This window comes from Bidens hawaiensis, unplaced genomic scaffold, assembly GCF_021521415.1.
Source record: "Bidens hawaiensis isolate Kalapana, Puna unplaced genomic scaffold, B.hawaiensis_p1.1 tig00006055_1, whole genome shotgun sequence".
In the NCBI taxonomy this organism is placed as follows: Eukaryota; Viridiplantae; Streptophyta; class Magnoliopsida; order Asterales; family Asteraceae; genus Bidens; species Bidens hawaiensis.
Genome location: NW_027491399.1, coordinates 817,249 through 889,337, shown reverse-complemented (window position 1 = coordinate 889,337; position 72,089 = coordinate 817,249). Strand labels below are relative to the sequence as shown.

General features: G+C 38.0%; 1 protein-coding gene, 1 non-coding gene and 1 pseudogene across 2 annotated transcripts; 1 reads left to right on the top strand and 2 right to left on the bottom strand.

Moving 5' to 3' along the window:
• The first annotated feature begins 39,317 nt into the window (after window positions 1-39,317).
• LOC143631261 (UPF0481 protein At3g47200-like) lies at window positions 39,318-44,516 on the top strand (annotated as a pseudogene).
• LOC143631292 (small nucleolar RNA SNORD25) lies at window positions 42,656-42,741 on the bottom strand. The gene has a single exon (XR_013153322.1). It is a non-coding gene; the product is annotated as a small nucleolar RNA SNORD25 (small nucleolar RNA).
• A 2,471-nt stretch (window positions 44,517-46,987) lies between the features above and the next one.
• Window positions 46,988-51,548, bottom strand: LOC143631286 (uncharacterized). Its single transcript, XM_077100095.1, has 8 exons — window positions 51,435-51,548; window positions 48,779-50,989; window positions 48,553-48,679; window positions 48,391-48,482; window positions 47,951-48,195; window positions 47,784-47,870; window positions 47,576-47,675; window positions 46,988-47,497 (listed from the first exon to the last, which is right to left on the bottom strand). Exons 1-8 carry the CDS (start codon window positions 51,522-51,524, stop codon window positions 47,258-47,260), a joined length of 3,192 nt encoding a protein of 1,063 aa, XP_076956210.1. The 5' UTR covers window positions 51,525-51,548; the 3' UTR covers window positions 46,988-47,257.
• Between the last annotated feature and the right edge of the window lie 20,541 nt (window positions 51,549-72,089).

Sequence of the window (72,089 nt, the reverse complement as noted above, 5' to 3'; positions counted from 1 at the left end):
GAAAGAATACACTGGACCTCGTGGTCAAAAGAAACCATCTTCCTCTACAACACAAGCAATGTTAGCAGACGAAACTGATTGGTCACAACGGCTACTATGCAATGATGTTCAAGCAAATTTGGCTATGTTTGGGTTACATGAAGATTGTCAAGATGCTACTGGTAGTGTGATGTCTTCTGATAATGATTCTGGATCTGATTCTGACGACTCTTGCGACAAGCCTTCTGAATCAATGTTTGCTTGCATGGCCAAGATCAATGAGGTTAGTAATTCTATTTCTACTACTTCATTTGTTAAAGCATCATGTGTTGACTGTGAATCTAACAACTCTAATAGAAGCTTTGAAAAATCAAAATGATAATCTTATAAGAGAAATTGCTTCTCTTAAGGATACTTATCGACAATCTCTTGAGTCTCAAATGAGATCTCGAGAAAAGATTGACACATTGTCGACAAGTAATCACGATCTCAAAGCCGAGTTATCTGTGAAAATGACTATTAATGACCAAAAGTTTCAGGAAATCTTAAAATATCGTTCTAAGATAACTGAGCTTGAGAATGAGGTTCTTGAGTTGAAGAACAAATTGGGGAAATTTAGGAATTCATCTTTTCTGTTGAATGAAATTATTGAAGTATCTGGAAAACAAAAAGATTCTAAGAAAGGTATTGGTTTTATTGAAATTCCACCACCTTTTCATAATGATTATAAAATTAATCCTTTTGCAAGAAAAGAAGAGGATTTGATTCAAAAGAAATCTGTGATTTCTGAAAAATCTAAAATGGTTAAACCTGAAATTGTCAAACCCCAAGTTGCTCCTCAAAAACCTCATGTGGAAAGTAAAAAGGTCTTTGTTGAAAATGTTGACAAGGTGATTATTGAAGATGTGTTTGAACCTGAGATTATACACAAGAATAAGAACATTCCTAGTTCTAATCATATTCTTTGCGAACCTCAAGAGTTTGAGGAAGCTGTGTATGGTTCATTCAAATCTCAAATGAACAAGAGAGAAACTGTGAAAACCAAACCAGTGAGGACAAAGAAGTCAGTTAAACCAAAGATTTCTGACGAGGACTTAATGCGTTTCATTAATCCTCTGAGTTCTAAGTCTTCTTCGGCTAGAGTTTTTAAATTAAAGGGAATGGATACGATGTTCACTGAAAAAGATATTCCAATAAGTATTATCAAACCTGAACTTATTGAGAGTGTTTTTGTCAATGAAACTTCAAAAATTCAAGAACTTGAACGTGTGTATGCTCAAACAAAAACATCAGTTCAATCTGATCCGTTGACTAAAGCAAAACAATTTTTAAAACAAGCTAAGAAGATTAACTTTGTTAAGTCAACTGGAACAGATACACTAAAAAGTTTTTCAAATAGTTCTAATTTAGATTTTTATTTAAAGAAGAAATCTGACTTATCTGATGAGTTTGCTAAGAGCATGACTAAAAATGTGAGTCATCATCAATCATCTGCTTCATTTATTCCAATTACTTCTAAACATCATCATGTAGACATGCGAACTTGTTTTTTATGCGGTCAACAAGGTCATGTTGTGAAGAATTGTAGTCAACAGAACTATCAGAATCTTCATCCTTTTATCAAGGACAAATCTAAGCCAATTCCAGCGGTCAAGGAGATTCTGAAACGACCTGTGTTGTATGCTGATGATACTCATATTTTGTTCTCTGATGTGAATCCTCGGAAGGTTCTTCATGTCAATGAGACACGCGGTCAAGTAAAACCAAAATTCATTCCAACTGAACCTATATGTCAAAACAAGAATTCAAATATTGTTCAGGCAGCTTATTTAAGACGAAAGTCTAGGAAGCCGGTAACTTATTCACAAGTGGCTGAACAACAGTTGAAATCTGTTAAGATTAATGATCAAAGAGAAAACCAAAAGGTGCCCAAGACTGAGGCATGGGCTGCCTTTTTGAACTAATCACTTTTGTTTGTGTGTAGGGTTCATCCAAGACCATTTCTGGTGAAAACTGGATCATGGATAGCGGATGTTCTCGTCATATCACTGGGAATCTCAACCTATTAACCAACGTAAGAAATATTCAAGGGGGTTATGTAGCGTTTGCTGGGAATTCTGGGGGCATGATCACACAAGAGGGTGAAGTTTCAAATGGTCACATTACGTTTGAGAAAGTGAATTATTGCGACAAGGTTGATCATAACTTATTGAGTGTATCGCAGATTTGTGATAAAAAATACACTACAATATTTACTGACAAAGAGTGTCTTATCTTGAAACCGGGTTATGTTATTCCTGAGGACATGGTTGTCATGCGATCACCACGATCAAATGATATTTATGTCTTAAATATGAGTTCTAAGATATCAACATCGATTGAAACATGTTTTGTCTCGAAAGCAACCGAGAAAGACTCGATTCTATGGCATCGTAGAATGGGTCACATACATGTCAGAAAGATGAATTATTTAATGGCAAATGACTTAGTTGAGGGTGTCTCGTTAAATAATTTTAAGTTATCTGATCACTGCGTTGCATGCAAAAAGGGCAAGCAGAAGAAAAAGACACATCCCTCTAAGTTATTGAATTCCATTGATACTCCTCTTGAACGACTTCATATGGATTTGTTTGGTCCAGTGAATCGTGCGAGTATTTCTGGAGATTGGTATTGTCTGGTCGTGACAGATGATTATTCAAGATATTCATGGGTGTTATTTATGAGTTCAAAAGATCAAACTCCGGTTTTGGTACAAAACCTTATTACTAAGATCGAATCACTGTATAAACAAAAGGTGAGGAGAATCCGAAGTGATAATGGTACTGAATTCAAAAACACTATATTGGATTTCTTTTGTATTCAAAAGGGAATTCACTGAGAATATAGTGCACCTTATGTACCTCAACAAAATGGTGTTGCTGAAAGGAAAAATAGAACTCTGATTGAAGCTGCACGTACAATGCTTGCTGATTCAAAGCTTCCGGTTCAATTTTGGAATGAGGCAGTGAACACAGCTTGTTATACGCTTATTCGGGTTCTAACAGTGAAACGGCTCAAGAAAACAAGCTACGAGATCTTAAATAATAGAAAACCTAATTTAAAATACCTGGAACCATTTGGGTGTCCATGTACAATGTTGAAGAAGGATTCGGGTAAATTTGAAGAAAAAGCTATCGAAGGGTATTTCTTGGGATATGCATCTCCAAAGAAAAGGGTTTTTAATTTCACATCTGGCTGTGTTGAAGTATGGTACCATGTGGACTGTCAAAAGTACACAACCACTCCTCAAGGGAAAGGTCCAGACTGGATGTTTGACTACGATAGTTTATTTAATTCTTTTACTCCTTCGACTGAAAACATCGAAGAAGATCTGGTTAGAGCATACTTTGAAGAACAATTGAATATTCCAGATTCTTCAAGTTCTAATACAGTTGAAGCTCAACCAGATGCTCCAACTGAAGAATCTCCAGTTGTTTCTTCAGTTGCTATTGATACTGTTTCTACTTCTTCTGATGATGATCAAGCTGAAATTCAAGTTATTGATCTTGACAGTGATAATGTTTCATCTCCAGAGTTGGGTGAACATTACACTAACTTATTTGATAATGTTGTTGTTCCTGAGAATCCTACTCTTCGGATTCATGGATATCATCCACAGGAAAACATCATCGGAGAACTTGATGTGGGTGTTCGTACACGTCATCAAGTTGCTTCGTTAAGTGACAATAACACGTTGTGTGCTTACACTAACTTACATTCTTCGGGAATTGTGAATCTTGCTAAGTTCAATTGCTTTCTATCTCAAGTTGAGACAACGACAGCTCGTAAGGCACTTGAAGATCCTTCTTGGGTAGAAGCTATGCAAGAGGAATTACAGTAGTTTGCACGTTTGGGTGTTTGGGATTTAATAGACAAACCTGTTAGAGTTAAGAAAGCTATTCCGACTAAGTGGGTATTTAAGTGTAAGAAGGACGATCGAGGGGTGATTGTCAGAAACAAAGCACGTTTAGTGGTGAAAGGTTTTTATCAGCAAGAGGGTATTGATTACACAAAGGTATATGCTCCAGTTGCAAGATTAAAGTCGATTCGAATCTTCCTGGCTTATGCAGCTTATAAGAATATCAAGGTTTATCAAATGGATGTTAAGAGTGCTTTTTCTCAATGGTGAATTACACGAGGAAGTGTTTGTCCAACAACCACCTGGTTTTAAAGATCCTGATTATCCAGACCGTGTTTACCATTTAAACAAGGCTCTGTATGGTCTACATCAAGCCTCGAGAGCTTGGTATCGTACGCTCGCCGACCATCTGACTGATAATGGCTTCAAACGAGGAACTGTTGACTGCACTTTATTTCATAAGACTGTTGGTGATGATCTTCTTCTAGTCCAGATTTATGTTGACGACATTATTTTTGGGTTTACAAACGACATATTGTGTAAGGAGTTCGAGAAGTCCATGCAAACAAAGTTCGAGATGAGTTCGATGGGAGAGATGAATTTCTTTTTAGGGTTGCAGGTTCACCAGTCTGCTCACAGAATTTTTATTCATCAGACTAAGTATGTGAATGATGTCTTGAGCCGATTCATGATTTCTGCCGGCAAAATCCCTTCTACTCCTCTTCCAGTGGGTCACAATTTGTCACCGGATGAATTGGAGGATTCCGTTGATCCAACCCTTTATCGTGCTATGATTGGTTCTCTAATGTATTTAACGGCTTCTCGCCCTGATATTTTGTTTGTTGTTTGTCTTTGTGCTAGGTATCAAGCAAGTTCACGAGTGACTCACCTAGCTGCAGTCAAGAGAATTCTTCAGTATTTGAGGGGAAATCCAGACATCGGGTTGTGGTACCCCAAGGATGATACTTTCGTTCTTACTGCCTACTCAGACTCAGATTATGGAGGATGCAAGATCAACTTCAAATCAACGACTGCGGGATGTCAATTTTTAGGAAACCGACTTGTTTCCTGGCAGTGTAAGAAGCAGACAACGGTCTCCACTTCAACCGCTGAAGCTGAGTATGTTGCAGCCTTGAGTTGCTGTTCCCAGGTTTTGTGGATACAACAACATCTTCGCGACTACTGTTTGAAGTTTCTTAATACTCCCATCTTGATTGATAATTCTGCTGCCATTTGTATCACCAAGAATCCCGTACAACATTCTAAAACGAAACATATCGAAATTCGATATCATTTTATACGGGATTGCTATAACAAGAAATTAATCGATCTTGAGAAAGTACATACTGATTTTCAGAAAGCCGATCTGTTTACTAAAGCTTTTGACAAAACGTGTTTTAAATTTTTTGCTTGATTTAAACGGATTGAAGACCCTCGCTGATATCCTTAAACAAGGATGACTATCTTTATTTTCTGTCATATCTTTCTTTTAAAATTTATTTTGGTTTTAGGGGGTGAAAATCTAGAAAATACAAAAAGAGTGTGTTTTTGTTTGTATAGATAAAATCCAAAAAACATTAAAAAATTTCAAAATTCAAAAATATTGTGATTTCTGTTCTTTAATGTTTTTCTTTTAAGTATTTAGAAAAACCAAAAATATTTTAAAAATTTTGAAAAACCAAAAAGAATGTGATTTATGTTTTTGTACAGAAAAATCCGAAAATCCAAAAATATTGTGAAGTTTATTTCGTTTATAAGAAATTTGAAAAAGACAAAAATATTGTGTTTTGGTACAGAGAAAAACCAAAAAGATTTTTAGATTATTTTCTCGCTGAAAATTATGTCGGTTGTTTAAGTTTGTGAAGCATGCTTGCATGTCTTGGTCCTATGATTCACTTGTGAATTGAAGGTTAGCCATTTATTTATTAACTTAAGTTAACTGGGGCGATTAAATTTATCTTTATTTTGTTTTTATGCTCCTCAAAATTTTGAGTTTTTGAAGCAAAAAGAGAAAATGATAGTACATTGATTTTCTTGACCCCAAGTTCAGCAAAAAGTAAGCTTAAAAGACTGTGTGCTTAATTGCATTGGTGCATTGGTAGGTCTTAAAACAACCCAGTAGAGTAAAGTATGTGATATAAACATAAAGAAACGCCAAATTGAAAGGGGTGTTAGTCTCTAGCAAAAGTCTCGGTGAGGATGGCAGAAATGTAATAACCAGTCATACTCAAGCCTTACATTTGTTGATCACCAAAAAATCAAATAAAGCAAATAACAAGCGTTAAGATTCTGGACACTGTGAGTCTTTATGCGGCTTAACCATCTGGGTATTCATAAGCATGAATATTTCACTCGCTTTCTAGAGCAAACCCAAAGTCATTAAACTTGATCACCGCTGTACTTCGTACAATTTAAATTACTGACTTGATCAAAATCCGCTGTTAGTCATACATTTGTTCCTCCCTTGCGTGCGTCTTAATACCATTAAGAAGTGGACCCCAGGGGATACAATGTATGTAAGCCGACAGATGGACTCGTGCATACTCACTCACAGTAAAGGAAATTTGATGCATTGCTCAAAATTTCTACAATTGGTATCAAAATTTTGATCAACAATATGATGGTTTAAGTCAAGTTGGGGTGATTTGCCAAAAAATCAAATTAAGCTTGAACTGAGATTAGAGGCTGATAGTTTCTGATATTCTGTACTTTAATTGAACTATTTAATCATATCACAAAAATACTTGAATGTGTGTTATTAGATTTATGTGGACAACAATACCAATGACCGACTTATCGCCAGTCATAATATCGCTGAAATATAAAACTGTGATGGAAGGGAAATTTGGTCAATATGATTCTCTGCTCAAACTCAACAAAAATACAAAAATATGTACTGTTTTTGATAAATCACTGAAAAATACAAAAAGATTGTCTATTTTTTAATTGTTCGGATATTCTTCTGTAAATACATTCTTTAATTCTTTAAGTTTTTACAAAATACCAAAAATATTTTCGTCTTCTTTATACAAAATACTTAAATATTTTTTAAGTTATGTTTCGGAAATCTGAAACATTTTTAACGTAATTGGTTGTCGGGATAAAAGGGTTTCTCGATAACCTAATTTATTAATTTATTTAATTCTTTATTTAATTCATTAATTTAATTTATTTTATTTATTTAATTTAAAATTAAATAAAAGAGTTTAATTCGCTAAAATCTAATTCGTTATGTATGGATAACGAACTAGGTGATTCTTTAGCAAACTAGCTTCTGGTTCGCTAACCTAATTCGCTTCCACACTTTGTAACGAATCATCCCTTCGTTATGCATATTTAACGAATCATGATACGAATCATGTCTTGATTCGCTACCTTTAATTTAACGAATCAAGTAGCGATTCGCCATCAAAAGGTAACGAATTGAGTTAGCGAATGGGCTAATTCGCTAAGTTTAAGTTAAACGAATCGTTTGATTCGTGCAAGTTGTGCCTAGGGCTTCGTGCACTGATATATAAGACAAGAAAACGAATAGTATTTCACTTTTCGTCTTCTTTTTTAATCTTTAAGAAAACTATTCAAATTCTCTCTGAAAATTCGACCTTTCCGTTTGAATACTTCAAAGATCGATTTGAGTTTCTAAGGTATAACTGTTCTTGGCGATATCAATTTCGTCAAAAATGGTCATGTATCCACGCTTTCTACGACTAATTATTCAGGATCTGATACCGAATTTGTTGATTGATCGATCGTTGGTGAACGATGTTTTGGATATGGAACTTATGAAAGCTGAAACGGTGCATCGTATGTTAATCTATCGAAAAGACAAGCCACAGGATAAACGGATGATTGGTCATATAATCAATCCGGATTATGTATGTCCTCCTAATGAGCGCTGGATCCATGATGATTCGGATTCCGAGCGTGAAGGGGGAGAAGGTGGGAACAATGATGGTGGAGATGATGATGGTAAAAATGATGATGGTAATGGTAATGGTGGAGCTAGTGAACAAGCTCTTAAAGAACAACAAGATGCAGTCGATGCTGCGCTAGCTGCCACCATGAAAGCTCAGCTAGAACGAAAATAAAAGGGCAAAGCTGTAGCTACTGGTGAACCATCGAAGAAGCCCCGTGTGTCTGCTGGGGCTGGAGTAATTATTGGAACACCACCATTACGTCAATCAACTACTCAAAGCTCGGCGGCGGCGCTAACTACTAGCACTCCGATGCTCACCTTGACAACGACGATGGTGTCACATGAGAGGCTCGGTCTTATTCCCCAAATGGCGTTGACCGAGATACCGAGGCCTCCTGCTGTGTTCTCTACAATACCTTCCACCACATCAATGAGACCTCCTCCTATGCCAACAACTACTCTTCCTCCACCTCCGCCTAGTGATGTATCTTTTATGAGGATTACTCGGCCTCACGGACTTGTTCAACCTGTTCATCCATCCGTATACAACTTGCCACCAGGTCGTCAAACTGAAATGCTGCTAAATCTGCTACACTTATATGAAAATCAAATGGCAGCTGATCGACAAACTCAAGAATGACTCATGGAGAATCAACGAAAAATGTTGAGTTATATTTCGTTCTGTCAGAAGGAGACTAAGTCGTTACGTACGATTGTTGAGTCTCAGGGGGTGAAGTTAAAGGAACAAGAAGAGTTAATTTTACAATTAACTTGCAAAGAAGATGCCCTCAAGAAACTTAAAAATGACGATGGTGATCCTGACGAATCTGATGTAGGAGGTGAGCCTAAACAATCGCATGGTTCATCCTCTGGTGCAGGTGTTAGTGGCGCTGATGATTCGAACAAACAGATAATTATCTATCATGATCCAACAGCTGCCAAACCAATTGAAATGATTGAGGCTAACACGGTGATATTTATTGATGGGTCAGGATTGGTTAGAAGTATGGTGAACAGAGATGAGATAGAGGTCGGTGAGTTTGTGGTTAGATCTTTGACACGGGAGCAGATTTCGATTCTGCTTGGGCTGAATGACGATCAGTTGACTGCTTTAGAGACTGAGCCCGATGTCGAAGTGATCAATGAGGATGAAATGGAAGTTGTTCCGTTATTTATGGATACGGATTTTATTTATGAGAACGAGGAGATTGAGATGGAGGGTGTGACAGCTGAAGAGTACCCGGACTTGTATCAACACGTAAACGTTGATCAAGGTGCTCTGGTATTTCATGAAGACGTAATTAAAGAGACTGAGGATGAACTGGAGAAGATTGTGCAGCGAACTGTTCCCTCACTCAAAGAAGTGACTGATGATGACATAGAAAAGATGGTTCAAACGTCAGAAAGTGGGAAAGATCATCAGTGCTTATCGGTATGTAGATCAGGAAAGAAAAGATGCTGCTGCTGCTTGGATTGAGGCTAATCAGGTGACTACCTTCAAGACTGTTTCTAAGGTACATGGTGATATTGTCTCCTGGCTCTTGATTCAGACCTTAAGGTATGTATAGTCAAGTGGGAAAAGGGTGTCCAGTATTACGAGAGGATAATGGATGTTTTAACTCTACCGCGTTGGGATGTATGTACCCTCGCGAGACGTCCATTTATCAATCGTGGGGGTTACCGAACGGCTGAGTGGTTCCATCAACACTTACTGTTCGAGGTCAATCATGGCTTCAAATTCTTCAAGCCCCAGGTCCCAAGACGTAAGCGCACTGATGAGATTGATCCAAGGACCGGCTGGAAGAAACTTGTCTTGAAAGTGAAGCCGCTAAAGACAAGGAAAAGGGTTCCTGTGAAGACAATGCCTCAAGATATTTATTTGTCTTTCAACCGTTGGTACTATGACAATCGTACTGGCGAGGCCGTTATTGTTCGTGGTCGAGGACTGCAGACTGAGCTCATCAAGATAATCGACCCGATGTGGTTGGTTAATTTATCAGAGACCGACAACGACGTGCTATACAGGAAGCAGATTTTGTTTGAACGCCAAGAAGATTACGACCTGGCTATGCAATTCCAACGAGTCGTTCGTGTGTGTCATGAACATGGAATTCATAGTTGCAGAGACTGGCAGTCCAAGCGCTTCAAATAAGTTAAAGACAAAGAGCTCAAGACGAGGGGGTGTCTGTTAGTGCACGGTTTTGAGTTTAGAGTCTTTGTATTTATCGTTAATGTTTATTTGATAATTAATGTAATATTTAATGTTTATATTTATCTAATTCGTTAAAGTTATGTCTAGTTCGCTAGGAATGTTAGCGATCTAAGACTAGTTCGTTAAGGTTAAGTCTAGTTCGCTAGGGATGTTAGCGAACTAAGACATTATAATGTATTCCCTCCTGATTCGTTAGGGGATGTTAACGAATCAGGGGGCGGTTCGTTATGTTAAAGTATGTAATGAAGGGGAAGCTGGTTCGCTAGGGGATGTTAGCGAACCAGGTCGTCCTCTATTTATAGTGAACCACTGTTCACTTTAAGAAAAAGTTTTTGAGAAAAATTTCAGAGAGTAATATATAAGTTTATTTTCAGAAAAGCAATCACTCTCTCTCAAGCTTCATATTAACGTTATTGATAATATATACACATATACAATACACTAAATCAAGGTTTATTATGAGATAGAACTTTAACAGTATAATTAACAGATCTGAGATCTGAGTTATTGTTATTAACTGTTAATCCGGGATCAAACAAATACTTGTACCATATTGGTGCCGAAACTCAAAACGCTGGTACTGATTCGGTACCGGTTCAGTATCAGTACCAATCCGTACTAATACCAAATCCCTAGAAACTGTATATTATTCATTTCATTTACTCAATATGGATTTTAATTTGATTTAGATTGAGTTTAACTAAGGAAATTGTTTTACATTACTTTCCATCACCAAAAAAAATGTATATTTGTAAAATTTTCAATTAATTGATTTCTCAAATCTAAATTACTCGACCACGATTTAAAAATTGATTGATAACGGGCCAAAATTATTTAAATCGATTGATAACGAGCCAAATTACTCTGTTTCCAAAAAACATTATCTCACTAAATTCAATAATATTATAAATAACACAACATGATTGGTAAATTTATATCGGACTGCATTCTCAACTCCTTATGGTAAACCAATTTCTTCACCACCAGGTGCCTAAAATCCAAGTAAGTTTTTTGTTTTCCTACATTGATTATTATACTTATATTTTATTACATACCACATGTAATTCTTTTATCAATATCTCTAATAGTCTAATACACAGGGTAATGGAGCCAAAAATTTTGATTAGTTGACAGACCTTGCTACTAATAAAAAACAGACTATACGATCAAAGTTAGCGTTCTTAAACTATGAAGAAAACCAAACAATAAGAGCCCTAACGAAATTTGGTGAATTGAAATGATTATAATGGATGAGGAGGTAAATATTCATCATTATTATTAATAGTATTATTATTAATACTCGGCAATCACATCTATATTCAACTTTTAGGGAACGAAGATGCAAGCTGGCGTGTTCAAAACTTATTTTCCTAAGTTTGAAGAGCATATTCAAGAAAATCAGTGGTACTTCATTTATAGGCTCACACTTCATTTATAGGCTCACACTAGCTCACAATGATTAATGTATTAGTAATAATATATATATTATTTAACTATAATGTATCATTTATATTGTGTTCGATTATATAATATTTTGCATGTTTTATGATTAATATATTATAAAAAAATATATATTATATAACTGTAAAATATGTATATTTCTACCTTAGTACCTTTTATATTTAAAACCCAAATTTGTTTATCATGATTTTTTATTATTGATATTCAGGATGTTTTAGACTTATAAAATTAAATTTGTTAAACCCGTGTTGTACACGGGTACCTAACCTAGTATGTATATATATATATATATAAAGATATATTAACTTATCATCTAATATTTATATATAAAAATCAAGTAAAGTATATGTCTATAAAGATATTTATAAAATAAAAGTAATATTTTTAAGATGTGTTTTACCTATATAAACCAAACTAATAATTTTATAAAAGATTATAAGTATAGGTTAAAGGGATATAATTTTATATAATAAATCTTTATATATTATTATATTATTAACTTGATATTGTTTAACTAGTTATCGTAATTAAATCTTGTACTTAGTATATCCGTTTGTTCTCGTTTCGTCTTAGGCTCTAACTTTCGCATGTGACTTCCCTTATTCTTACTATCTTCGTTCATCTTTGAGGTGAGTACCACATTCCCCTCTTTTTACTCATTTTCCACGTTTTGGGGACATATGCGTAAATTATATTTATTATATATACTTATACTCAAAACTGCTACTTTTATCTTATGTGTTAACAACTTATACCTTACCTGTTTATGTTCTTACTTGCTTTATATGCTTCCGCATTTGGAGAGGTCCAGCATAATCTCAGAATAGTATGATCATACGTCAGTCGTTATAGCATTTGTGCTTCTCGACATCTCAGTTATACTTGCTCATTTGGTTAATTTGTCATAATCATATGACTTGTTGAAATTACTTATTTTGTATATATAATATATGTACATTTAAACTGGTGTATCGCTCACTCAACCTTGTGTTGACAAAACTACTTTATTTTCAACGCATATGCAGGTATTTGTGTGATGTGAAGTAATTAGAAGATCACTTAAGGATGTATGCTAGAAGAAAACATTAACGAGACAATATTATTTATGATTTATATATGTTTGGATATTGTATGAATATTTGTATGTATTTGAATTTATTAAATAGATATTGAAATTTCCCATATTGCATATTAGTAACCTTTGAAAAGCTGTGAGCAATCAGTTCACGCCCCGACATTTTCGCCGTAGGTTGGGGTGTGGCAGGTCCATCGCGTGTCGCGATGGACCATGGTCAACAATTAATAATTAATCCCATCGCGATACGCGATGGGTCTTCAGGCTGGCCCATTACGTATCGCGATGAGTCTTTTCATCAGCAAATAAATTGTTATTTTCCTCTTTTTGCGTGCTAGACATCCCGGGTCTTCATCTCGTGCTTCAACAGGTCCAAATTAACTACTTTAACGTCTATGACCTGAAATACAATAAACACGTTGGAAGTATCGAAGTTCCTACAATAAACAGTTAAAACTAGTAAATAAACGAACTTAACTATATACAAATTAACCAACCATCATGTACATTACGGGAATCAAATTCTTTATTTTTGTATCCAAGTTGAGGGGCCTTGTGGTAATTCTTGGAAGTGTAATTAATTAACTTTGGAAACAAATTATTACATCTTGCAAGTGGAGGGCTAGTTGTGAAGTTGCATAAAATATATAAGTGGAGGGCTAGTTGTGAAGTTGCATAAATTATATAACTTGGCCACTTGTTTTTCTCTTTCCCCATTTCTTCTGACTGGATCAAAGACTCCCCCCTGCATTTTTTTCATTGTTCCAGCCCATCCAAGGATCATCTCTTTACTGGTTAGTACTATGTTTCAGAATGTCTTTTTCATCCATAATTCGTTCCCATTCCTCCATAGTCGATCATATTCTTCATTTAGGCTTAAACTGAAAGCTGTCCAGTTGACCCCCAATCGAAGGTTGTTTGTTGCGGGTTTTTGTTATAATAGCTTCCTAGGTATGTCATTTATATAATATTAAAATACCATGACCATTGGAGATGTTTAGGTTGGTCATTTAATATTAGTTCGAAAAATAGAGTTTTTGGGTGTTAAAATCGTTAATTTTTGCCATTTACGTGTTATTTGAAGGAATTGTCAACCTAATCGGTTGGTATAGTTTTATGATGATATAAGGTCTGTAGGAAAATTATCTTTTTAATATAAGGCTTGATTTAGTTGCTAATCCTTTAAACAGTTTGTAAGAGCGCGAAAACTAGGTTAACTGTTATGTAATGTGTGATGTAATGAGTCTGCCAACTCAACCATCTCGTGTGGTTAAATATTGATAGGTTGTCTGTAAGACTACTAATTTTTATCATTTCGGGGCTGGTCCGGTTGGTGGTTTGGTAACCATTCGTTAGCGCGCGATTTCGGCACAATTAACGTGAGACGGGCAAATCTTGTGACCCATTGGTTTGATTTTAACTGAAAGGGAGTTTTGGGTAATTAAATGATTTTGGGGTATAAGTATTAGATGAGGCTTCGGGCCAATTCATTTATGTTAGGACGTCCTGTAAAGCGATTGAATGATGCGGTCTTGAAAGTGAAATTGTGTGCTATAACTTGGCAGCCTTGTGAACTTGTGAGTGATTAGCTAGAGGTTCCTAGATTGTTGATAATTGTGTGATCTATATTAGGTGAGTTTCATGATGCCCCTTTTTAGATTTTTTACGTTTTGGGCTAGCATACACGCTTTATGATGATTTTTCCCTTTTGAACCATTTGGATGATATTGCATAGATTATATTATATTCGCTATCTATGCTTGGAAGTTTACATGATTTATATTTGATTTGTTTGGATGTGGTGTTTGGCCACCATGTGAATGTTTTCTTATGTCATGACTGGGTCGAATGGATGTTTTAAAATTCCTTAAATTCCCTATTGGGGGTTAAGGTGGATGTGTCCGGGATTGTTTGACTGTCCTTGGGGCGAAAGGATGTTTACAAATCCCCTAACAGTTTATCTGTTCTTGGGGTGGATGTTTACTCAGGTCCTTGACTTTGTGTTTTGGACATGAGAGGATGTGACCCATGTTACGTGCTTAACAAAGGAAGATTATTTATTTAATTATTTAATTTTATGGAAGACTAATGTTAAATATCTTAGTCGGTCTTTAATAGATTTTATTTATAAAAACATGAACTCACTCAGCTCAAGCTAACTTTGCGTGTATGTTAGATTGATTTCAGGTTGAGTGTGGATGGGATTACTGCTTGGATGTGCTCAAGACTAGAAGTGGGCATATAAACCGGTTAACTAAACCGAACCAAAAACTGAACCGAAACCGAACCGGTTTGAACCCGATTTTATGAAAACCAGTTTTGAGCAGTTGTAAACCGCCGAGTTACGACCGATTTGGAGTTTTTTAGCTGTAACCGGGTTGAACCTGATGGGTTGTAACCGGTATGAAAAAAACCGGGTTGACCCGGTTATAAACCGATTTAAAGCCGTAAATTAGTTATGCTGCGTGCTGGCGTGCTGGGCTATTTAATTGCATTCAATGCTTGTTCTATCATTTTTAATGTAATCTTTTAATTGCTTAAAGTCAACAATATTCCTTCTCATCTATATTCTTACCATATTTATCATTCCTTCTAATCTAGAATCATACAATATTTATCATTTATTATAGCCTATAATATTTTTAACATTCCTTCTCATCTATACAAGTTGTAGCCATTAGAATATCTTTTGTCAATTACTAATAATTAATTTATCCGTTGAAACCAATTTAGAAATTCAGAATTTGGAGTAATTTATTCGTTGAATATCAATGTTATTTCTAATATAGCCGTTAGCAATTTGCAACCGGTTTTATGGTGTAATCACTTATGTTTTTTTTTCACTTTTTACCCTTTAACCGCTATTATAAATTGATGGTAATTGTCTTTGTTAGTCACAATACAAGTCACCAGTCTAAAACACTCTTAAATTATAAAACCTGCTCTTGTTATACTACCTCTATACCCTCAAAAATGGCCCCAAAACGACGCCAATCACCTAACGACCTCTTCGTATAAGAAGTTGTTTCCACAAACCAAAACAAAGAAATATGGATCAACTACGATATGTGTATGATGACCGAGGAATCGTTCCGTGCTTGTTGCAAAAAGTGTGGAGATTTTTTAAAATCCGATTCAAACTCAAAGTTAAAAAATATTCAACGAAATGATGCAACGCGTTGAAAAACACTTCCGCTCAAGGTCAAGCGTCAATAGCCAAAGATGGAGATATTTGGAACTTTGACGTTCATATGGTGACATATCGGTTTGCAAAGTTCGTGATTCAAGAGGGTTTTCCGTTCAACCACTTTGACAACCCCCGTTCGACCACTCCGACAAACATTATTTAAAACAAACAAAATAAACACAATGGTTCGTTGACTTTGTTGTTTGCGCGGGCTCTTGATCCGGATCCGGAGGATTCTCCTTCCTTCTTAACCTTTTTCGTCTGGCAACTCCTCTCAGTACGATTTCTCAAAGTCGAACCGGAGACGGCATCGAGGAATGCGTTGCAATATTAGTAACGCGCGTATTTTAGGTCATCGGACATCAAGCATAATTCATAGTGTTGCCAAATCGCGGGGGCTTGGGTGGTTTTGATTATCATTACAACGTCGTCATGATTGGTCATCATGAATTTGAAGATTAAAGTTACACTTGAGGAAAAAGGGTGTAATGTTTCATATTTTCTCCATGTATTTATACTCAATTCTTAATGAGTTATAATACTTGTTCTAGAATCTTTTGAATTCAAATTTTAAATCAAACGGTGCATTAAATGTAAATTAGGAAAGCAGTTTTTTTGTATTTAATGCATTAATTGTGTCCCAATTCTCAAACAAAACATAGCATCCAAGTTCCGAATTCCCACTTGTAAAACTAGTTATTCAACGGATTCATTAAAAACCTGTTGGGAACCAACCCGACCTGGTTAAAGCAGTTTGCGAATTGCAATGTAGAAACCTGGGTCTGGTTCAAACCGGTTTGGACCAAAAAACGTTTTGACTTTTTTGAATGAAAACCTGTTCATTTTAACCCGAAACCGGTTTAGGTCAAAAAAACCTGTTTGTGCACCTCTATTCAAGATTACCCGAGGCCCCGAGGCAGTTATAGTCGATGCTCCTTATCGTTTTAATAATTAAGACAATTATTGTTGGGTCCATATTCGGTGGTTTGTACTTAGTTATATGTTTATTGGGTTTCATATTAGCTATGAATGCAAACTGAGATCCTTATGGATCTCGGTGGGCTTTGGGCAATGGTTGGGCTAGTGTTTTGGTTTCCCTATAAATAGATCTTATTGTATAGGTTTTAGTGGTTGAACACTTTGAGAGCCACCATCTAGAGAGCAATACCGATTTGTGTAATCTCATGTACCAGACGGTTTAACAATATAATCGTGTGCATTTGGAGTATTACATCGTGTTCATAATATTTATATATTACATATCATTGCTCTTGAATCACCACTGTGTTAGGATTCCGCACTAACATCGTGTTCGGGTTGATATCATAGTTGTAGTGGTCCAGATTCGGGACTTACAATTGGTATCAGAGCCTTGAACGAATTCAGGCTCGTTATTGTGATATTAACGGATTCAAGATATCAAGGTTTGGTGGTGTTGGTGATTTTTCCGGCGAGTTGTATTTCGGAGAAGAGATAGTGGTATTTTTGGTGAGAGATTTGTGGTGTTTTGGAAACAAATCAAATCCCATTATTCTTGGGAGTTTGTTACAGTTAATATTCTGCTGATTCTCTGGTTTTCGGCCAACATCATCTGTTTTCGGCCAAGATTTAATTTGCTCAACGAGTGTCATCATTTTCGGCCGAAGACAAGGTTTTCGGCCAAATTTGTTCGTTCTCGGTTAGATCAGCGAGTTCACGGTCAACCGGTTGTTTTCGGTCAAACTTTGTAATTCTAGGTCAACCTTGGTTTTCTGTCAACATCTAGTTTTCGGTCAAACTTTGTTGTTCTCGGCCAAAGTGGGTTTTCTGTCTACCTTAGTTCTCGGTAAAGGGAGTTCTCGACCAAAGGAGTTCTCGGTGAAGGAGTAAAAAAAAATCATTCAACGAAATCATGCAACGCGTTGAAAAACACTCCCGCTCAAGGTCAAGCGTCAATAGCCAAAGATGGAGATATTTGGAACTTTGACGTTCATATGGTGATAGATCGGTTTGCAAAAGTTCGTGATTCAAGAGGGTTTACCGTTCAACCACTTCCACAACCCCCGTTCGACCACACCGACAAACATTATTTAAAAAAAAACAAAATAAACACAATGGTTCACCGACTTTGTTGTTTTCGCGGGATCTTGATCCGGATCCGGAGGATTCTCATTCCTTATTAACCTTTTTCGTCAGGCAAATCCTCTCAGTACGATTTCTCAAAGTCGAATTGGATACTGCTCTATGGAATGCGTTGCAATATTAGCAACGCGCGTATTTTGGATCATCGACATCAAGCATAAGTCATAGTGTTGCCAACTCGCGGGGGCTTGGGTGGTTTTGATTATCATTACAACGTCGTCACGATTGGTCATCATGAAATTGAAGTTTAAAGTTGTAGATTAAAGTTACACTTGAGGAAAAAGTGTGTAATGTTTCATATTTTTATCGTGTATTTATACTCAATTCTTAATGAGTTATAATACTTGTTCTTGAATCTTTTGAATTAAAATTTTCAATCAAACGGTGCATTAAGTGTAAATTTGGAAAGCAGTTTTTTGTATTTGATGCAATAATTGTGTCCCAATTCTCAAACAAAACATAGCATCCAAGTTCCAAATTCCAACATGTAAAACCAGTTATTCAACCGATTCATTAAAAACCTGTTGGGAACCAACCCGACCCGGTTACAGCAGTTTGTGAATTTCAATATAGAATCAAACCGGTTTGGACCAAAAAACGTTTTGACTTTTTTGAATGAAAACCTGTTCATTTTAACCTGAAACTGGTTTAGGTCAAAAACACCTATTTGTGCACCTCTACTAAAGACTACCCGAGGTCCCGAGGCAGTTATAGTCGATGTTCCTTATCGTTTTAATAATAAAGACAATTATTGTTGGGTCCATATTTGGTGGTTTGTACTTAGTTATATGTTTATTGGGTTTCGTATTAGGCTATGAATGTAAAACTGAGATCCTTTTGGATCTCGGTGGGCTTTGGGCTAGTGTTTTGGTTTCGCTATAATTAGATCTTATTGTATATGGTTTAGTGGTTGAACACTTTGAGAGCCACCATCTAGAGAGCAATACCAATTTGTGTAATCTCATGTACCAGACGGTTTAATAATATAACCATGTACATTTGGAGTATTACATCGTGTTCATAATATTTATATATTTCGTATCATTGCTCTTCAATCACCACTGTGTTGGGATTCCGCACTAACATCTTGTTCGGGTTGATATCATAGTTGTAGTGGTCCAGATTCGGGACTTACAATTGGTATCAGAGCCTTAGACAAATTCAGGCTCGTTATTGTGATATTAACGGATTCAAGATATCAAGGTTTGGTGGCGTTGTTGATTTTTCCTGCGAGTTGTATTTCGGAGAAGAGATAGTGGTATTTTTGGTGGGAGATTTGTGGTGTTTTGGAAACAAATCAAATCCCATTAATCTTGGGAGTTTGTTATAGTTAATATTCTGATGATTCTCTAGTTTTCGGCCAACATCATCTGATTTCGGCCAATATTTAATTTGCTGAACAAGTGTCATCATTTTCGGTCGAAGACAAGGGTTTTCGGCCATATTTGTTCGTTCTCGGTCAGATCAGCAAGTTCTCGGTCAACCGGTTGTTTTCGGTCAAACTTTATTGTTCTCGCCCAAAGTGGGTTTTCGGTCTACCTTAGTTCTCAGTCAGGGGGGTTCTCAGACAAAGGAGTTCTCGGTGAAGGAGTAAAAAAAAATCATTCAACGAAATCATGCAACACGTTGAAAAACACTCCTGCTCAAGGTCAAGCATCAATAGCCTAAGATGGAGATATTTGGAACTTTGACGTTCATATGGTGACAGATCGGTTTGCAAAGTTCGTGATTCAAGCGGGTTTTCCGTTCAACTAGTTCGACAACCCCCGTTCGACCACACCGACAAATATTATTTAAAACAAACAAAATAAACACAATGGTTCGTCGACTTTGTTGTTTTCGCTGGCTCTTGATTCGGATCCGGAGGATTCTCCTTCCTTCTTAACCATTTTCTTCAGGCAACTCCTCTTAGTATGATTTCTCAAACTTGAATTGGAGACGGCTCTATGGAATGCGTTGCAATATTAGCAACGCGCGTATTTTGGATCATCGACATCAAGCATAAGTTATAGTGTTACCAAATCGCGGGGGCTTGGGTGGTTTTGATTATCATTACAACGTCGTCATGGCTGGTCATCATGAATTTGAAGTTTAAAGTTGTAGATTAAAGTTACACTTGGGGAAAAAGGGTGTAATGTTTCATATTTTCATCGTGTATTTATACTCAATTCTTAATGAGTTATAATACTAGTTCTAGAATCTTTTGAATTCTAATTTTCAATTAAACGGTGCATTAAATGTAAATTAGGAAAGCAGTTTTTTGTATTTAATGCATTAATTGTGTCTCAATTCTCAAACAAAACATAGCATCCAAGTTCTGAATTCCAACATGTAAAACCAGTTATTCAACCGATTCATTAAAAACCTGTCGGGAACCAACCCGAACCGGTTACAGCAGTTTTTGAATTTCAATGTAGAAACCTGGGTCAGGATCAAACCGGTTTGGACCAAAAAACGTTTTGACTTTTTTGAATGAAAACCTGTTCATTTTAACCCGAAACCGGTTTAGGTCAAAAAAACCTGTTTGTGCACCTCTACTAAAGACTACCCGAGGTCCCGAGGCAGTTATAGTCGATGCTCCTTATCGTTTTAATAATTAAGACAATTATTGTTGGGTCCATATTTGGTGGTTTGTACTTAGTTATATGTTTATTGGGTTTCGTATTAGGCTATGAATGTAAAACCGAGATCCTTTTGGATCTCGGTTGGCTTTGGGCTAGTGTTTTGGTTTCCCTATAAATAGATCTTATTGTATAGGGTTTAGTGGTTGAACACTTTGAGAGCCAAAATCTAGAGAGCAATACCAATTTGTGTAATCTCATGTACCTGACGGTTTAATAATATAACCGTGTGCATTTGGAGTATTACATCGTGTTCATAATATTTATATATTTCGTATCATTGCTCTTGAATCAACACTGTGTTAGGATTCCGCACTAACATCGTGTTCGGGTTGATATCATAGTTGTAGTGATCCAGATTCGGGACTTGCAATTGGTATCAGAGCCTTGGACAAATTCAGGCTCGTTATTGTGATATTAACGGATTCAAGATATCAAGGTTTGGTGGCGTTGTTGATTTTTCCTGCTAGTTGTATTTCGGAGAAGAGATAGTGGTATTTTTGGTGGGAGATTTGTGGTGTTTTGGAAACAAATCAAATCCCATTAATCATGGGAGTTTATTATAGTTAATATTCTGCTGTTTCTCTGGTTTTCGGCCAACATCATCTGTTTTCGGCCAATATTTAATTTGCTGAACAAGTGTCATCATATTCGGCCGAAGACAAGGGTTTTCGGCCATATATGTTCGTTCTCGGTCAGATCAGCAAGTTCTCGGTCAACCGGTTGTTTTTGGTCAAACTTTGTTGTTCTCGCCCAAAGTGGGTTTTCGGTCTACCTTATTTCTCGGTCAAGGGAGTTCTCGGACAAAGGAGTTCTCGGTGAAGGAGTAAAAAAAAAAATCATTCAACGAAATCATGCAACACGTTGAAAAACACTCCTGCTCAAGGTCAAGCGTCAATAGCCTAAGATGGAGATATTTGGAACTTTGACGTTCATATGGTGACAGATCGGTTTGCAAAGTTCGTGATTCAAGAGGGTTTTCCGTTCAACTAGTTCGACAACCCCCGTTCGACCACACCGACAAATATTATTTAAAACAAACAAAATAAACACAATGGTTCGTCGACTTTGTTGTTTTCGCTGGCTCTTGATCCGGATCCGGAGGATTCTCCTTCCTTCTTAACCATTTTCTTCAGGCAACTCCTCTTAGTATGATTTCTCAAAGTCGAATTGGAGACGGCTCTATGGAATGCGTTGCAATATTAGCAACGCGCGTATTTTGGATCATCGACATCAAGCATAAGTTATAGTGTTGCCAAATCGCGGGGGCTTGGGTGGTTTTGATTATCATTACAACGTCGTCATGACTGGTCATCATGAATTTGAAGTTTAAAGTTGTAGATTAAAGTTACACTTGGGGAAAAAGGGTGTAATGTTTTATATTTTCATCGTGTATTTATACTCAATTCTTAATGAGTTATAATACTAGTTCTAGAATCTTTTGAATACTAATTTTCAATCAAACGGTGCATTAAATGTAAATTTGGAAAGCAGTTTTTTGTATTTAATGCATTAATTGTGTCTCAATTCTCAAACAAAACATAGCATCCAAGTTCTGAATTCCAACACGTAAAACCAGTTATTCAACCGATTCATTAAAAACCTGTCGGGAACCAACCCGAACCGGTTACAGCAGTTTGTGAATTTCAATATAGACACCTGGGTCAGGTTCAAACCGGTTTGGACCAAAAAACGTTTTGACTTTTTGGAATGAAAACCTGTTCATTTTAACCCGAAACCGGTTTAGGTTAAAAAAACATGTTTGTGCACCTCTACTAAAGACTACCCGAGGTCCCGAGGCAGTTATAGTCGATGTTCCTTATCGTTTTAATAATAAAGACAATTATTGTTGGGTCCATATTTGGTGGTTTGTACTTAGTTATATGTTTATTGGGTTTCGTATTAGGCTATGAATGTAAAACCGAGATCCTTTTGGATCTCGGTGGGCTTTGGGCTAGTGTTTTGGTTTCCCAATAAATAGATCTTATTGTATAGGGTTTAGTGGTTGAACACTTTGAGAGCCACCATCTAGAGAGCAAAACCAATTTGTGTAATCTCATGTACCAGACGGTTTAATAATATAACCATGTGCATTTGGAGTATTTCATCGTGTTCATAATATTTATATATTTCGTATCATTGCTCTTGAATCAACACTGTGTTAGGATTCCGCACTAACATCGTGTTCGGGTTGATATCATAGTTGTAGTGATCCAGATTCGGAACATGCAATTGGTATAAAAGCCTTGGACAAATTCAGGCTCGTTATTGTGATATTAATGGATTCAAGATATCAAGGTTTGGTGGTGTTGTTGATTTTTCCTGCGAGTTGTATTTCGGAGAAGAGATAGTGGTATTTTTGTGGTGTTTTGTAAACAAATCAAATCCCATTAATCTTGGGAGTTTGTTATAGTTAATATTCTGCTGATTCTCTGGTTTTCGGCCAACATCATCTGATTTCGGCCAATATTTAATTTGCTGAACAAGTGTCATCATTTTCGGCCGAAGACAAGGGTTTTCGGCCATATTTGTTCGTTCTCGGTCAGATCAGCAAGTTCTCGGTCAACCGGTTGTTTTTGGTCAAACTTTGTTGTTCTCGGCCAAAGTGGGTTTTCGGACTACCTTATTTCTCGGTCAAGGGATTTCTCGGACAAGGGAGTTCTCGGACAAAGGAGTTCTCGGTGCAGGAGTAAAATAAAAAAAATCATTCAACGAAATCATGCAACACGTTGAAAAACACTCCTGCTCAAGGTCAAGCGTCAATAGCCTAAGATGGAGATATTTGGAACTTTGACGTTCATATGGTGACAGATCGGTTTGCAAAGTTCGTGATTCAAGAGGGTTTTCCGTTCAACTACTTCGACAACCCCCGTTCGACCACACCGACAAATATTATTTAAAACAAACAAAATAAACACAATGGTTCGTCGACATTGTTGTTTTCGCTGGCTCTTGATCCGGATCCGGAGGATTCTCCTTCCTTCTTAACCATTTTCTTCGGGCAACTCCTCTCAGTATTATTTCTCAAAGTCGAATTGGAGACGGCTTTATGGAATGCGTTGCAATATTAGCAACGCGCGTATTTTGGATCATCGACATCAAGCATAAGTTATAGTATTGCCAAATCGCGGGGGCTTGGGTGGTTTTAATTATCATTACAACGTCGTCATGACTGGTCATCATGAATTTGAAGTTTAAAGTTGTAGATTAAAGTTACACTTGGGGAAAAAGGGTGTAATGTTTCATATTTTCATCGTGTATTTATACTCAATTCTTAATGAGTTATATTACTAGTTCTAGAATCTTTTGAATTCTAATTTTCAATCAAACGGTGCATTAAATGTAAATTAGGAAAGCAGTTTTTTATATTTAATGCATTAATTGTGTCTCAAGTCTCAAACAAAACATAGCATCCAAGTTCTGAATTCCAACATGTAAAACCAGTTATTCAACCGATTCATTAAAAACCTGTCGGGAACCAACCCGAACCGGTTACAGCAGTTTGTGAATTTTAATGTAAAAACCTGGGTCAGGTTCAAACCGGTTTGGACCAAAAAACGTTTTGACTTTTTTGAATGAAAACCTGTTCATTTTAACCCGAAACCGGTTTAGGTCAAAAAAACCTGTTTGTGCACCTCTACTAAAGACTACCCGAGGTCCCGAGGCAGTTATAGTCGATGCTCCTTATCGTTTTAATAATTAAGACAATTATTGTTGGGTCCATATTTGGTGGTTTGTACTTAGTTATATGTTTACTGGGTTTCGTATTAGGCTATGAATGTAAAACCGAGATCCTTATGGATCTCGGTGGGCTTTGGGATATGGTTGGGCTAGTGTTTTGGTTTCCCTAAAATAGATCTTATTGTATAGGGTTTTGTGGTTGAACACTTTGAGAGCCACCACCTAGAGAGAAATACCGATTTGTGTAATCTCATCTACCAGACAGTTTAATAATAAAATCATGTGCATTGGGAGTATTACATCGTGTTCATTATATTTATATATTTCGTATCATTGCTCTTGAATCACCACTATGTTAGGATTCCGCACTAACATCATGTTCAGGTTGATATCATAGTTGTAGTGATCCAGATTCGGGACTTACAATTGGTATCAGAGCCTTAGGAGAATTCAGGCTCGTTATTGTGATATTAACGGATTCAAGATATCAAGGTTTGGTGGTGTTGTTGATTTTTCCGGCGAGTTGTATTTCGGAGAAGAGATAGTGGTATTTTTGGTGAGAGATTTGTGGTGTTTTGGAAACAAATCAAATCCCATTAATCTTGGGAGTTTGTTACAGTTAATATTCTGCTGATTCTCTGATTTTCGGTCTACATGATCTGTTTTCGGCCAAGATTTAGTCATCATTTCCGGCCAAAGACAAGGGTTTTCGCCCGTATTTGTTCGTTCTCGGTCAGATCAGCGAGTTCTCGGTCAACCGATTTTTTTCGGTCAAACTTTGTTGTTCTCGGTCAACCTTGGATATCTGTCAACATCTAGTTTTCGGTCAAACTTTGTTGTTCTCGGCCAAAGTGATGTGCGAATATATATATATATATATATATATATATATATATATATATATATATATATATATAAATAAATAAAACACAAGTCCAACTAAGCTTTAAAAACCAAACAATCTATCCTAGTTCACACAAACGGCAAGTGTATCGGTCGCGTATAGCACAGATGAGGAAAGTCCGGATATCGAACTCGAAGACACGTGAAAACGTTTATAATCACTAAACTCTAACCAAGACTCACCAAAATATTTAATTGATTTTTTTAGAATTGATTTAACTACTTAACTTAACTAAATGAAAACTTTTAACAAAACTTCAGAAACTTTGACTGCAGTGATAAAAACGTCTACCTAGATAAGAATCATATTGAAGGAGATGACAAGACAATGGATTGAAAACTCTATCGACACCGGTTCTAAAGGATGACACAACTAAGGTTCGCTCAAGAAGGTCAGATCACCTCTCGGTCTCACTAACAAACTCTAACTTATCTTAGTTGATTTTAAGAACAAACCGGGAAAACAAATTATTAACGTGTTCTAATGCCGACTCACCTCTCGGTCTCACCGACACACTAGCCTAATGGAAACGAATACTACGCAACCAAGGATAGAGGAACAATTCAAATTAACTTAAACTAGACCAACTAATCGCTCAAACACCCAAACCCGACAAGAACAAAACCCGCTCTTGCGCGATCTTAATTCTAACAAGTAAAAGTAATGAGACGAGTTTACTTCTTATCACCTCTCGGTCTCTAAGAAGGTGTTTCACAAATGATTTTATCTAATTAATTTACCCACTTATCCCTACGGTTGTACTTCCCGCAAATAAACCTTAAACACAAAGTAAAGAGCCTTAAACATGCAACAACTAATCAAAACCGATTCAATTAATTAAAGCACGAGGTTATTAGGTATAATCAAACAAAACACAGCCACTAAACACAATTTAATTTACTGTTAAATCAAACTTTACATTAAGAATTTAAGCAATGATCATTAACAATCCATATTACTAGTCAAAACCTAACAATATTCATCAAACCTAGGTAGAACAAACAAGATTAGCTACTCATTAAGTTTGGACAGCCATTAACATTCAAGTAAAACATCATAAACATCAACATAAACATAATCAAACTCATTCAAGATCCGAGAATAACTAATTCAAAGTCAAACAATCAATTACTTGCAAAACAATCCAAAGAAAAAAATCAATTCAACTAGTTAGGGTTCTTGAACAAAAAAAACAAAGTTTAAAGATGATTACTTAAGGTTTATATGGCTGAGATTATCAATGTATTTGACGCCTAGCAGTTGCACAAGACTCTCCTAGGTGTTCTTCTTCCTCTCCAGCCGTCACAACAGCCACCACAGCCGCCACAAACTCTTTTTTTTTCTCTTCCTTTGCTACTGCCGATCGCAACCTTGGCAGGAGTTAGGGTTCTTTTTTTAATTTCGGTTTTAGGGCTGGATAATGGCTGAAAACTAAGTTAATTAACTTAATATAATATCATGTAAGGTTTCTAACTTGTGAGCTTGGGTCGGGCCTTGAGTTGTAGCTTTAAAACTTGACCAAAAAGGCCCCTAATGTCTTCCAACTTAACTCTTTTTCACCATCTTTCATAAACCTACAATTAACATTTAAACTTTGTAAATTATTGCACTTAACCCCCAATACTTTCATAAAATAAGCAATTAAGCATAAAAACCATGATAAAATCATAAGGAAAGTAAGTGTGTTTTAGTACACATCAAACATCCCCACACTTAAGAGTTATTCGTCCCTAAAAAAGATTTGACTGCAGTTGGATCAGAATCGGAAAATCAAAGTCAAATCAAACATATGGGTTAGATTTTAAAGCTCCGAAAAACGCAAAAACCGCGATCATCGATATTGTTGTCCACCTATACCCATGCCTTTATCTTTACCGGGACAAATAAGATCCGACAATAATATTACTTAGTGGTTCCCGCTTATTTTCAGCTTTTACCGAACCAGACCACCCCAACTTGACTTAAACCTCAAAATTAGCAGAATTAAAATTTTTATTGCTCAAATTTTTTATGAATAGTTAAGAGGATCAAGGGTATTGTTTATCCACCTAAGCTTAAGCATTAAAGTCTACCAAGCAGCCATTAGATACGATAAGGTTTAATTTATTAATAGCTAGTGTTCCCCACAACATGACATACCCCCATTATCAAGCAATACCCCAAATTCATCACCATAGGTGAGTATGCAAAATTTCATATGTAGGGCTTACATGTAGCGTGTCCCTTGTGGTCCGTTTCTTAATGGTAATGAGACGCGAGCAAGGGGACCCCACATGGCTAACAGCGTGGATGATCAATTCTGTAGTGTATTTGTACTTTTGTACTTTTGTGATCATGTTTATAGACTTATAAGGGTTTTCTCTTTGGCTTTATTTTAAATATCCACAACCCCACTTAGGAATTGTGATTACCCAGATAAATAGATTGCATACAGACCCATGGTCTCCGGACCCGAAGCATCCCATCAATACAGGATTTAAGGTTATAAAATCATACGCCAATGAGGTGTAAAACACTAAACTAGCAGTTTAAGATTTATATCACAGGCTACACGGCATACTCTAACGTTAAACCTACCCAAGCATCATATGATAACGCATTCAAATTTTTAAAACTCATGATATTTCCACTTTTTTCATACCAAAATTTGAGGCTTGAGTATGGCCCGACCTTTCATTGCTTATTTTCCACGGACAAAACGCTTTACCCACAAAAGATTTCCGTTTTAACCGTTTTATCAAATTTGCCCTTTCATTTTCAAGGCTGAGCCTACCGACACATCCCAAGTTAAGTGCGTTTTCTTTTATTTATCTCATATTATTCGCGGCCGCAACCTCGGGTGAACCAGTTTCAAAACGCCATCAGAGCTACCATGCGCATAATAATACCTGTAAAAACTCAAACTCGCTCGCATGTAGCGGCGTACGAAACAGAAAACAAAAACATAAAAAATAAACATATTTTTGTGTTTTTGTATTTTCTAATTTTTTTGATTTTTATTAAATATTTATTTTTTTGTATTTTTATGCTTTTATAAATATAAATAAACATAAAACAAATAAAAACAGATAATAAAGAGAATCATAATACAAACTCTATAACTCGGGCTGTCTCCCGAGTGATGCATCCATCACGCCTATTTCTCGATGAATGAGTCAAGGTAGAACACCTCGACTGTCTGATCAGTTATCGGCCCTCCTATTTAGTGCTTCAATCTATGGCCGTTCACCTTAAACTTCCCGCTTCGATCTTGTATCTCAATCGTGCCATACGGGAAAACCTCAGTAACCATGAACGGTCCCGACCATCGGGATTTCAACTTTCCCGGGAATAACCTCACCGTGAGTTATACAGTAAAACCTTATCCCCACACTTGAACTGCTTATTTCCCTTCAATTTCCTGTCATGCAGTTCCTTCGTATGCTCCTTATACCGAAATGATTGTGCATATGCGTGATCCCAGAGCTCCTCTAATTCGTGTAATTGATGGAAACGATGACCCTCTGCGGCGGGTAAATCAAGATTAACCCGTTGAAGGGCCCATGAAGCGCGGTGTTCCAATTCAACAGGAAGATGACAGGCCTTCCATAAATCATCCGAAATGGTGTGGAACCAGTCGGAGTCTTGTAGGCTGTACGGAAGGCCCACAGAGCGTCATCTAATTTGTCGGACCAATCCCGATGATTTGAACCAACCGTTTTCTCGAGAATATGTTTGATTCCCCGATTACTCACTTCTACCTGCCCACTAGTCTGTGGGTGGTAGGCGGTCGCAAGCCGATGGGTGACCCCATAACGCTTCAACGCCTTATCCATCTGAGAGTTGCAAAAGTGAGTACCTCGATCACTGATCAAGGCTTTCGGGACTCCAAAACGAGCAAATAGACTTTATAGAAAACGGACTACCACTCGGACATCATTGGTGGGTAAAGCTTTGGCCTCAACCCACTTAGACACGTAATCGACGGCCACGAGTATGTATTTGTTTCCACGCGAAGATGGAAACGGTCCCATGAAATCAATACCCCAAATATCAAAAAACTCACAAACTTGAATGGCATTCTGGGGCATTTCGTTTCGCGAAGAAATTTGCCGACACGCTGGCAACGATCACAACTCTTAACGAACAGATGAGCATCCTTAAAGATAGACGACCAGTAAAAACCAGAATCAAAGACTTTCTTTGCCGTAGAACTCACACTGTGGTGACCTCCAGTCGGTCCCACATGACAATGGCTTAAAATTTGCCATCCTTCCATGACATCTACACACCTTCTAATAAGCTGATCGGCACCAATGCGGAAAAAATATGGATCGTCCCAAAGGTAAAATTTGATGTCAGCAAAGAATTTCTTCTTTTGCTGGTAAGGCATCTTTGGGAGGTATCCGTCAGCGAGATAGTTCGCGAAATCAGCAAACCATGGAAAACCTTCCTCTTGTGCAGTAACAAACATCAGACTCTCCGTCGGAAAACGATCTTCAATCCTAACTTTTGAATCTCCTAAATTAACTCCCTCTAGACGTGAAATATGATCAGCCGCCACATTCTCGGCCCCCTTTTTATCACGGATCTCTATATCGAACTCTTGAAGCAACAGGATCCATCGGATAAGACGAGGCTTAGCATCCTGCTTGCTGAAAAGATATCTAATAGCGGCATGATCCGTATAAACAATCGTTTTGGACAAAACCAGATAGGACCTAAATTTGTCGAAAGCGAACACCACAGCTAAAAGCTCTTTTTCGGTGGTGGTATAGCTTTCCTGTGCGCCATTTAAGGTCCGACTCGCATAGTAGATCGGATGGAAATGTTTATCCTTCCGATGTCCAAGAACTGCTCCGACTACGAAGTCGCTTGCGTCACACATCAACTCAAATGGTAACGACCAGTCGGGAGCAACCATGATTGGGGCGTTAATGAGTTTGTCTTTTAGAAGATCAAACGCCTCGATACACTGCTCAGAAAAAACAAATGGAGCATCCTTCTCCAAAAGTTTGGTCATGGGTCTCACGATTTTAGAAAAATCTTTGATGAACCGGCGGTAGAACCCGACATGACCTAGAAAGCTATGAATTGATCTCACAGAAGTAGGCGGGGGAAGATTAGAATTGGTCTCGACCTTTGCCCGGTCAACCTCTATCCCCACACTTGAGATCCGATGACCTAGAACAATGCCCTCGCGAACCATGAAATGACACTTCTCCCAGTTAAGGACTAGGTTGGTGTCAACGCAGCGGGACATCATCCTCTCGTGATTTGATAAACAATGATCGAAGGAACTCCCAAATACGGAAAAATCGTCCATGAACACCTCCATGGAGTCCTCGATCATATCATAGAAAATGGCCACCATACACCTCTGGAATGTGGCCGGAGCATTTCAAAGTCCGAACGGCATACGTTTGTAAGCAAACGTTCTGTAAGGACAGGTGAAAGTGGTTTTCTCCTGGTCGTCAGGAGCTATCGGAACCTAGAAGTACCCGGAGAAACCATCTAGGAAGCAGTAGTACTGCTGACCTGCTAAACACTCTAACATCTGATCAATGAATGGGAGAGAAAAGTGGTCTTTCCTGGTGGCAACATTCAGTCGGCGATAGTTGATGCAGACTCGCCATCCCGTCACAGTCCTCATGGGAATAAGCTCGTTACTCTCGTTGGTGACGGCAGTTATGCCACCCTTTTTAGGAACCACTTGGACTGGACTCACCCAAGAACTATCAGAAATGGGGAAAATGATCCCCGCATCAAGGAGTTTAATGATCTCCTTCTATACGACCTCTTGCATTTTCGGATTAAGCCGCCGTTGCGGCTGGACGACAGTTTTGAAATTTCCTCCATGAGGATTTTATGAGTGCAAAATGAAGGGTTGATACCCTTGATGTCGATAATCTTCCATGCAATAGCCTCCTTGTGCTCTCGTAGCACCCTCAACAACTTCTCCTTCTCGACCTCGGTCAAAGCAGATGCAATGATAACCGGAAGCTTCCTCTCTTCATCTAAAAATGCATACTCAAGGTGGGAAGGTAAATCCTTAAGCTCTAAGGAAGAAGGAGGACTCTCGAACGAAGGTCGGTCCATCGGATCGTCTCGCACGATCTCAGCAGACACGCCAGATTTAGGGACATGCGACTCAGTGTCGTCATCTAAAGACTGATTGGTCACGGCAACCATTTCAATCTCCGGAATCTCCCTATCGAGAATCTGGGTGTCGGAGGCAGACCTTCCACAAATTTCGCTGAGAAACTCCCCGACATGCTCCATGATGGTATCAATGAAGTATAAGGAGTCATCAGCAGACTTGGGGTGTTTCATTGACTGTCGAACGTCAAAGGTGACGTTCTCATCCCCAACTCTTAAGATTAATTTACCCTCGCAGACATCGATCTATGCCTGTGCAGTGGCAAGGAATGGTCGGCCCAAGATGAGTGGGACACTATCGTCATCGTTCATGTCCATGATGACAAAGTCCACCGGGAAGATGAACTTGTCGACACGAACAAGCATGTTCTCGACCACCCCTCGGGGGTATTTCACAGAACGATCAGCAAGCTGGATACTCATACGGGTAGGCCTCGGTTCGCCTAGTCCCAACTTGCGATACACGGAATACGGCATGAGATTAATACTGGCACCAAGATCTGACAGCGCATGGACGACCGTATTATCACTCTAGATGCAGGTAATTGTGAAACTCCCAGGATCGGACATCTTTTCTGGTAACTTTCTTTGCAAGACTACAGAGCAACCAGCACTCAGAGGAATGGAAGAGACTTCGGCTAACTTCTCTTTGTTCGAAAGAATATCCTTAAGAAACTTTGCGTATTTGGGCATTTGCGTAAGTGCCTCAAGGAAAGGAATATTAAGATGAAGTTGCTTCAGAAGATCAAGAAATTTGGAGTTCTGCTCCTCGTCCCTATCCCTACGGACTCTCCCGGGATATGGGAGTCTAGGTTTGTAGACTCTCGGTGGTGTGCTGGGTAATCGTTGGTTCTCGGCCTGTGCTGAACTTCCGGGGCTGTGCCTCTGATGCACCTTGGCCGGTGGAGACTCCAACTGAATCTCCTCGTCTACCTGCTCCTCTACATCTACCGCAGGCTCGTTAACGACTCCTCTCGCCGCCTCTTGAATCACGGGCTCGCTACGTGCCCCTGCACCGCTCCTTGTCGTCACAGCCTTCGCGAACGCCTTCGGATTTTGTTCAGTGTTACTTGGAAGTGTACCTGGTGACCTCTCATTTAGACGACTTGCTATCTCTCCCATCTGACGCTCAATATTTTGAATTGACGCTCCTTGGTTTCTCATGAATGACTCGTGCTCCCGGAATTTCTCTTGAGTTTCTTTGTGACGGGAGTCCTCTCGAGTCATGAGTTGCGACAGCATCTGTGTCTGCTGTACCATCATCTCCTCTAACGTGGGCTTCTTCTCCCCACTACTCGTTCCCTCACCGGAATCCTGGAATAGGCTCTGACGTTGCTGGAAGCCGGACTGATTTTCGTTCCTCCAGTTGGAATTTTGGTTACCTCTCCACCCCGAATTATAAGAATTGAAAGAATGTTGATTTCGGTTTGGATTATTAACGAAGTCGACTGCCTCCTCCTGGAAACCTACCGGGCACTGAACAGTATCTTGTCCCCCTCTACAGATCTCGCATAACTTACTTTTCACCTGCAAGTCCTTCACGATCTTTGCTAACGCTTCAACTTGTGCCGCAAGTGCGGTGCTCATGTCGACCGAATGCATGCCGCGTGACAGGGAATCGACGGTTTTGGTACTCTTAACTGGTGGTCGCTGGTATCCACTCATGGCTAAACCGTTAAACAAGGCAATGCACTCATCCGTATCCTTCGTTGTCAGTAGGTTACCTCCTGCAGCTGTGTCGAGCATACTCTGAGTTGCGTACGTCACTCCGTTGTAGAACTTCTCAACAACCGCCCAGTCTTGTAGGCCGTGGTTTGGACATAACGCAAGTAGATTTTTGAACCTTTCCCACGCCTCGTAGAAGCTCTCGGTGTCCTCCATCTGGAAAGAATGAATTTGGTTACGCAAACGAGCGGCCTTAGCCGGAGGATAGTATTTTTCAAGAAATTGGGTCTGCATGGCAGCCCAAGTAGCAATGGATCTCTGTGGGAGGGACTCAAGCCACAGACTCGCATGATCAACGAGTGAGAACGGAAAGATTCAGAGTTTTATGGCGTCTTCGGATACGCCAGCAAGATGAAACATGTCGCAAATTCGTGTGATGCGAGTGATATGAGCATGTGGGTTCTCATGGAGTAACCCGTGAAATTGAGCAGAATGAGCAATCGTGTTCAGAACATTAGATGGAATCTGCCAAGTCGTTTGAACTCCTATAGCTGGTGGAGCAATGCTGGATCTCGCGCCAGCATCGACCGGACGGGCCCGGTCTGCAACTGTCCTCCTCGGTGGTGGATTCGCGTCGCCCATAATCCTATCCCTAATGACGGGTTTAGAAAAAGTAGGAGAAGAGAACGTATTACCGACGGATGTAGATGAACTGGAAGACGGTTTGGTACGACGTCTCTCAAGAAGCTCTCTCTCTGGTTCAGGAAATCCTTCAACTTCTGGTGGTCCTAGAGATCGAGTACGTCGCATACAACTATTGAAATAAATAAAAGAAACTATAATTAGCTAAACTATTTTAAACTAACAAACAAAACAAATAAGAAAGACAAGTAGTAAACAAGGCAAGTCCTAACTCGAATCGTTCTTAATACGCCTCAAACCGTGTCCCCGGCAACAGCGCCAAAAACTTGATGTGTGAATATATATATATATGAATAAAACACAAGTCGCAACTAAGCTTTAAAAACCAAACAATCTATCCTAGTTCACACAAACGGCAAGTGTACCGGTCGCGTATAGCACAGACGAGGAAAGTCCGGATATCAAACTCGAAGACACGTGAAAACGTTTATAATCACTAAAATCTAACCAAGACTCACCAAAATATTTAATTGATTTTTTTAGAATTGATTCAACTACTTAATTTAACTAAATGAAAACTTTTAACAAAACTTCGGAAACTTTGACTGCAGTGATAAAAACGTCTACCTACGTAAGAATCATATTGAAGGAGATGACAAGACAATGGATTGAAAACTCTCACGACACCGGTTCTAAAGGATGACACAACTAAGGTTCGCTCAAGAAGATCAGATCACCTCTCGGTCTCACTAACAAACTCTAACTTATTTTAGTTGATTTTAAGAACAAACCGGGAAAACAAATTATTAACGTGTTCTAATACAGACTCACCTCTCGGTCTCACCGACACACTAGCCTAATGGAAACGAATACTACGCAACCAAGGATAGAGGAACAATTCAACTTAACTTAAACTAGACCAACTAATCGCTCAAACAACCAAACCCGACAAGAACAAAACCCGCTCTCGCGCGATCTTAATTCTAACACGTAAAAGTAATGAGACGAGTTTACTTCTTATCACCTCTCGGTCTCTAAGAAGGTGTTTCACAACTGATTTTATTTAATTAATTTACCCACTTATCCCTACGGTTGTACACCCCGCAAACAAACCCTAAACACAAAGTAAAGAGCCTTAAACATGCAACAACTAATCAAAACCGATTCAATTAATTATAGCACGAGGTTATTAGGTATAATCAAACAAAACACAGCCACTAAACACAATCTAATTTATTGTTAAATCAAACTTTACATTAACAATTTAAGCCATGATCATTAACAATACATATTACTAGTCAAAACCTAACAATATTCATCAAACCTAGGTAGAACAAACAAGATTAGCTACTCATTAAGTTGAGATAGCCATTAACATTCAAGTAAAACATCATAAACATCAACATAAACATAATCAAACTCATTCAAGATCCAAGAATAACTAAATCAAAGTCAAACAATCAATTACTTGAAAAACAATCCAAAGAAAAAGATCAATTCAACTAGTTAGGGTTCTTGAACAATAAACAAAGTTTAAAGATGATTACTTAGGGTTATATGGCTGAGTTTATGGATGTATTTGATGCCTAGAAGCTGCACAAGAGTCTCCTTGGTGTTCTTCTTCCTCTCCAGCCGTCACAACAGCCGCCACTTAGTTTTTTTTCTTTTCTTCTTTGCTGTTGTTCCGATTGGAACTATTGAATAGGTTAGGGTTTTTTTATTTTCGGGTTTCTTGGCTGGATAATGGCTGAGAATTAAATTAATTAACTTAATATAATATCATGCAAGGCTTCTAACTTGTGGGCTTGGGTTGGGCCTTGAGTTGTAGCTTTAAAACTTGACCAAAAAGGCCTCTAGAATCTTCCAAATTAACTCTTTTTTCACCATCTTTCATAAACCTACAATTAACATTTAAACTTTGTAAATTATTGCACTTAACCCCCAATACTTTCATAAAATAAACAATTAAGCACAAAAAACCATGATAAAATCATAAGGAAAGTAAGTGTGTTTTACTACACATCAGGGAACTATCAACAATGTTTGTTGAAACGGATTGTTGGTATCCATCCACTAAAATCGGTTATTTGCTTGTTAAGTGAGTGTGCGAAGTAACTTATTTTAAACATTTTTGGGTGGTTTTTACTTGAGTTCTATAATTGTTCAAGAGTTGTGTGGGTTAATACTTGGTAATTCAAGGTTAATCCTTTACAACTTAACTAATCTTAATTGATGTTTTAAGTATGATACTTACAATTCACTTAGTAATTTAGGGGATTGTCTCATCTTTAAAGTGAGTTGTTTTATAAATATTTATCATAAACCACTTGCTTACATAAAATGAAGTTTTAGTTGAGATCATGAAGTTATGCATATATCTTTCTTTAATTATCATGGAATAACATGACTTGGGAATAAGGTGGTATTCCCACATTTAATCAACATAGCAAGCTTACATCACATGTTTACTAGTTAATTGTTAAACCAAGTTAAGAGAAGTTTGAACCAAGATGATATATTTTTATCCTTGATCTTCTATTTAAAATATATAAAAACCCAAAAATATTTTCTCTTTATTTATGTTTGTAAATATTCCTTTAAAACTTACTTATCAAACCAAAACCACTATGTTGTTTACTTCCGGTTAAAATAAATACAACGGTTTGGTAGTAAAAATCAAACGAGTGTGTTCGTGGATTGACACTTGGTTCTTAGCTATACTTTACTACATATACGATAGGTAGACTTTTCATATTTGTGTGTGGTTTAGTTAAGATAATAATCATTTTTATTAATTTAAAACTAGACATTATGTGAAGAAAACCTTTGAAAAACTTAACAAACTTTTCATAAAAACAACTACATCCACATTGCATCAGGGTGCACTAAAGTGAGAAAACAACTTCTTCAAGAATTTCACCACCTCCTAAGCGCTACTTATGTTAAGGCTTGTGAATGAAGTCGGCTACTATGATATAACGGTGGCCGAATGAATTCGGGAAAGGTCCCATGAAGTCGATGCCCCAAACATCAAAAATTTTCACAAGCCTGAATCTGTTGCTGGAGCATCTCATCTCGAGACTGCACCATGTCGTGAGCATCGTGGAAGATGGTTGGCCAAAATGAACTTGCGTCAAAGACCTTCGCGATGGATGTGTATCCATGGTGTGTCGGGCCCTCATGGCAGTGCCTTAGGAGTTTTCGTTCTTCATCACTATACACGCACCTACGCACGAGTTGACCGGCCTCGACACAAAAAAAATATGGATCCTCCTATAAATAATACTCAACATTAGAAAAGAATTTCTTCTTTTGTTGGTGAGTTAGGCCTTTTAAAACGATCACGCTCGTGAGAAAATTCGCGATGTCCGCAAACTAATTATGATCATCGTCACGCATCTCGATATGCATGAGGAACGTGTGGGGGGTCGTCATTTATGTGGAACCCCACTTGTTTCGATGAAGCAGAGCACTCAATACGAGAAAGGTAATCGGCTGCGACATTTTCAGCACCCTTTGTGTCATGGATCTTAGTGTCAAACTCCTAAAACAATATAATCCAACGTATAATTCTTGGCTTCGCATCTTGTTGACTGAAAAGATAACGAAGTGCTTCATGATCCATGAACACAACAGTCTTAGAAAGGACAATATAAAAAAAAATTATCAAATGCAAAGGCAACCATAAAGAGCTCTTTCTCGGTAGTTGTGTAATGCTCATACGCATCATTCAGAGTCCTGCTCACATAGTAAATCAAGTAAAAGTGCTTGTCCCACCTTTAACATAACCCCCCCTCCCCCGAGACAGCAAAATCATTAGCAACACACATCAACTCAAAATGTAGAGTCCAGTCGGGGGCTACCTTGATAGGGACATCCACCAATTTCTTCTTCAACAACTCAAATGCACTAATGCACTCGGAGGAGAAAACGAATGGGCATCCTTTTAGAGAAGCTTAGTCATCGGGCGGGCGAGTTGGGAAAAGTCCTTTATGAATCGCCGATAAATACCCATGTGACCAAGAAAACTTCTAATAGACTTCACCAAATTTGGCGGCATACGGTTAGAAATGGTATCCATTTTGGCTTGATCGACCTCAAGCCCCACATGTGAAATCTTATGCCCTAACACAATGTCCTCCTTCACCACTAAGAACAAGGTTGGCTTCTTCGCATCGAGCCAACATTCTCTCCTAATTTCTTAAGCAATGATCAAAAGAACTCCCAAAAACAGAAAAGTCATCCTTGAAAACCTCCATGGTATCCTCAATCATATAATAAACTCTCGCCACCATACATCTATGAAATGTGATGAGGGTATTACATAGTTCAAAGGGCATCCACCAGTAGGCGAATGTGCCATAAGCACATGTGAATGTCATATTATCCTGATCCTCACGAGAGATGGGGATCTGAAAGTACCGACAATCGTTCTAACATCTGATCAATGAAGGGAAGAGGAAAATAATTATTTCTCGTGGCGTTAATGTGTTTGTGGTAATCAATGCAAACTCTCCATCCTGTGATGGTATGAGTAGGTTTAACTCATTTTTCTCATTCAGCACAACCCTCATACCGCCCTTCTTCGGGACAACCAGCACAGGGCTCACCTATGGAGAATCAGAGATCGGATAAATCAATCCGGCATCAAGCAGCTTCATTAACCATTTTCTTCACAACGTCTTGCATATTACGGTTGAGACGCCTTTGATGCAGCAACACAAGTTTGTATTCATTCTCTATCAAGATCTAATGGGTACAAAAGGATGGACCGGTCCATTTTGTATCCATGATCTTCCAAGCGATCGAACGTTTGTGCCTTTTGAGAACCATGAGCAATTTAACATTCTACTCTCTCTCAACAAACTAGAAGAAATGATAAGAGGCAGGCAGGACTCGCCCTTCAAAAAGGCATACTCAAAATGAGACGGGAGCTCCTTAATATCAATGAAGGTTTTTCCTTAGGCTCGTCAATGTGATCAACATCCTCAATTTTCTCCAAACACTCATGAGGCTCGTGATCTACACCATAGACCAACTCCTCAAGTAGAGGCTCAATGACAAAGTCAAAAATCTCTCCACCAGTCAATTATCCAATGAATCCTCCTCACACGTGTCCTGAAGGTGCTCACGCACACACAAGAGTCAATGGTATCAATGTATAGCACGTCATAATGATCACGTGGGTGTCTCATGGATCTCCCAATATCAAATGTCACCTCCTCATTTCAAACTCTAAGAGTGAGTCTTTTGGTGCATACATCAGTGAGAGCTCTAGTAGTGGCTAGGATGGGACGACCTATGATAAGTGGTATATTTTTATCCTCATCCATGAATTTTTTTGATTTTCCCAGGAAACATGGATTTTTTGATTTTCCCAATCATATTCTCAACTATGCCTCAAGGGTATTTCACTGAACGGTCGGCAAGCTAAATGCTCATGTGAGTTGGCTTAGGCTCACCTAAGTCTAGCTTGAAAAAAAAAACAGAGTAAGGCATCAAGTTTATGCTAGCACCTAGGTCGGCTAAAGCATTGTTAACAGAAAAACTACTAATCAAACAAGGAATGCTAAAAACTGCATGGATCTGTCATTTTTTGGGGCAGTTTATTCTGAAAGACTGTGCAACACTCTTCATTCAAAGTAACACAAGAAAGCTCCTCCAACTTCTTTTTATTTGTGAGGACCTCTTTCAAGAACTTAGCATACTTAGGCATCTCTTTCAAAGCATCAGGGGATGGAAGATTAACGTGCAACTGCTTAAAAAGATTTAAGAAATTCCCGTATTGCTCCTTTATCTTTTGTTTCTTCAAACGGCATGGATATGGAACGGGAGGTAAGTCCTGACTTGCTCACAGGTTGTGATGTACTTGTTGGGGCTAGCCTCTAGTGCACCTCACTAGGAGTCTTAGTCTTGATCTCATCCTCATTCGGTTTTCAAGTGGAAACTGATGAATCGATAGGGGTGGTCGTCCTACCATTCCACAGGGTAATAGCCATAGCCTCAACATTTGAATTCCTCTCGATGTTACTAGGAATGCTACCATGTTGTCTCTTAGAGAGGAGTTCGGCAATCTGTCCAACTTAATTCTCGATGGTCTGAATGGATGTTTTCTGATTCCTCAACTCAAGATCATGCCTCTAGAGAGTCTCATCAATCTTTAGGTTCCTTTGTTTAGCCAATTTGTTTAAGTTCTCAGTCTTAGCCAAAAGTTGGGTTAAAAATCTTTTTAACACTAGAAATAGAATTTTCAACCATATGAATCGTGCTAAACTTAATCTCGAAACTCACATCAATCTCGGGTTGTGTGAGTCATAAGCCATAATCATCAATGGATGGTGCGGCGAAGTCGTCCGTGTGAAAAATGATTGTTCGGGCGGTCCGCCAACAAAAGAAGAATTTCTTGTCAGATGTTAAGTACTATTTTTGGGAGGATCCCTATTTGTTTAGTGTCTGAGCTGATCAACTCGTGCGTAGGTGCATGTATGGTGATGAAGCAATAAAAATCCTGAGACATTGCCCCGACCAGAGGACACCATGGAACCACATCGATTGCGAAGAAGGTCTTTGACGTCGGTTTCTTTTGACCAACCATCTTCTGTGATGCTCATGACACGGTGCAGTCTTCCAATGCTTGCCAGAGGGCAAGCAACATCTCATCACGAGATGAGATGCCCCACTGACCGATTCATGTTTGTGAGATTTTAGATGTTTGGGGCATCGACTTCATGTGACCTTTCCCGGCTTCTTTCTACCACCGTTACATCCTAGTAACCGTAGACATAGTTTCAAAGTGGGTCAAGCTGCAAGCCTTACCCACAAGTGACGCTAAGGCGGTGGTCAAATTTTTGAAGAAATTGTTTTCTCTTTGGTGCCCCCAACGCTTTGATCAGTGACCGTGGGACGCATTTTTGTAATGCCTGGTTAGAAAAGGAATTGTCCCAGTAGATGTTCATCATCGCTTCTCTTCGCCATATCACCCACAGACAAGCGGGCAGGTCGAGGTCACCAATTAGGACATCAAGAGAATCCTAGAGAAGGCGGTTAGTCCAAACCATAAGGGTTGGTCCGAGAAATTGGATGACACTCTGTAGGCTTTCCGTACCGCCTACAAAACACCAATTAGTACGACATCGTTTTAATTGGTGTACGGTAAAGCAGGTCATCTTCTTATTCAGCTCGAGCATAAAGCCTATTGGGCTTTGACAACTGCTAATCTTAATCATGAATATGCGGGTAAAAACAGGCTCTACGACACCCGTTTGAAGGACCACAAACATTTCCAAATAGGCGATATTGTGTTGCTATATAAATCTCACATTCGTTTATTCCCCGAGAAGTTGAAGCCTCAATAGTTCGGCCCCTATAGTGTGAGGCACGTGTTTGACTACGGGATCGTTGAGCTTGGCGATGAAGATGGACAAATCTTCATAGTGAAAGATCATCGTTTGGTGAACCGGTTAATGTTGCACTGGAGGTTCTCTCACTCCACCTCATAAACTAAGTGTGGGAGTGTGAGTCTAGCTATAGACCCCTTAAAATATTTGCATATTCAGGATTTTCATTAGTTTTTACATTTTTGTATGTTTCTCGTTTATTTCCAAATTGAAGAGTTGGTTCTTGACATTCGTTAGTTGTCAGGATACGTGCGTTAGTCTCATAATAGTCAAAATCAGAAGTCAAAATTAGGAAACAACCAACATGGAATAGTGGCGCACTTAAATTGCATGATCGTGCAAGTTCGCAAGGTCATGAAAATGACCGGCATGGGCATGCATACGAAACCGCACGGTCATGCACGGTTTCTAGGTTTTCATGCAAACGAATTTTTAACCCCTATTTCACCCACCTAAGTTCATAATTTTCTAATTCCTAACACTCCCAACCCGATCTCATCACTTTTCCTTCAAGATCTTACAATTCTCTCGAATTCCACATTCAAGGTCTTCCAATTTCTTTGTTTTTGTAGTTTTAGGGATTGTTCATGTTAGTTTGTTGTGTCTTCTCACCAAAGGGGTAAATTTGCCTTGGGTGTGTTTGATTGCGCTCGATTTAGTTAATTGGTTAAATAGTGTGGAATCCAGTTCAAAGGAGATGATGAAGACGAGGAAGAAGATGAGAAAGGTTGAAGTAGAGAAAAAAATTAATAGTGTAGAGCACAAAATTTCGTCTCAAAATTTGAGCAGAAAAAATTTAAACAGAAAAGACATGTTGTTTTAAATTTGAATGAGCATATTTAAAGATTTGTGAATCTCATCGCCCATATCCAAATTAGAAAAACTGAAGAACAATGGGTCATTTTTCATTTTTTTACTCTTCAATATATATTGGTATATTAAGTCATGACAAGCAATGATGTATGTTCCCATAGGTATAAAATGTAATTTAGATTTTCAATAATATTTTGAATTTTAAGTTTAAAATAACTTATTATTCAAAGTTCTAAGCACTTACAAGCCAGCACTTAATAGACTAGTTCATTAACCGGTTCCAGCACTTATTGGCTTAAAATCTATTAACCAACTTAACTGGTTGCTGGCTTAAAATCCCTTAAAACCATTTAAGATCTCAACGCTTCTCAAACAATCATAATTAGTGTGAAGCAAAATAATACCAACCATAAATTTAAGAGAAAATTACTCAGGTAAAGAATTTTAACACCCATTACTGAGATTGTCAAATTTCTTAAAATCTCCTGAAAGAGCTTGGTCGTTGTCGAAAATCAAAATCATCCGACAGACCAGTCAAAATATCCAACGTTAAAAAACTCAGAACGACGGAAATCGAAGCCACCGTTTTTTTACATGAGAAATTGCACGAATCCGACAAATAATCTCCAAAAACGTCATCTCCATCTATAAAATTAGGCACACGACAATTCCTATTAGGGGGGATTAATCAATCAGATTAAAGACAGTTTAAGTAAGATAACAGAATTGTTTAGACATTTTGGAAAAACCATTGTTACTTGAAGAAACGGTCGTCAGGGCTCAAAAATAGAGACAGAAATCGTTAAAAAGTTAATGTTGTTTTAACTTATCAGCAAACTCTTTTAAACATCATTCTAAAAAAACGCTTTAAATAATTTCCAAAATTTCAAAGAAAAAAAAAAGAAAGCAGTAATAATAATAATAATGAAGAAGAAGAAGAAATTAGGAGGCTCAGTCCCTTAGATGTTCATAGAGAGTTGCGATCATGCTCGCAAATCATTACAGGTCTGTATTGGCTCATCATCGCCTAAACTTCTTCAAAACTAAATTTAAATGCATATATAAAAAAAAATAAGTATAGCTGTTCCAGTGATCTCCAACGATAATCGAATGAGATTTGAAAATCTAAAAACAGCACGATTATTGTTGCTTCAAGGGAACGAGTCGGGCAGAAACTGGATTAATTCATGCCGACCAGATAGCGAAGCCATATCACTAATTTGAAATTTTATGGCTCAACTTAACAACATCTGAAAACCTAATTGAAGGAAGATGCCGATGAAGTTGGTCGGCTGGCTTTATAAATACGAGATTAGTTTAGATGGCAGGCTTTGTAACCCTAGCGGGCCTATCATGGACTTTTTATAATACAACAGCCCAATACAAATTTTGCTCCAACATATCTTGTCGAGCTGCATAAACCGGGTATTTTCAGCAAACGAAACCAGGTAGGCTATAGTCAACAAAACTTAAAACCAGGTCGGGTAGGAACCGGTTTCAGGTATAGTCAGGTATTTTGCCAGGTTTTCCGAAGTTTTTTTCGGATAGGATAGGGTCGAGTTCTGACCCAATACAAGTGTGTACTTTAATAAAACATAATTGTGTTGAGTGACTTTCCCGTGTTGAGTATGAGTGTGTGTATTATTATTATTATTATTATTATTGTTATTATTATTATTATTTTTAAATGTTTAGGGACTTTAAAAGTAAGTTGGGATTGAATTTGAAATTGTTTACTGGTTTATTGGCTTGTTCAACAAATCATTTTGAAAAGCCAAGATTCGAGGCTTTTAGAAAACAAAATTTTTTACCCTATCAAAAAAGCTAAAATGAAAATGATTTTTGTAATGGACAAACATCTTTTTAACTAATCGGTTTTTTTTTAAAAAAAAAAACCAATAAGGTGTTTTCAAACTCAATCACAAACATGCTCTAATATAACTAAATTATGTTGAGAGTTTCTTATAAAAGATGATAAACTATATTGTTTTTTATAATAACTAGCCCTACGGTTTTCCGACCCGTTGATGCCAACGGGCGGACAGCGGCCTTTCATTCCCGCTGAGTAAAAGTGACCAAAACAAAATGGAATCGTCACCCGGGGACATGGGCTCGGATCACTCGTTTGGCCCGTTATCGGACCAAACTTATCTACATTGTCTCCATGTGTTCAGACAGAGTTTATTGAGGTGCGGCCCACAAATGGAAAAGATGGTCTCATAGTAGTCGTGTGGCCGACAAACGTCTCACGCAACTTATTCATTGTGTAACGGAGCTTAAAGAAGCCGGGATCAAATTTAAAAAAAGAAAAACCGACCGTTTTTGGGACATTAAGTTCAAAAACGGGGTTTTAAAGATCTCGCGCCTCTTAATCCACGACAGGACCAAATCGTTTTTTCTTATCCTCATTGCGTTTGAACAGTCACATTTAGATTGCGGGAACAAAATAACCTTGTACGTGATCTTCATTGACATTCTGATCAACTCCTAGGAAGATGTCGGGTGCCTACATTATTTCGGTATTCTCGAGCACTAGCTAGGGAGCGACGCTGACGTGGCGGATATGTTTACCGGTTATGTCAAGAAGTTGTTTTTTGATATTAATAATAGTTATCTTTCGGAGCTGTCCGAAAAGGTTAACCGGTTTTATAACCACAAGTGGAATTCTTGGCGGGCGAGTTTGATGCATAACTATTTTAGTATCCCGTGGGCGATTATATCGTTTATTGCAGCCGTGATTCTGTTAATATTAACGTCTACGCAAATGTTTTATGGTGTTTTCGGGTATTACAGACCGCCCTCTTGATGTTGTTGGAATCTTGGAATGCATATGGTTTGATGATTTGTTTTTGTCACATTATTTGGGATTGAAAGTATGAATGCTTGTAATGTTTAAAGAGTTATGTAATTGTATAAAAATATTTGTACAGATTTTGTTGATCAAGTGTTGGAATCTAATATTGTTTCATGTAGATGTTCAAAACCTGATCCTAACATTGTGTTCATTTTCAAGACAATTTTTACAATTCATCTTTTTTTTTTGGAAATCAGGCTGCTGAAGAACACGAACAAAAAATTTAACCTCAACCAAGACACAGTCTTTCATTTATTTATTATAATTTTTGACACGGTACATTGACAACTGCCCATCTATATATACTAGAATAAATCATACTAATCCTACTTAAACTAAACATAAACAACCTGTTCAAATTCAGACTACTACTTTCTACGCGCAAAACATTCAAAAAGTAAACAAATAACTATTCTAAACATTCAAGTTACTAATGAAATCTTATTTAACAAAACTTACATCGTTAGCCCTCCAACTTTCTTTTAAACTCGTTTCAAGATTAACTTTCACCAATTTCTTCTTTAGGCTTGTTCCACCACCCAATGTCAGCCACCACCATCGTCCACTACCACCACCCACCATTCACCACCTACCACCAATCATCCACCACCACCGTCCACTACCACTATCACCGTCCACCACCACCAATTGTTTTAGCTGTATCCAGACGTTAAAAAACAAACAGCCATATTCTTGCAGACTACAAAGGTTTGGTTCACATCTTCTTCTACAGATGTCTGCAGATGTTGTCTGTAGACTGCAGATATTTTACCTCTGGAAAACACAAACAACACCTTAGTCTTAGTATCTTGGAACTATATAATGTCTCAAGATTTTATAGGTGATAAAAAAAGTTTGCGTGATTTAAGTCCTTAAAAAAACTAAAAACTTAGGTAGCACTTATATTTTTATGATCAAAACGAAAATAGCAACTTAGAAAGTATTTGATTGAATTAAATATGAGATTTACATTGTATTAAACGTCTTTAATGACAATTTATTGGTTTAGTGAGTAGTTGAAAATGCTTAGAGTTTTATGTTTCCACTGTTGTCCATCAAAAGCAACTATGAGAAACCGAGCAGCAACATCTCATGATGTCACCGAGCATTTAGAACTTACTGGCACTTGGTAGTAACCACGAGCAATGGGAATTGAGCTCAGCAGCGCATAAACCCTTAGGAGGAACGGAATAATTCAAACTTGCTACATTTAAGTAGCAACCCACTTGCCATTAGCGGGTAATAACTTTCAAAGAGTTGTGGTAACACCGTAACGAGCAACATGTACTTGCTACTACATTGATAGTAGCATAGCAAGACACGATCGTTGAGCAACAACCATGCTCATTTAGTGGTAACCCATATTGCATCCCATACTCTATTGCACTTGTGTGTTGACCAAATGACCCCTAGCCCAAATCTTCAAGTTAACCTTGGAGAGCAAGTTTTACGACTTTTAGGCTTCCGACTAAGGTCCACATGGTTCGTTCTTTCCCCACCACAATTCTTTTCTTTCCCATGCCACCTAACATATTTTAGCATTTGCGGTGTTCCATGGAAAATTACAAAATCTGCATAAAATAGGTGTGAGATAAACAGGTTATTCTTTTTGGGTGTTAATACCTAGTGAAGTACCCAACTTCGCATTCCAAGTAACGTCTAGCGCTTCCACGACAACTATGAGATGGAAGAGGAAGAGCCCCACCCCCCCCCCCCCCTCAAAAGAAAAAAACCTCTCATGGACTCGATGACACATTTCGACCTTAATTCTAGTGTTAGGGGACTTGAATTTAAAACCACTAAATTAGCTTTAAGTAGTTGAAAACCATGTTACTTAATAATTATTTTCTGAAAAACTTGATTTTTCCGGTTCATAACATTTGCAGTGTGCACACTCCTCTCCTATGTCAACAACGCAAACTTTAAACACAATGCATCATCACTCGCCATGCTGAAACCGCAAGCGCCAACATATCCAAACAAAAACCCAAAATTCGGTGCTCTACGGACAAGATGTACATAGATATCAAAGCCAACTCCCGTCTCGAATTAATCTACACATTTCACTACTTACTTTACACCTAATAAACACCTTACCAACTTCATCTCGTTTTCCAAAAAAGACCAACAACCTTGTATTTATTTACTTCCGTTTTTCATGATCAGCTCTCACAAGAAACAAATTTCCTCCGTTGATAGCATTTCAGGTGCCCGCTGCTATCATCTTCCTTCGGTTTTGATGCTTCCATGGTACACTCAACACTCATTTCACTTTGATACTCGACCTGTGATGGTTGGTTTGCCTACAATCAACAACTTAAATATTTATTTCTCAATTTATTTATGATTATAAAAGTAATTGGGAGCGCGTGTAGATTAATGGAAATTACCAAGACTTCAATAGGCGCTGAGCTATTGTCGTTGTTGGTCTCGTTAGCTTGACCGACACTAGCACAATCATAGTGGTTAGAAAAATCATTAATAATAGGAAACTCATATCATTAATTAGTTTCAGGACATACTTTAAGGAATGCTGATCAGCCATCATCTCGTCTACTTTATCAGCTTGAGACGCTTCAGAAACCGCACCGACACCATCTAAATCTATAACCTTGCTTCCATTATTAATATTCTCATGAACATTACCTGCACAAACATACACAATTTTATTCGTTTGTATATCCTGGAATTAACTAAAATAAATATGTTACAAAAATCCCACCTTTTGATATGCTTGATTCTGCAGACAGCTGAGCGTTACCCAACAGTTTTTGACACATGTGCGTGCCTTGGAAGTCAAGAAACGTGTAGCCAAGAAAGTCCAGCTTTTGTGCTTCGGTCATCACAGAGAAACCGAAGGATGAGGTCCAAGTTTGTAGCACACTCGGGACAGCTGGCAAAACCAGTCTCTCCACTCCTAATTCCACAAGTTTCTGAAAAGCCACGAAGATATAAAAGTATTAAAAAAAACAAATAAATTCTTCAATAATGATAAAAAAACAAGATATTACCTTTTCAAGCACGTTCATAAGCGCATGACACATGCCACGTCTACGGTATCGAAATCTTGTACCAATAAGCGGGAGTTCCGCAACTTTTTCTCCATAAATCCTTATAACCGTAACAATAAATATATAAAATACGGTAAGCGTGTCAAATAATTAGGATAATAAAAGGAAACACCAATATCTATAAATCTAACTCTAATTACATTATTACCTTATCGTGGCTGCTGAAACGAGCTCATCATCTTTCTCAAGAAGAATTGTGTAAAATCCCTTAAAGTTCAAACGGTTTAGCTCCGACCTGTAATTAGTTTACACGGTTACCATAATTTAACAGTGCTAAATAACTAGAATTTTGGTACTATTAAAACTTAATATTACCATCTGCAGAAAATAACATCTTCGACTATATCTCGTTGGGTCCGAGGCTCCTTAACGGGTTCGAAACACTCGTGCATCACGCTAACAGCAATATTCAGCTTGCTATAACTTTCAGTTATTTCATCCATATGTGAGGTGTCATCATTTGTGCCATCGGGTCTTCTATGTTTCAATATTGTCCATACCAAATCATCCTGACCCACCGGTGTCGGCTTTCCTAAGAGCTTGTTAATGCCCAAATATATCTGCAAACATTTTATGACAGGTGGATCAGATTACTGCCAAAACTGAAGTCTGAAACTTATTATTATTATTATTATTATTATTATTATTATTATTATTATTATTATTATTATTATTATTATCATCATTATTATCATTATTATTATTATTATCATTATTATCATCATCATCATCATCATCATCATCATCATATATACCTCTTCACATCTCATGCTACAGAACCAGTTTACTTGAGAATAACTCTCGGGCTTCAAGACCCCGTCTTTTCGTTTTAAACATCCAACATGATCTGCAGAAAATATTGCTCATAAAAATATTGCTAAATATAACAAAGCGCGAAGAAATTTAAATATACATACACTTTCTTTCACACTGTTCACAGTTTAGAATGTTACTATCCGTTTCTTCCTCACAATCACTGCATTTATTTTGGTTACATATCCGACAACAGCACGATGGGCAGAACCAATCACCATCCGGGACCTCCTAAAACAAGTCAAAAATAATAATATTTGTAAAGATAAACTCTAAATTTCGTATTAAATTATTAACGATCTTGAAGGATTAAAGGAAAATAAGCGTTACCGTTATCCCCAAGCAATGCGTGTGAAATGAAGACGGGCATTGGTCACATAAAACTAACTCCCCACCATAATGACAAACCGAACATATATAATCATTATCTTTTATTAACTTATGCCGGTTGCCCTTCAATCTATGTGATTCGGCTTTACATATCTTGGCATTTCGGTCACGTTTAAGCTGCAACTGACAGTCAAGTAACGACCTACCATCTTCCAAAAATATGTTAGCCGAGGGTCGTCTGTTATTGCTTCCCGCATGTGACTCAAATTTCGACACGCTAAAAACCGTTTGACAGCAATTACATTTAATCCCGTCACGACTCACCCGACCCTCCTTCATTGCATGCCCATCTTTCCTACACCGATATTGCACTTTTGACCGCGGTATAATAACTGAATTATCTATCAACCAAGATAAAACGGTTCGTGGGGTTTGGTGCGTTGGACATATATCCTCACGGGCCCTTTTACTTGACCTCAAAACTCGTGACTTTCTAGAAGAATTTGAGTTTTCGGTTTTGGTTTCTTCGTACATTTTGTTTAACAGAGAATCTTTTCGTTTTGCCACGACTTCAATACTCAAAACACCGTCTTTTTTCTTGATTAAAAGTTTCCCGACCCCATTTTCTTTGCTAGTGTTTTGACCGTTTGTTTCACTCGTCTCGGTGTTGACTTCGGAACAGTTTTCCGATATGTAAAATTTGCATGCTGTACGAATCGAGTTAAACCTTTTCCCCTTCGGTGATAGGTACACGATGCGGTTACGGGTGTCACCAGCATGACACATTGACCACCCGGAAGCAAAAAGATGTTTCTTGGCCCGCATTTGAAGGTCCCGAACATCAACGTCTTTTTGTCTCCATTCACGGTGTTCTTCTGATGTCATAGAACAATAGTCAAACACCGCTTGTGGACAGTATTCAGAGTCAACATCCATTTTGGCCCGCCGTGGTGGTGGTGGTGGTGACGGCGGTGGCAGTGGTGGTGGTTGGTATGACTCCAAAGAGGTGTATTCGGATGAAAGAGTGCATAAATCGTTGCATATGATTTTAAGTGAATAAAATTGTTTTCCAGTCAGGTCGGTATACCGGTATCGAATACCGGCCTTCTCTTTTGACCCAAAAAAAGCTCGTTTGAGCTCGATTTTCCATCCAAGGTACAATAAATGTTGTCTGACTTTCAGTGTCAACGCTTGTGGGGGCCTCTTATTCTGACTGCTCGTGTAGTACTGTAAGATTGACTTGGGACAACACTCTGGCCCCACCACTAGATCTGGTTCAAACTTATAAAAGTCATGTATTTGAGTCCATTTATAACTTTCTTCCGCTTCGGGCGTGATAACAACCGCTTCATTTTCTGAAAAACCCGGTGGAACCATGTCATCTTCATCAGTGATAACAACCGCTTCATTTTTTGAAAAACCCGGTGGACCCATGTCATCATCATCACCGTCATCATTATCATTATCATCATTAAACTTATGTTCAACAAATGAAAGATTTGGATCAAAGGGTAGATCACCAAAAGATGAAAAGAAAGATGGTTTGATGTTCACAATCGAATCAAGAAACCGTTTGTTAACATCCAGGACTTCCAGCCGACCAAAAAACTCCACCATTGTCAACTTCAAATTATCTAAAACCACCTCCTTAACGGGCTCTTTCCATATATCCTTAAACTCACACATCCACTCCTTAATTTCTTCCTTGAATTGTTTTTTCATCCTCAATTCATACCAAATTTGTTTAACCGAAACAAGAACGGGCCAGTCAACCTCCAACTCCTCAACAACTTCAAGAAAAATCCAATCTCCACGAAAGTTCCATGCACCCGTATCCGCATTCCAATCGCGGGTCAACCGTATGTTCTTGACCCGCGCTTTAAGCTCATCACCAATATCAGGAAAGAAAACCGATCTTTCATCCGACATGTCATCATGGTCAAGAACGACACCTTCCCACCATGCATCCTGATGAAACACATCCACACACTGACCATAATGGAGACACTTTAAATTAACATTCACCCGAGGGGGCTTTAGCCTTATCCTGCCACGAAACTTATGAGACAAGACCGGGACCGAGACAACAAGGTTCTTAGAACCGTCGTCACAGAAAGCACGGTCGTATTTGACCACACGGTTTTGGTTTTTAATATCAATCACAGTCGCACGGTGCCACGAGCCTTCAAACCCGTCTTCAATACTCCTCACCTGATATAATTTGCATAATCACACATTCACACATACAAAAAACTAAACAAAACCAGCTAAAATCATATATTCTGATACATACAAAACCCCCCAAATTTCTTACCATTTTATACACAAACAATTAAACATATTATATCAAATTAACACCTTTAAAGTCACAGACCAAAATCAAACACAAACCCCCAATTTGAATCACATTAATTAACATTCCTTTTCCACCCCACCTCCAAATTAATAACCAAATAAGCCACCGATAACACAATGTAGGCATGCAATCAGTCAAAACAAGAAAATAACACCAACCCAGCTCAAAACCCCTAAAATATGAAGCCTTTAACAAAACCCACAAACCGAAAGTCAAGATTTGACCAATCGGTGATCGAAACCCCCCAAAATCATACAAAAAAACAATAGAATAATAAAATTGAAATGGGTATAACATTACTTCAACTTTCTGGTTGGGAATCGTTGGGGGTCTTTTGCGTTTTCTTGATCGGTTGGAAATCGGACCGGCCGGTTCAGCGTCGTCGGCCATTCATGAGGTGCGAGTGAGAAGCTTGATCCTGTTGAATGTGGGTGTTTGGTGAAGAAGGGTTTTCGAATTTTAATTAATGATTCTTTAAAACCCAAATATATTTATTTTAATTTTGAGAGAGAGAGAGATTAGGAATTAGCGAAACGTTGTGGCCAAGTAAGTACGAATTGGTATTTTACATAATAAAATAATGAAAAAGTAAAAGATAAACGAAATTGGTAAATGGGTTATTCATCCGTACAACGCAGCAACATGCCATGTGTATGTATATTTGTTGCAGTCTGCAGGGTACCTCATTGATGAAATATTGAAATACAATGTTTTTTTTTTGTTTTTAATTGTTACATTTGACTAGTCTGTGTATGTTGAAACTAAATGAGATTTTCAAAGTAATCATGTTCTTTCTTTATACAGATATAATTACAGAAATTGTCCTTTATGTTTACATCAAATTTTAGTGGTTGTTTTTTATTTTTAAAAGTAACATAATTTGTACTTTACGTTTTTAAATGTTACACCATTTGTCCTTTAGCCCTAACCCAGTTAATTTTTCTCGTTAACTCAGGTCACATGCCTTGCACATGAGGACAAATTAGTACTTTCACCTATTTAATTGAAAAGACATTTTAATATCCATTTATTTAAGTATATATATATATATGGTATCTCTTTCTTCTCTAGTAGCCACCACCACCACCAACCCACCACTTGCCACCATCAACCTCCGGCAATCACCACCGCTGCACCACCACCATCTCTCTCTCTATATGCCGCCACCATCTCTCTCTCTCTCTCTATATATATATATGCCGCCACCATCACCAATCCCGCCCAGCCGCCGCCACCATCACCTGAAACGACCACAACAATCATCAGCCTTTGAACCCATTAACCAGCCGATTAAAGCACCGCCGGAAAAATGAGTTAGTACTCCAGTCATCGAAAAAACGAGTAAGCGCTCCGGTCACCGGAAAATCTGGTTGAGTTTACCAGTTGAAAAAAGGGTGCGTACCATCGGTCCATCGCACCTGATTATCTCATGCTTAATCAAATTGAAACCCTAATCGAAGTCTGTTCATCGTATCTCGGCCAGATCGGATCTCATTCATCGTCTGTCGGACAAATCAATAGCCTAATCGAAGTCCAATCAACCATTTCCGGCTAAATCAAAACCCAAATCGAAGACCGTTCACGGTCTTTCATTGACCAATTAGGGCCTCGTCTTCAACCCTAACTATTCCAGGTCTTCAATATTGGTGGTGGGGCGACTTCATCTCTATATCAACATAGATGAGGAAGAGCATACGGAGAAGTGGAGAGGAGGCAGAGATGGTGTTTGTAGAGGTTGGATGGTGGCGGTGTTTGGGTGGGGGTGGTGGGTGGTGGTGGTGATGGTGATGAACGAGAGAGAGAGAGAGAGAGAGAGAGAGAAGTTTGAGATAGAGATACATTTATTTTTAATTTATATTCTCTTATTTTTAAAAGGTTTTTTTAATAAATGGTTAAAATGTCCAAATTACCCTCATGTGCAAGGCACATGATCAGACTTAACGATAAAAACTAACTGAGTTAGGGTCAAAGGACAAATGGTGTTACATTTGGAAACGTAAAATACAAAATATGTTACTTTTAAAGATAAAGGACAACCACTGAAATTTAGTGTATCCATAAAGGACAATTTCTGTAATTATGTCTTTTATATATGATGTGATTGTGCTTTATATCATTGATTGATATAGATAGTTTAATGTTTTCCTTACTGGTGGTTTCATTATCACAATTGGTTGGTTAATTTTATAAATTAAATATTTAAATATATACGGTTTTGATCGGTCTCAAAACCTAACAAGGTATTCGAAAACCTAAGATTATAGCAATAACTCGAAGCTCATAGATCATCACCATGAAAGTTTATAGTAAAAAATTGATGACCTCACCGGCTTCCCACAAATCAACCTTTCTTCTCGTGGGTGCCTCCTTCTTGTACGGGCCATTCGTCTCCATGTCAAAGATTTTGGGATTGATGGATCCATTACAGATAAATTTGCAGATTTTTGCAAGTGCGCTAATTCCATTTGAGTTTTAAATTTGAACATAACCCTTATTTAAAAAACTGTGTTTAAGAAAGAGTACTTGTTTAATTCCATATTTGATAGCTTTTATATTTGTTATTTCATTACTATATGGTGGGTATGTTTGGCAAAACTAGTTGGTAGCTGTAGCTGAAAGCTGGTGGCTGGAAGCTGTAGCTGTTAGCTGTTAGCTGTAGCTGTTAGCTGTAGCTTTTTAGATAAATTTAGATGTTTGGCAGATTAGCTGGAGCTTTTAATAAAACGTATAAAATTACTAATATGGGCATAATTAAAAACAATAATAGTAAACATACTTATTTTGAAAGGTTATTTAAGTAAATTAACATACTAAAAGCTTGTAGCTCTTTTTAAACGCTACTAGTAGATGCTTTAAGCTTTTTCTCCTAACCTAAAAGCTTCAAACTCCTTGAACCAAACAGAGCTTTTAATTGAGTATGAGCTTTTTCTTAAAAGCTTGAAGCTTGAAGCTCCTAAAAGCTTCCTGTCAAACATACCCGATATATATCGTAACTCTAAGATATGAATATGATGTGGTTCTGCTTTGAATCTATTATCTGATGTTAATCTTCTTTTAAGTGAGATATAACCTATATATCACAAAACTCATGTAAAATTTTTTATCTTATTTAACTATTAACAAAATAAATGAAAAAAAAAACTTCAAGCAAACGCTCATGTAGATATTTTAATATATACAAATATGTTGATGCATGTATAAGGTGATTTCAATATATATGAATCATAGTATCATACTTGATATACTAGATTTTACAATTTCATATATATTCCTTCTAAATTTAAATTTAAAATATTAAATATCTATAATTTATCTATAATCTATCTATAATATATATAAACAAAGACATAAAAATCCTACGTCTCGAGATGTGGTCGCTCCCCTCTTTTTTGGAGTCACCAGATTTGCTTGAATTTTAAATGGAGACTTCTCATGCATTTGACCCGAATTCATGGGTATGGGTCTTACCAAACCTCTCCTTAAACGGGTTATAACATGTCATTAAATTAAAAATTATTCTCACCAAATTATTGATGTAAAAATCCTATAAAATAGAATATAATAAAAATTAATATCTTATTTATTTTAAAAAAAGGTATATATATTATTTAAATTAAAAAACCAATTTGATTATAAAAAAATAAATGGGTGTTGGGTCTCATCAAACCATAAGTATATTATTGACTTTCAAAAATATTATTTATAATTAAAAAACCAATTTTATAGTAAAAAAAATAAACGGGTCTTGGGTCTCATCAAAACCATATAGCTTTTAAATTGGGTTATAACATCTCATTTATTTGTGAAACAATTTATCATCAAACCATAAGTATATTATTAACTTTCATACAGTAAAAAAATATAAATTCATAAAATAAATAAATATTAGAACAAACAATATAAAACAATCCCCCGTAATACGGGGGATAAAAACTAGTAATATATATAAACGAAAACAATAAAATCCTACGTGTCGCGATGTGGTCACTCGCCCCTTTTTTTGGAGTTATCAGGTTTCCTTGATTTTTAAATAGAGGCTTCTCATGCATTTGACCCGAATTCATGGGTATGGGTCTCACCAAACCCAGATATGCATAAAACGGGTTATATCTTCTCATTAAATTATAAATTAATCTCACCAAATATTTGATATAAAAATCCTATAAAATAGGGATATACTAAAACTTAATATCCGATTTTATTTAAAAACATATTTTTTATAATTCAAAAACAATTTTATGGTAAAAAATAAACGGGTACCAAACTCAGATAACTTAAGTCGGGTTATAACATCTCATTTATTTGTGAAACTCTTTTATCATCAAATACTAAGTATATTATTAACTTCTTAACAATAAATAAAACTAAAATCCAAAAAAATATATAAATATTAAAAACGAATATTGTAAAACAACACTGCAATATGGGGGATAAAAGCTAGTATGTATATAAATAAAACCTTTAAAAGCCCTCTGGTTGCTCCATACATTTTCTCAAGCCAACAGATTGTTTTATTTGTAAATGGAGGCTTCTTATGCATTTGATCTGAATTCACGGGTATGAGTCTCACAAACCCAAATAGCCCTTAAATGAGTTATAACATCTCAAAAAAATAAAAATTAATATTACCAAATATTTGATACGAAAATCCTATAAAATATGGATACACTAAAAACTAATATTCAATTTTTTTTAAAAAAAATATTATTTATATTTAAGAAACAACTTTATAGTAAAAAAAAATAAGCGGGTCATGTGTATCACCAAAATCAGTTAGCTTTTAAACGCGTTATAACATCATATTTATTTGTAAAACTCTTTTATCATCAAACCCTAAGTATATTATTAACTTATTTACAATAAATAAAATTAAAATTCAAAAAATATATAAATATAAGAAACAAATAATGTAAAATAACCTTATAATACTTGGGATAAAAACTAGTGTATAATATATACTAAAATGTAAATGTAAATGTCACAAACCGAAACCTGGTTACATGGCTTACTAGATTATATAGCAAGTTTGAATCAAAACCAACCATTAGATAACAAAAGTCTAAATTAAATAGGGATATTGGTTTTTAATACTCCAAATTTTCATTCATTGGTAGATAACACTCCCAAGTAATATTTTGTCTCCTACCACTCTCAACTTATAACTTATTTTCTCCTGTCACTCCCCAACCTAACGGACCCTAACTCCGTTAGTTTTGTTTGCTGACGTGGCACCTTTTAACTGACGTGGCATAACTGTAGTTTTAACCCCTTATTATAACATACTATTAATTACATTCAATTCCCAACACGACCTGAAACCCAACACGAACCCGACACGAAAAAATATAGGTTTTGGGTCGGATGACACGACCCGTTTTCTAAAACAGGTCAACCCGAACCCAGCATATTTAAAAAATAGGTCAACCCGAACCCGCCCTGTTAAAAAGTGGGTTGACATGTTAACCCATTTAACAATTTTAGAGAAGCTAATATTTTTATTTTATAGATAAGATATTTTTAAAATTTAAAATTAAATACTTAGTTTTTAAATTTTTAATATATCAATTAACTTTAGATGTAAAACTAATTTCTTTTTACATTACTTTTATCTACTTTTTACTTCTAATAATTTTATTTAGTAGTTCTAACTGTATATTCTCTAGTTATTTCGTTCGTTTATTTCTGTCGTGAGATAAATATGTGAACATAAGTTTGTTAACTAAGATTCAGAAATAAATACACAAAAATAATTAAATTTATCACAAATTATTAACAAGTTTGAAATGAATAAGAGAAACAAATTGTTTAATTTATTACCAAGTCATTAGATATTACTCATATTCGTATGTGAATGCAAAATGGGTTGACCCAAAACACAACCCGAACACGACACGAATTTGAATGGGTCAACACGACCCGACACGAATAAAAATATGGGTTGGGTTAGAGTTGAAAAATCTCAACACGCTAACCCGCCAACCCAAAACACATCAACCCGTTAACCCACCAACTCTACACGATTGACACCCCTAGTCTCAACTCTCAAGTCAACACCACCACCACCACATCTCTGCAATCACCGTCGAAACCCATACCCACCACCACGTTCATCTCCTTCAATCATCACCGGAACCCATAGCCACGACGATTATCTTCTTTGTTGGACACAATTAACTTTTAGAATGCTCACCTAGAATACCTCCTCTATCCATTCCTCTCTCTGTTTCCTTCATTGAAATTATTCAAAGCTTCAAGATTTTGGAAGAATCTAATAATAAGTTGAAAATGATAGGTGTCTAGGCTCAGATCCCGTACCGGAAAAGCAATTTCATCCGCCACCCATCACATCTCGCCAGCCATGACGTCACTGGAGCATCGGTTTTCTCTCCGATTTTTGGATTGTGTCCCTAACAGAGGGTGCCACGATTCCCATTCATCCAATTACATGTGATTCCGGTACAGATCCGAATGATTCGTTTCTAATAGCAATTTTCGTTAATCGAATAACGCATAATAACGACTATAGACGTTGGTCGGAGAACTGGTGTGAGGTGATGTTGGCCGGAGACGGGGCGGGCGAGAGGCGTTGATGAGTAGGTAACAATGGCTTGTAAAATATATGATGGTTTATTAGATTTTTTATTATTAGTAATGTGTTTTAAAATGTTATTTATTGGTATTTAATAAATAGCGTGCCACGTCAGTTAAAATGTGCCACGTCAGCTAAAAAAACTAACGGAGTTAGGGTCCGTTAAGTTGGGGAGTGACATGAGAAAATAAGTTACAAGTTAGGAGTGATGGGAGACAAAACATTACTTAGGAGTGTTATCTACCAGTGAGTGAAAGTTGGAAGTATTAACATCAATATTCCCATATATTATTATTTGTTTCTTTCTTTTTTTACACGTAAAGAGAATTTTTTTTAATAACTACATAATCAAAACTAAAGAAAATCTTTCCCTATTTTTAACGCGCTAAGTCGAGGTTCGTTAAGTCAGACGACCACCCTCCTCAACTTAAAATTGAACATTGTCCTCAATGTTCTAGAGAATGAACATCGTCTGACAACTGTTTCCCAGCTTAGGTATTTAAAAGAAGTTAAAAAAAGTACTTGAAAATAAAATAAAAAATACAATAAAATACATAAATACAATACGGGTGGTTTGTTCCCTACCCGATGTTACCTGACTCTCAGACGACCTCATATGTTGGCGAGTCTACCAAGAAAATCACCACTTCCATTTTCTTCTTGTTAATGTCTTCGGCTTCAAGAAATGGTTTTAATCGATAACCGTTTACCACTTGTATCGTCTTATCTTTGAGATTTTCAATTTCCACCTCGCCTCCCGACTCGTAAGATAACATAAGGTACCATCCACTTGCTTTTTAACTTCCAGGAAAGAATTTGGCCCGGGAATTGTAAAGTCACACCTTTTGACCAACTTCAAAGGTTTTCTTCCGAATTTTCGCATCGTGAACTTCTTTCATCTTTGCCTTGTAGGCTATAGAATTTTCATATGCTTCATTTCTTATTTCTTCCAGCTCGTTTAGATTTAGCTTTCTTTCTTTGCCTGCATAATATTTTTGCAACTTTGTTCAATCTAATATTTTCGAGATTTGGAATCCCCGAACCATCATAAGTGATGGGGGATCCCACTTCAAAAATTTTAAATTCGGTAAGTTGCTTAAACGATATGGTGTTGTTCATAGGATTGCAACACCTTACCATCCACAAACGAGTGGCCAAGTTGAAATGTCTAATCGACAAATTAAATAGATTTTAGAGAAATTCGTTCGGACGGACCATAAAGATTGGTCTAAGTTGACCGAGGCTTTATAGGCTTACCAAACAGTTTATAAACGCCTATTGATACAACACCTTATAGACTTATGTATGGAAAGGATTGCCATTAACCGGTTGAGATTGAACAACGACATTATTGGGCTACGAAAAAGGTTAATACAAGTTATGATAATGCAGATAAAGCAAGGAAATTGGCATTGTGCGAGATTTAGGAGTTAAGAGATAAGGCATACGAGTGTGCATCAACATACAAGGCGAGGATGAAGAAGGTACACTATGCAAAGATCAGGTTGAAGAAATTTGAAGTTGGCCAAAAGGTTTGGCTTTACAACACAAAGATGAAGCTCTTCCCGGGTAAGTTGAAAGCAATTGGAGGGGCCCGTATTTGATTGTTCGAGTTGGAAATCACGGGCAATATGAGATCGAGGATTTTGATGACCAATTGAGGTAGGTTGTAAATGGCTATAAATTGAAGTCATACTTGGAAATGGATGACATTCACAACATGGACAAAGAATCGGTGAGCTTCATTGTGACCTTGTATATTTATGAAGACAATTGAGCATTCAAGGCATTGTCGAGCTGTAGACACACAATTCAGTGCTTACCGGGAGGCAACTCGGGGTTTGTAAGTATGTTTCCAAGTTGTTTTCATTTTATTTAGTAGTGTATTGATTGTTGTCTCTAGTTTTGTGCAGCAGATACCAAGTATGGGGAAGCTATGTGGTGTAGAGCATTTTATTGTGTTGTGCATTCATTTTATTGAGTCATGTATTGACATACCTATGATAGAGGTTAATGCTTACTTTAGAGTTTTGCTAGAGGGCAAGAAAACTATAAGTGTGGGGATGTGATGGCGGTCAGTTTGTTTATATTTAAGTTTGGTTATTTACTAGTTTTAGTCGTTTATTGTATGAACTTTGGTACTTTATACGCGTTTGTTATATTTCAGGTCACAGGTACTTAAAGCTACTATTTTGGACCTGCAAGTGCACGGAATGAAAACCCGGAATGTCCAACTCGTAAAACAATGCAAGAATTAATGATTGTTGGTGAAGACTCCCATCGCGGTACGCGATGGGACAGGTTGAAGACCCATCGCGTATCGTGATGGGATCCAATTAAGTGAAAGTTTGACCATGGTCCACGCGATAAGCGATGGACCCCAAGTTGCAAAGACGAGATTGTTAGGGTTTGAGTTGAAATACGTTTGGACGAGCCTGTTCGTTTCTATCACTTTCTAGAGCAGTTTTTAAGGCAAGAGAGACCAATTCCATCATATCGATTCGTCCAGAGATCATTTTCTCTACATCGTATGTTTAAGTTACTTATATAATTTCAAAATTTTCCTCTATCTATATATTTCATTTTGTCGTTATTACTCTCGTTGGTTAACTTCAACAATTTCGTCATTTTTTTGAATTATTTTACTAGCTAATTATGTTCATCAATTTTCATTCAATTTTTAGTTCATGCTCTTGATTAAATGATATCTATAAAAAAAGGGTTTTCTTTTACATTGTTTTCGAACCCACATAACGGGACGAACTATGTGCATCATGCGACGACCTACATAATTATGAGTGCACGCATAATTATCAAAGTCCTTGCATGGAACTCATAGTGGATATAGTTGTGTGTCATAACTTAGAACCTAGAATGATTTTGGGTAATGATACAAATATGAATGTGATAAGTGCATGGTGGATACGCTGTTGGTACATCCTATATATAAGTGTCTTTATCATATTTTCTTTTGTAGAGTTATTTGGGTAACTTGAAGATCTGTGGTATTTTTATTTAAAAAAAAATCTCTTGACACTTACTTTCTTTCTTTATGTTATGGTTTTTCTATAATTTCGAGACGAAATTTCAAAAAGTTGTGAATACTGTAACATTCGTCATTTTTCAAACCCGGAACCCGACCCGTTTAGTTTTCTTTTAATCTATTGAAATTTTAAAAGATATTTGTTTTATTATAAATATATGTTACTTTTATTAAGTTTATCTACATTTAAACCATATCCAAAACTGAGGGGCCAATTCTGTCAAATTCCCAAACTCCCCTCTTGTCTTCCTTCCTTGTCACGTACCTGCAGCCCCCCACCCCATTCACGATTTTGACCAAAGTCAAAACCCATCTAATCAGCTGATAATCGAGGGATTGATGATAATTATGGTTCTCTAATTAACACGTAATCAATCTATATGGTAAGAGCGACTAATTAACAGCTAATTGACGTCTAATGATTCGAATATTCGTTGAGAACGAACCGCAGACCAATTGACTCCTAAAACAATATATAAACTCGTTTATTTTTCAATTAAACTCGTCCGCAGCTCACTCACGCTATCGCCAACCTTTACCCCATAACCAATTTGATTATCGTGACCTGTTGATATCTTGTTCAATCATCTCTTTCAGACGGCCATGTTCTGATCTGGTTAACCCCCTTTCGATCATCTTTCAAGGTAATGGAATATATGGTTTATATCGCGATTATGTGTTGAACAAAAGCCCTAAGGCTAGTTTGATTAACATTAACATATTTGGGGCAATTGAATCTGTTAGTGTGACATTCGTCAAATTTGAGTCTCGTTTTATATTCATTTTTGTAATCATTTTGTAACATGTCGATTTCTTTCGCGTTTATTTTAAATAAGTAATACTTCGTAGTTGTGGTTAAGTTTGTAAACCCGAACCGACATTTTATCAAATTATTGATGTTATAACTCTAGCGTGTGTGGGATTTGTTAAACACGGTTATTTATAATTTATAGCTCGATTAAGTAAACGTTAGGGACTAAAATGGATTTCTTTAAAGTTATACTAGTTTTAAAATCATTATAAACTAAATACCAAACTTGAGGGACCATTTGTGAAAATATGTTATGCATATATAAAAGCAAAAACCCTAAACCTAACATTAACATCACAAACAAACTACCAACTGCCACCCACCTTTGTAGCCGTTTTCCGGCGGGCCTCCATCTCCGGCGAGCCCGAGCCTCCGGCCACCCGTTTCCCGTCTCCGGGGACCTCCGGTGACACACACCACCACCGGAAACCCGACCTCCAACCCCACCTCCACTTCCGGTGCCGTTTTTCTCTCTCTTCGGCCGCCTATCGTTTTTCCGGTGACCGGAAAACCGGCCACCGGTGTACCGCCTCCATCTCTCTACTCTACGGCTCTCTTTCCCTCCTGTTCCGGCAGCCCGTAGCCTTTCCCCTCGGTTTTCGTTTTTTCGGCGACCGGAATTTCGGCAGTCGTGGCCTCAAAACCGTGCTTCACCCCTCTCTCTCTAACTCACCCTCTTCGGCTCTCCCTCTCTCCTCGCCGTTCTCTATCTATCTCCCTATCTCTCTCTCGCTGCCTCTCTCTCTCTCTCTCGGACTCTTTCTCTCTCTCTCTCTCTCTCTCTCACTCTCTTTTCTCTCTCTGTTTCTGTTTTCTGGCGCGCTTTCGGCGGCCGAAAATCAACTCCGGCAACCCATGTATGTTATCTAATTTATATTATTATTATTATTATTATTAACAAGGTAATTATTATTTTTATCATTAACAATATAATTATTATTATTATCATTATTATTACTAACAAGAGTATTATTATTATTATTAACAAAATAATAATAATTATTATTATCATTATTATTACTAACAAGATTATTATTATTATTATTAACAAAATAATAATTATTATTATCATTATTATTACTAACAAGATAATTATTATTATTATTATTATTAACAAGATAATTATTATTATTATTATCATTATTATTATTACCAATGTAACATCACGGGAATTTTTGAGCCAAAAGTGTCAACTTTCCAAAGTATAGGGACCAAATCTGTCAAAATCCAAACTTCAGGGACTAAAATTAAAATTCTGTTTTCTTGTCCTATCGCGATACGCGACGGGACAAAATACAAGCCCATCGTGTACCGCGATGGGGTTTGGTCAAAGATTCTAGAAGAGATCAACGGCGATACGCGATCGCCGTTGAGCCTACGTCATCGCGTACCGCGATGACGTGGCCTGACACCTTTTCACCATGTGTCCACATGTGGCACACCGGTCGCCACGTGTCCCGACACGTGGCAACACTTGGCACATCGTCCGCCATGTGTCAACACGTGGCACACCGTCTGCCACATGGCGACATGTGGCAGACCTACTGTGTGCGTCACCAAGGCTACGTCGCGGTACGCGACGGGTGCCTTGAAGGCGGTCGCGTAACGCGATGGGATCCAAATTTTTGCCTATAAATAGCAGGTCCGGGCATTCACAATTTCACACCAAAACATAGCTCTCAATATTCTCTCTACTCTTTCACTACACCTCGAAAATCGTGCCTACAATCCATCTCGATAAACATGCCCAAATCCTCGTTTTCCATGCCCTACCTCGATAAGCGTGCCATTTCCCGACAACGTGTATTTCAAGAAGGTGATCCCGTACCGACGCCCCAATGATCATTTTGGAGTACATACCGTGAAGTGTTGGTGCCTCCGGAAGCGTGCCGACAAAAGATCGTTGATGTAAGAAGGGTTGATCAAGTGGCGTGGAAGTGCTACTCGAATCCTTAGGAAGTCTAAAACGCCAACAAGGTTAGGCGTAATGTCAAAGGAATTTAATATAATATTATATTAAAGGCTTAATACCTAAGTCAAAATCATACTATACCTCGAGAATAAATGATATAACAAAGAAAAGAAAGAAAGAAAAGAAATGTATATATACTTATGTGTTATATAAATTCTTTGTTATTATTATTATTATTATTATTTAAGTATAATGAGCATTCTTAAATAATAAAGAAAAGAATACGTTTCTTAAAGAAGAAGAAACGTAGGGTTTTTATAATAAACTAAAGGTTTATAAACAATACTTTTAAACTAAAGGTTTTCAAGTAATTGAGAAATGGACTAAAGGTTCATCGAGGTAAAATAAAGACTAAAGGTCTTAAGCCGGATTGTATATCCGACTAACGAATAGTTATACTCGTACTGTAGGTGCGAGATAACAAGAAAGAGACACAAGGAAGGTGTTGGAAACCGATCCCGATCAAAGGTGAATACGCCCCACTTTTACAAACTTGTTTTCAAACAAATAAACATGTTATGTGTAAAACTTTACATGAGACTAAGTGTCTCTAAAAACATTAAGAATAAGAGTAAAAGCCTAGCCCTCAGGCTGTAGTATACATTTGTCTGGATCCTTACATATGTGGTTAAATGCGGTGGGCACATAGCACCACGCCTGGTCACAACCTCCAGCCACGATGGGCCGAACCAAAGTATGTTCGAGTGAGAATGACCTTGTGTATATTTATGGTACCTAAGTACGTCGAAACACTGCAGTGTTTTACTGGGGTGACCTAGTGTAGAGACTCAAGTTTATAATGATGTTTTGACTTTGTTATTCCTAAGCCAATATGGGACGAGGCTTGCGTAACCCTCGAGGGGTAACAAAATAAAAGAAAATATTTTTGCGTCAGCACATTCACCAGCAAATGTTTGCCGACGTATTTTTATAACATTTTGCCGGTAACCAAGAATAGAGCTTGAAGGACGAAGGCTCAAGAATCCGATGGCTCGGATATTTTGTTTGAATATTAAAATATGATGATTTTGTTAAAACTTATAAACAAGTAAATTTAAACGAGACTTTCGTCTCGTCTTTTGTAAAGTAAATATTGAACTTTAAATTCACATATTTTATAAAGTCTTCCGCTTAAACCCGTAACTCTGATTTATTTACAAATGTGGTACCAACTATTGAGTCACACTCCTAGGCCTAAGATGGGGGTGTGACAGGTTGGTATCAGAGCCATCGATCTTAGCGAATTGGGTATCATAAAACAATTCCCAAGCTTCGATCCAAGCATAGGAAAATATTTTACTTGTTTATTTGAATAGGGATAAGATTGGCTGGTAACCTTTTCTTTCCCTCTCTACATTCTAAACGACCCATCAAGATGTCTTATGAGAAATTAATGGAGTATTATGATCGTGAAGCAAGAAGAGCAAGAAAGTACTACAAATTCCCAAAGGACGTCATGAGTGAAGATTACTTTGAGGCTTTCTTCAGCCGAGACCAATACATTGAACGTCCCAAACCAATATACTTCCCCGGGACAGAGAAATGCCCAATTAAACTACCCGATAGCCCACCCAAACAAATCGAACCATCAAGACACTCGAGCTATCATCCACCCACAATGCCTATATATCATCCATCTGAAAGACCGACATACCACCCAACGGAGATCCCTACTTACCAACCATCGGAGGTTCCGCAGTATTTTCCCACCGGATATTTCTCAAATGCACATCCATCCTATGCCTTCCTTTCAAACCAACACATAAAGGAAGAACCAAGATCCCCATCCTCCGACTGGATGCAGTGCCACTCTAACCCACGAAGATGGCTTACTGGAAGCTCCACCATGAACGAAGTCCACTCACGACCCAACCATGGCGAAGGATCATCCCGCAAACCAAGAATGAGGGTGACGATGCCATACGAGTGTTTTAAAATGCCTGCAATGATCAACGAGACCACCCAATATGTGGAAGAGGAGAAAGAACCTATGGAGGAAGAAGAAGAGGACCCCGAGGAAGAGGAGGATCCTGTATAAGAGTCCGAACCGGAAGAAGAGCATCCTGACAATCCTAACGAGATATCAACATCCATTGATGGATCACTCACTTCCCACAACCCAAGCTACGGTTTCGTCGATCCGTATGTTCAGTACCTTGAGAAGATCAGGAACCAAGCTTCATCAAGCTTCCCACCATTCCAAGGTGTAATTCCAACTGAAGAAGAACAAGCTGATGAGATTTGTGAGCAAAACGAAGTTGCTAAGACTTTGTTCTACCTCGCATCCGACATGACTGAGGTCCCGTATCCTGAACCAAGGAATCATTACGAGATGTTAACATTGGGTTACCGCGACCCACCTCCACAATATGGATACCCCGACGTTATCCCGCAGTCATATGAAGAATACCTGGATCGCGCTCTGCACGAGACTGATGACTGGAGAAAGAAGGTGGTTGAGGAAGGGAAGAAAAAGAAGAAGATGGGAGAGAATCTTCTTCACAAATGCAACAAACTGACGAGGGTTGTTAAGAAGTTTTTGAAGGACTGAAATGATGGTGGTGATGGGGTGTTTCAAGAGATGAAGTGTATGTGTGTAATCTAGTTTGTGTTTAATGTGTTAAGTGATGTATGGATAAGAATATATATACATCGAATATGAATGTGTATATATATGTGGTGTTGTAATAATCCTTATATATACCATGTATGGTATATACAAATGTTGAAATAAATTAAATGTGTGTTTAACAAAGAACATTCGTTAAATTTCAGATATAAATTGAAAAGAAAACGATAAAATGTCTCAACAAATTAATAACTTGGAGGCTTACCGAAAGGAAGCCAAAAAAAAAGGAAAAAGGAAAGGGACCCGAAAAAGAACAAGAAGATCCAATTCCCGAAAAATTTATAGACCGAATTCAAAAGATGATTAAAGATGCAGTTAGGGAAGAATCCATGGCTAGGTCCCAATCTAGACAAACGAAACATTCTCACTCGGCTAATCCTTCCCAAAAATCTGTTTCTAAACCCCGTTCTAGACCCTCGCATGTGGATGAAAGTGTACATGAATCAAACGCTGATGGTGGCGTTCGTCAAGAATTTAAGAGGCTCAAAATAGGTGGGTGTACGTTCAAAGACTTCAAGTACCATGGGCCAAAGGAATTCCATGGTGATAAGGGAGCCATAACGACTATGAGGTGGCTTGAAGAGATGGAGACAATTGTGATTACGAGCAAATGTACCGAAGAAGAAAAGATTCAATATTCTGCCCTAATGTTTAAAGGTGAGGCCCTAGAGTGGTGGAACACGTTGATCCTGAGTAGAGGAAGGGAGGTGATGTATAGCATAACGTGGAGCGAATTCAAAGAGTTGCTGTTGTCGAAGTTCCGTCCGATGCACGAAACGGACCAAATTCAAACCAAGTTCTTGTCTCACAAAGTTATTGGAACAAACCTTCGTGAGTATAACACGAAATTCCACGAATTCTGTCGCTTGGTTCCCCAACTGGTTACCCCGGAATCCAGCAAAGTTACACGCTACATATGGGGATTACCACGAGAGATCTGTGACATGGTGAGGTCGCACTTGCCACAAACCGCTGACTCCGCGATGGAGTTGGCTGGATACTTGATGGGCGGAATGATATGCAACAAAGAAGAAGACAAGAGGGTCGCAACAACACAAGACCCGAAGAAAGAAGGAAATACCTGTTTTAAGGGTAAAGGAGTCGACCAACGAAGGTCTGGCTTCAATCCCGGCAACCTACAATGTAAAATTTGTAAGAAGTACCATAGGGGTCGATGCCACCTAACTCCGCGACTTTGTGAATCATGTCACAAACCCGGCCACGCCACAACCGATTGTTGGAAGAAAAAGATGACCTGCTACAACTGCAAGGAGATGGGACACCTTAGTTTCGAGTGCCCCAAGAATAAGCCCGCGACTGGTGGTGCGGGTGGTAGCGGTCAAAAGAATGAGCCCAAGAAGGGCAACGCAATAGTCTTCGTCTTGGATACCAAGAAAGCGGCCGACATGCCAGAAACCATTACACGTACGTTCCTTATTAACAATGCCTATGCTAGAGTCTTGTTTGATTCAGGAGCCAATTTAAGTTTTATAGATTATAAATTCTGTAGTCTATTAAACGAACCTTTAGTCAAACTTAATAAAACTCTAAGCATCGAGACCGCTAATGGCGAAATTATTAAAATCTCCGAAGCTCTAGAAAACGGAAAAATCTTATTGGCCGGTTACGTTTTACCTATTCAATTGCTACCTATGACTCTTGCTGGTTTTGACGTTGTATTGGGTAGGGATTGGTTATCCGACAACCATGCTCGTATCCTTTGCGATAGCAAGACCGTAGAACTTCGAACCCCTGACAGACGTACCATATGAATCGAAGGGGATAAAGACGCTGGCCAAGTTAGTCTAATCTCCATGGTTAGGGCTAATAAATGTTTAAATCAAGGATGCTTAGAATTCATGGCCTATGTCACAGAGGAATCAAAACCCAAAGAGATCAAGGACGTTCTTGTAGTTTCCGACTTTGACAATGTCTTTCCTGATGAATTTCCCGGCATTCCTCCCGATCGTGAAGTAGAATTTAGGATCGATCTTATTCCTGGAACTGCTCCGATCGCCAAAGCTCCGTATCGCCTTGCACCAACCGAGATGAAAGAATTGAAGAAACAACTTGACGAGCTTCTCGAGAAAGGATTTATACGACCAAGTTCATCACCATGGGGAGCGCCGATACTTTTTGTCAAGAAGAAGGATGGATCCATGCGCATGTGCATCGACTATCGAGCCCTCAACAAAGTCACAATCAAGAATCGTTATCCACTACCGCGAATCGACGACTTGTTCGATCAACTTCAAGGTGCTAGATTCTTTTCCAAAATTGATCTTCGTTCAGGCTATCACTAACTCAAAGTCCAATCCGAAGATATTTCGAAAACTGCGTTTCGAACACGGTACGGCCATTACGAGTTCACCGTTATGCCAATCGGACTTACCAATGCGCCGGCTGCATTCATGGACCTGATGAATCGTATTTGTAAGCCTTACTTAGATAAGTTTGTTATCGTATTCATTGAAGACATATTAATTTATTCCAAGTCTAAGGCCGATCATGAAAATCACCTTCGAACGTTACTTGAAATTCTTAGAACCGAGAAATTGTACGCCAAGTTCTCGAAATTCGAGTTCTGGTTGCACGAGGTGCAATTTCTTGGTCATATTATCAACGTCAATGGTATTCAAGTAGACCCCGCTAAGATTGAAGCCATCTCTAAGTGGGAGATCCCAAAGTCGCCAACCGAGATTCGAAGCTTCTTGGGATTGGCCGGCTATTATCGAAGGTTCATCGAAAACTTTTCACGAATCCCTGTTCCCCTAATTTCCTTAACTCGAAAGAATCTCAAATATGAATGGGGAACAAAGAAACAAGAGGCGTTCGATATACTTAAAAAAAAGCTTACCCAAGCTCCTATACTAGCCTTGTCAGAAGGTATTGAAGATTTCGTTATCTTTTGCGATGCATCTCATTCCGGCTTGGGATGTGTATTAATGCAACGAAAAAAAGTAATCGCTTACGCCTCTCGTCAACTCTAGGTGCATGAAAAGAACTACACAACTCAAGATCTGGAGTTAGGCGCCATAATATTTGCACTTAAGATATGGAGGCGCTATCTCTATGGAGTAAGATTTATCGTGTACACTGATCATAAGAGCTTGAAACACATCTTCGATCAAAAAGAGCTTAATATGTGCTAACGACGATGGATGGAGACACTCAATGACTACGATTGTGAGATCATCTACCATGAAGGCAAAGCCAACATCGTGGCCGATTCCTTAAGTCGCAAAGATCATGAAAAGCCCAAAAGAGTCCGAGCGTTAAGGCTAGAACTTCAAATCGATCTTGTTGACCAAATCAAATCTGCTCAAACTAAAACGATCAACGAAAACCAAATCTCTGATGAAAAACGTAATGGCACCATTGACTCGTTAGTCAAGGGTGATGATGGTATTCTTAGAATGGGAAACCGAATTTGGGTACCAATTGTTGGAGGATTGCGTGAGAAAATCTTGAACGAAGCTAATAAGTCGAAATACATGATGCATCCCGGGATGTCGCTTCGCATGTTGCGAAATGTCTTACTTGTTTAAAAGTCAAGGCTGAACACCAAAAGCCTTCGGGACTGCTCCAGCAACCCGAACTTCCCGTATGGAAGTGGGAGTTAATTACTATGGATTTTATTACCAAACTCCCTAAAACGACTCGACAACATAATGCAATCTGGGTGATTGTGGATCGATTAACAAAGTCCGTACACTTCATACCCATCAATGAGTCGTACTCAATGGACAAACTAGCTCGTATCTATGTTAACAATATTGTTGCTTTACATGGAGTACCACTGTCCATAATTTCTGATCGAGACAGACGTTTCACGTCTCATTTTTGGAAAAGCTTCCAACAAGCACTCGGCACAAAACTTAACCTTAGCACCACCTATCACCCGTAAACTGATGGGCAAAGCGAAAAGACTATTCAAACGTTGGAAGACATGCTCCGAGCCTGTGTGATAGACTTAGGTGGAAGTTGGGATGACCACTTACCACTAATGGAATTTTCGTATAACAATAGTTATCACACTAGCATTCAAGCCGCGCCATTTGAGGCATTATATGGTCGAAAATGTAGAACGCCCGTGTGCTGGTCTGAAACCAGAGATAATAAATTATCTGGACCCGAGATAGTCCAAGAAACCACCGACAAAGTTATTCAAATCCGAGAACGACTTAAGACGACACGTGATTGCCAAAAGAGTTACGCCGATGTCCGCCGTAAGCCGTTAGAATTCAATGTTGGTGACAAAGTACTTTTGAAAGTCTCGCCATGGAAAGGCGTTGTCCGATTAGGCAAGAAAGGAAAATTAAGTCCTCGATTCGTTGGACCCTTCGAAGTACTTGAACGAATTGGTACCATCGCCTACTGATTGCGACTACCCGAGGAAATGCAAGAGATACACGACGTATTCCATATCTCGAATCTGCGTAAATGCTTAGCCGATGAATCTCTTTCGATGCCTTTAAAAGATGTGGAAATAAACGAGAATTTGAAATTCATTGAAAAACCGATTCAAATTGAAGATTTAAAATTAAAGAAACTCAAAAGACGAAACTTGAAAATCGTGAAGGTAAAATGGGATTCCCGACGAGGACCCGAGTATACTTGGGAACTCGAGTCCGAAATGAGAAACAAAAACCCCCACTTATTCTCGTGAAGCAATCTCGAGGACGAGATTTATTTCAAGGTGGTGAGGATGTAACATCACGGGAATTTTTGAGCCAAAAGTGTCAACTTTCCAAAGTATAGGTACCAAATCTGCCCAAATCCAAACTTCAGGGACTAAAATGAAAATTCTGTTTTCTTTTCCTATCGCGATACGCGACGGGACAAAAGACAAGCCCATCGCGTACCGCGATGGGGTTTGGTCAAAGATTCTAGAAGAGATCAACGGCGATACGCGATCGCCGTTAAGCCTACGTCATCGCGTACCGCGATGACGTGGCCTGACACGTCTGGCACCTTTTCACCACGTGTCCACAAGTGTCACACCGGTCGCCACGTGTCCAGACACATGGCAACACGTGGCACATCGTCTGCCACGTGTCAACACGTGGCACACCGTCCGCCACGTGGCAGACCAACTGTGTGCGTCACCAAGGCTATGTCGCGGTACGCGACGGGTGCCTTGAAGGCGGTCACGTACCGCGATGGGATCCAAATTTTTGCCTATAAATAGCAGGTCCAGCCATTCACAATTTCACACCAAAACACAGCTCTCAATCTTCTCTCTACTCTCTCACTACACCTCGAAAATCGTGCCTACAATCCATCTCGATAAACGTGCCTAAATCCTCGTTTTCCGTGCCATACCTCGATAAGCGTGCCATTTCCCGACAACGTGTATGTCAAGAAGGTGATCCCGTACCGACGCCCCGACGATCATTTTGGAGTACATACCGTGATGTGTTGGTGCCTCGGGAAGCGTGCCGACAAAAGATCGTTGACGTAAGAAGGGTTGATCAAGTGGCCTAGAAGTGCTGCTCGAATCCTTAGGAAGTCCAAAACGCCAACAAGGTTAGGCGTAATGTCAAATGAATATAATATAATATTATATTAAAGGCTTAAGCCCTAAGTCTAAATCATACTATACCTCGAGAATAAATGATATAACAAAGAAAAGAAAGAAAGAAAAGAAATGTATATATACTTATGTGTTATATAAATTCTTTGTTATTATTATTATTATTATTATTTAGTATAATGAGTATTCTTAAATAATAAAGAAAAGAATACGTTTCTTAAAGAAGAAGAAATGTAGGGTTTTTATAATAAACTAAAGGTTTATAAACAATACTTTTAAACTAAAGGTTTTCATGTAATTGAGAAATGGACTAAAGGTTCATCGAGGTAAAATAAAGACTAAAGGTCTTAAGCCGGATTGTATATCCAACTAACG

Bases quoted from the DNA above. Each gene is read 5' to 3' on its own strand.
- LOC143631286 (XM_077100095.1), bottom strand. From the start codon at position 51,524: ATGGCCGACGACGCTGAACCGGCCGGTCCGATTTCCAACCGATCAAGA. The intron at 47,871-47,950 runs GTAATATTAAGT...AACTAATTACAG, and splicing joins GATGTTATTTTCTGCAGATG to GTCGGAGCTAAACCGTTTGA. The intron at 47,498-47,575 runs GTAATATCTTGT...GTGGCTTTTCAG, and splicing joins TTATGAACGTGCTTGAAAAG to AAACTTGTGGAATTAGGAGT.